The 71,436-nt window shown below is 44.7% G+C and overlaps 3 protein-coding genes across 3 annotated transcripts in view; 2 read left to right on the forward strand and 1 right to left on the reverse strand.

The window, feature by feature from the left end:
* Window positions 1-405: 405 nt before the first annotated feature.
* LOC137164746 (C-type lectin domain family 5 member A-like) lies at window positions 406-17,255 on the forward strand. Its single transcript, XM_067565681.1, has 6 exons — window positions 406-505; window positions 2,215-2,312; window positions 12,841-12,909; window positions 13,031-13,167; window positions 14,037-14,146; window positions 14,934-17,255. Exons 2-6 carry the CDS (start codon window positions 2,234-2,236, stop codon window positions 15,058-15,060), a joined length of 522 nt encoding a protein of 173 aa, XP_067421782.1. The 5' UTR covers window positions 406-505; window positions 2,215-2,233; the 3' UTR covers window positions 15,061-17,255.
* Window positions 17,256-39,932: 22,677 nt separating this feature from the next.
* On the forward strand, window positions 39,933-52,385 carry CLEC2L (C-type lectin domain family 2 member L). The gene is made up of 5 exons (XM_067565676.1): window positions 39,933-40,068; window positions 42,065-42,148; window positions 44,144-44,331; window positions 45,969-46,069; window positions 51,581-52,385. Exons 1-5 carry the CDS (start codon window positions 40,008-40,010, stop codon window positions 51,684-51,686), a joined length of 540 nt encoding a protein of 179 aa, XP_067421777.1. The 5' UTR covers window positions 39,933-40,007; the 3' UTR covers window positions 51,687-52,385.
* Window positions 52,386-68,651: 16,266 nt separating this feature from the next.
* Window positions 68,652-71,436, reverse strand: part of LOC137164757 (killer cell lectin-like receptor subfamily B member 1B allele B) — a 13,732-nt gene continuing 10,947 nt past the window's right edge. Inside the window, exons 6-7 of the mRNA XM_067565689.1 lie at window positions 71,290-71,408; window positions 68,652-69,232 (exon numbers count right to left, since the gene is read on the reverse strand). Coding sequence (XP_067421790.1) covers window positions 69,094-69,232; window positions 71,290-71,408 — 258 coding nt within the window. The 3' untranslated portion in view covers window positions 68,652-69,093. The remainder of the gene's footprint in view (window positions 69,233-71,289; window positions 71,409-71,436) is intronic.

A 71,436-nucleotide genomic window follows, 5' to 3' on the forward strand; every position in this document is an offset into this window, starting at 1 on the left:
ATTAAACTGCTTATGCAGCACTTTAGTCTGGGGATGGCAGGAGGATGACCAAAAACGTTGAACCCCACATTTCTCTCTCTGACCTTAGTGTGGGCTAACGTAAATATAAAGTACTGTGCTGTCTTCTCAGATAATACCCTCCTTGATTAACCACTAAAGGAATGAAGCCACTAGAGCATCATTGTGTTGTCTCAGAGCTTTAGCACCCTGTTGTGATGGGAAATTTGAGGCATGGCGTGTTGCATAACTGCAAGCTATTTAGAGCACCCATTTATCATTGTGAAATGATACAAAAGAGGAAGACTTTATGGACACTCTTATTCTCTGCTGACAGAGACAGGAGAGGCACATACTCAAAAGGAACCAAAGCAACATCTTCAAGGAAGCCAAGAAATATAAACAATTGTAACCAAGCCCCAAAGGACAAATTCTGTTCTGTTCCACAGCATCTATTCCAGACGAAGTGATATAACGGAAAAAGAGCTTGAACCATCCCCTCTGTGTGGTGAGCTCTTTCTGAGAAATACTTCTGTTCTATTTTATTTGTGTAGCTTGCTTCCTGTAATTCTCCTGCTTTTTATGTCTAAAATGGTTTCTTGTCATTGCAAAGATGTCATTGGGTTGGAATAAGTAACGCTCACAGTTTCCTATTTAGTGGTTAGGGACTCCATTTGGTGTTTCTAATTGAGGAGCATGCAGGGGATATATAGAAGTGGGAATAGGAGACAAGTTTCCAGATGACCCGGGAAAAGTGGCTGCTAGGAATGGTGAGTGCTGCCATCTTCATGGGGATGGAATGATGCAGAGAAAGGCAGAGGAGTGGCGCTTTCTCCAACAGGCTGATTTGTTTTTAATTGTTTTGTTTTTTAAATTAAATATTCCCCATCAGATACCATGTGCTTTTATCTTTCTACAGGTGTTGTCTGCTTTTACAAACTGCCCTGGGAGGATTCTCAAGGTAGTAGGTACCCCAGATACAATAACTGCTTAGCTGCATTACATGATTAATATGCAATAACTATCTTATTCAATTTAAAAGGATGCATTTTAGTTGCCCTATTTATAGCATTGGAATCATACGTTTGTTAATAACCAGTGGCATTTATGTGTAGAGATTCAGGCAGGTCTTGTGCTGATTAAATAATTAAATAAATAGAATCTGTGACTAGATTATCTGTCTTATTATTATTCAGGTCTTGTCTCCAGTGACATTCAGTTATCTGTCTTATTATTATCAGTTATTAATATTCGAGTAGACATTTTGGGACAAATTCAGGTCTTGTGCAACTCCAATGACGTTCAGTTATGTTACACTAGGAATGAATTTGGCACCTGTGTTACTAACCAGAGCATCCAGCTTTCTCAGGTGTGCTCAGCCTGAGTTGCAGATCCAGATCATTAACATTGTTTTGGATCCAAATTAACATTGTTTTGGCCACCTTGGCAATTTGCACATCCAATAGATTTCAGAGTCTGAGTTTGCAGTGCTGTTGTAGCCATGTTGGTCCCAGGATATCAGAGAGACAAGGTGGGTGAGGTAACATCTTTTATTCGACAAACTTCTGTTGGTGAGAGAGACAAGCTTCTCAGCTACACGCAGCAGATGCTCTCAGTAGTGGAGTTATTAATATAGGAAGCAAATTCTTCACTAGAATTCTCCATTAAAATGTCAACTGATACCATCTGTTAATTCCCCACAGTATCTCAGTTACTGCCGTTATTTCCCATTCTAAGTCAACCACCGTTGTTGGCAAGTGTTGGCTTTATAATGGTGACTGAAAATACTGTAAGAAGTAATAGATTTCATAGAATCTAAATTCACCCATATTGGAGAGACTTAATTTCAGTTGTGATCCATCTTATTATTGCATAATATTCTGCAATGCAACTATACCTGCAGGTACTTCCTACCTAAGAATCAGCTGAAAGCTAGAATCTTCTTTGAGGGGTAGTAGTTTGTTAAGTCACACAGCAGCTACACATAGCATTAGTCTGACTGGAAGAGGAAGTGAAGGGGCTAATCTAAAATAAAACAAACTAGGACTTTACTAGTAAATAATGATGAAAGCCATCCTGTTTCATGACAGGCTGCCATAGATCCCTTTGTGCTCAGATATCAGGGAGATGAGTACTGAATAACAACTTACTGCCGATCTCAGGAGGCAATGGAGAACACTTGCTAGGTGATTAATGGTATCATTTTAAACTTTTCAGGGCTGAACTGCAGAATAACATGAACTGGCAGCTGGTGATTCCTGGTTTGATCATCTTGGCTATTAAACTGGTAGGAATGTCCCTATTCATGGTACACTGTGAGTATCGATCAATATTTGTTATTTCTCCTGTGGAATTTACATTCTCTGCGATCTTGTCATTAAATCTCACTACCTCAGGCAAGGCCCACAGAGTGCTGTTGTTCAACAAGATTAGCCATGCCTCCATTACTATTACCTTTGTCATCTCTAGGCTGGTTAGCTGTGCATTTGACTATGCTTGAAAACAACTCAAATCCTTCAGCTAATGCAGAACTGAATTGCCTGTCTAAATGACAGCCTGATGTGAACACGTAATACCTGTGTTCTGTACCTAATACTGGTTTCCCTTTCCCTTCCAGCTGCAATTCAAGGTAGTGATGATTATCTGTAAATCCATAAATGGTCAGAGATTTAGCTATCTTGAAGATCTCTTCTTCCCATATACCTTTAAATGTTTCTCTTGACTATCCCCATGGTTGAACTCTAGGAGGGGAGTGAAATAGCATTTTAATGGAGGGCTTTGAGGCCTAGTACATTCACTCCACAATTGCCTACAATTGTTAACACAGTGAAAGACAAATCTGGCCAATCTGTCTTTTTAGCCTGCAAATGGGTTTTGCCAATACTGTGAAGATGAAAGGGAGTCAGCTGCTATATGGTGCTTGAGACCATATTTTGCAATCGGTAGTGATTATTTACCTACCTGGAGAGATTCCCAGACAAAACACTTCAGTAAAATGGAATTAATGCCAAGAAAAACATCCATAACGATCAGTAAAACATATAAGACAATATCATGGTTTGAAAACCTACATGTTTAAGAGCCAGAAAATTCAAGGTAAGATTAAAGTTTAAAAATTGTTTGAGAGTGTGGGAATTGACAGACAAGGTCTCCTGAGCAACTTTAACTCTGCCCCTCTTATCCATACCTAGCTCAGCCACCATTCGAGGGACAATTACATTCAACACTGGAGAGCAAACGGAAGGTTTTGTTATTGGTATTGCATAGGGAATGGCAGCACAATCGCGGCCCATTGTGCTAGATACTGTCAAACACGCAGCAAAAAGATGCTTGCCCCTAAGAGCTTGCAACCTAAGTATAAGACAAAAGATATCAGGTGGCTACCACAAATAGACTGGGGGGAGCATAAGGCAAGAGTGAGATGTCTCTGAGCATATGAGTTGCACTGAGGTCCATGCAGTGGCTGGTGTGTAAATTGGCATATAAAGTGAGGTGCGGTGCTGTATATGTTTTGTATTTCATAGTAACTAAATCCTGTGTTATAGTCAAAGGAAGAGGTTTGCTGGAAGGCGAAACTTCCTACCTCGGAGAAGAAAGAAATGTTAACTTTTTTGCTTACAGACCTCATACACAAAACACACCCAGACCTTTACAGAGGAGATGACAGTTTTCGAATGATATATCCATATACTGGTGGCAGAAGTGTGAGGGCTGCCCTCGGCCGACACACTGGGGATTGAATCAGGGACCTCCATTACTAAAAGCACAAGCTGCTACAGCCTGAGCTCAAAAGTCAAATTCTTTTAGCTAGTGGCTGTAACAAACACTGGGATCCTCTGTGGCTCAGCCCAAAGGGGTACCTGTAACACACACTCACACAATGGTGTGTGTGTGTGTGTGTGTGTGATATAATTGAGAGATATTGGGAAAATGGATGAGCCTCTTTGTTGGGGAATGTTCCCTTCCTTGAGCGGGGAAGACTATGCTGCCCACACACATTGTTCTTGGTCTCCGTTGACTCCTTAGGTATCCAGGGAATGATCAGAATATACAAATAGAGCAGTTGTATGGACTGGCTCTAGGTACAGGGGATCTGCTGTCATGTGTATTTCCCCCATTTGTATTTCTTCTACAAAAAAGTATTTCTATGATGCCATTTCCCTGTAGGCCAAATGGGCAAATCACAGCCCCATCAACTTCACTGAGAAACAGCTAATGCATAAATGGAAAGAAAGGGGGTGGTTGGCTCAGAAGTGACTAATCTGACAGGTACATCTTTACTCTCAGTTGCACAATACTGCCAAAGCCACAGTTTCTAGTTTACTATGAACTAGCAATTTCCTAAGGGATCTATAGTTATCAAAGGAAATGGCTTATGGAAGTTTATGGCAAGTGGGAGAGGAAGAAAGGACTGGAGTTTGCAAGCGTCTCCATCTAAACCAGTTGAGACACCCAGCGACTGGCGATCATCTGCTGTCTGCTGATGACCAGGTTCGCACTGCCAAAGGAATCCAATTGTATGTTGTGTTTAGAGAAGTATAATTGTCCTCAAATCTACATGCATCCCCAAGTATGGACTAGAGTTGCCCTTTCCCCAAAGCCATTAACTGCTGCTTCCATGGTCGAGATGTGAAGTTCATGAGTTGTGTGGCTTTGCTCCTGTCTCACATGCTGTAGTTTCCACATCTTGTAACAGAAGAGCCCACACTCATAACTCCACCTAAACTTTTTGCCTGAATCTCTGAATCCTTTTCCACTTGATACTTTTGTTGGTTTGAATGTCAGGAGCGCATTCTTCCCTCCCCTGAACCCTGTATTTTCCCACTGTGTTCCTTGCCATCCTGAGGCCAAGGGCATGCTCCAGTGTCTTGGGAATAGGAGACAATGATGAACTCTTGCTGAGATTCGTGGGGTTCCCAAATGCAATATTAATAATAATAAAGTAAAGAAAGAAATGCACAGCCATACAAGAAGTTATCACTACAGGTGCACTTTATATTGAGTATTACAGATCATCTCCCAGAGACCGACCACTGCGCTTGTGTTCAGTTCCACAGATCTTCCCCATTCCAGCTGCTCAAGGGAGGCTCAATTCCACAGCTGAGGGGAACAGAACAGGTAATGTCAGGGCAGTGAAGTTCTGGAATTCACTGTGAAATTCTCTGGGGTCAAAAGGGGAGTTATCTTGATTTCCATTCCTGATTCCTCATCACTGATGTCCACTTCTTCAAGGTGCCCTATTGGCTGGGATATTCACGGAGAGGGAGACTAAATTTTTGTCTACCGCCCAGCTGGGGCATGGAGCTGCAGAGAGGGGATTGTCCCTCTCTCATCATGGTGAATGAGAAATGTTTAGCAGCGCACAGCTGGGAAATGAGGTCTCTTCTATCTGTCCTTTGGTCCTGAACCTTGTGTGCTCTAGGTATGCTTGTGCTTCTTATGCCTGAATTTGTGTTTGTGCCTTTCCTTGCGGCCCTTGCCTGTGTTTCTGGCCTATGATTATGTCATTGGGCCAAAGAAGTGACAGTCTTCTGGCCAGTCAGGATTTTTTGCAGGTCAGGGTACAGTGAGGAGTCCCCTGCTGCCATTCCCAATAATCCTAGCAACCATAACAATGGAATAAAGCCTGTCCTTACCTTGGTTATCTCCAGACCTGCCTAACCTCTGATTTCTGGCATTTGTGTGTGTTTGGGAACTTGGTGACAACACTGGGCCCAGCACAGAGGAAAATATCGGCCTTTTCAATTTTGCATTGTAGACCAGGATGTTTATCTTTCTCTCTGGCCTGCCTCATTCCCAACACAATCCACCTCCCGTCCATCTAGACCACTGCTGATAAAATATTTTTCCTCACTCACCACGCAGACCATGTCCCTCCCCTTTCTGAATTCCTCTACCTTTCCTCCTATTCTCTTCCATAGCAAAATTCTTCTTCTTATCCTCCTCTTCTAAGTCCTACACATCTATGCCCTCATTGTCTACCATTCCTCCCCTTGCTCCCTGGAACCATCAAAGAATCCCACCTCACTGCTGACATCATCTTCTCTCAGCCCTCCAGCCAGGGTGATTAGGATGCTGAACATGTCCTGACCTGTTTGGTAAATGGTCGGTGTTTTGGTCTGGCTGGATATAAATTTTAATGTGGTTTTCCTCGGCAATCAAAAACTGACCATTTACCAGACAGGTGATGAGATTAGAGGGCGATCTGTATAAGGGAAGAAACAAGTTAGGGATGATCGCCAGGAACGGGCAGTTTTTTACAGGAAAGAAGGCATAGTATTTTGGCCACCCATGATTGTTGAACCTTTCCTGTCCCAGAAAGCCAGCATCTGCAATGCAATCAGTAGTCACTTTCATGGCTGCTTGCTCCAGGCCGGGACTTAAGATGACCCTGCTCAGCACAGACTGTGTTAGCCTGTCCACTTGGAAGCAAAAAAGCCACAGATTGTATATGTCTCATAGAATCATAGAAGATTACAGTTGGAAGGGACCTTAAGAGGTCATCTAGTCCAACCCCCTGCTCAAAGCAGGACAAACCCTAACTAAACCATCCCAGCCGGGGCTTTGTCAAGACGTACCCTAAAAACCTCTAAGGATGGAGATTCCACCACCTCCCTAGGTAACCCATTCCAGTGCTTCACCATGCTTCTAGTGAAAAACCTTTTTCTAATGTCCAACCTAGACCTCCCCCACTGCAACTTGAGACCATTGCTCCTTGTTCTGTCATCTGTCACCACTGAGAACAGCCTAACTCCATCCTCCTTGGAACCCCACTTCACGTAATTGAAGGCCGCTATCAAATCCCCCCTCACTCTTCTCTTCTGCAGATTTAACAAGCACCAGTTCCCTCAATCTCTCCTCATAAGTCATGTGCTCCAGTCCCCTAATCATTTTCATTGCCGTCCGCTGGACTCTGTCCCCCATATCCTTCCTGTAGTGGGGGGTACAAAACTGGACACATTACTCCAAATGCGGCCTCACCAGTGCCGAATAGAGGGGAATAATCACTTCCCTCGATCTGCTGGCAACGCTTTGACTAGTGCAGCCCATATGTCATTAGCCTTTTTGGCAACAAGGGCACGCTGTTCATGCATATTCAGCTTCTTGTCCACCGTAACCCCCGGGTCCTGGTCTGCAGAACTGCTGCTTAGCCAGTCAGTCCCCAGTCTGTAGCAGTGCATGGGACTCCTCTGTCCTAAGTGCAGGACTCTGCACTTGTCCTTGTTGAACCTCATCAGATTTATTTTGGCCCAATTCTTCAATTTGCCTAGGTTACTCTGTATCCTATCCCTACCCTCCAGCATATCTACCACTTCCCCCAGCTTCGTGTCACTTGCAAACTTGCTGAGGGTGCAATCCACCTCATCCTCCAGATCACTGTTTCCCAACCAGTGTGCTGCAGCACCCCGCATGTGCCATTCGGTCCTATGAGGTGTGTCGCGCTGTCTGAATAACTGGGGTGTCTTGTTACCTTATCTGCTGTATGCGTACAGAGGTGTACCCCAGGAGTCTAAGGGTTTGCTCCTTTTAAGCTGCTTTATGGGAAGCAGGTCAGGAGACCCCTGGATCTGATTTGTGATTCCTGGGAGGGTAATGTAGAGGTGACAGAACAACTAGTGGGGGAGCATGTGTCACAGTTCAGAAAAAGCTTGCAAAATCACATAAGGGGAGCATAGATTATGCACCAAGAACCCACTATTGAGCTAACTGAACCCTTATAACTGTTTGTAAGAAACTGAACAACATTGTTACCTCCATAGTGAACTTCACAAGGAAAAAGCCTGTTTTAACTGAACATGATTTTTCTGTTAAGATGTATGTCAATGTTAAATCTTGTAATTTGTAGCTAATGCTAAAAATGGTAAAATGCACTCTATGCCGGATACTTTGTAAAACACTTGAAACATGTTAAAAACTGAAAAGGGAAAGTTTCTGTGATACATTCAGCAGTGTCTGGGGACACCCATTTCTTCATCACTTTTGCGCGGGGAGTGTCACGCTGTCTGAATAAGGGAGGCCTTGAGGTGTATTCAGGAGCTCTGATTACTCCTTTCTACACCAGTCTTGTGTTGGGGGTGTCATGCTGGGTAGATGGGGAGAGGGTATTTGTCATATTGGGTAACATCAGTGTGTCAAAATCATAATAATTCATGTGAAATACGCCATGTCAGGTGCTGTTAGAAAGGTTATAATGTGCTAAGTCAGATGATAATACTTATGTTCATGTGTGATATGTGAAATGAAAGTTATGGGTGTATTTGATATTTCTGAGAATAGCAGTTTCTCTACTGAGGAAGGGTTTATATCCAATCTTCTGTCTAAAGAACAGACAGGGTGTACCTCTCTTCTTATGCTAATTGAGTGGGTGCCAGTGATCTCGGATTTGGTCTTGAACTTAACTGAAACCCAGAAAGAGTCTGTGAGGGCTCGGGGAAATGTTTCTCTAAAGTAACCTCTAGCTGAAGAGGGAAGACGTTTTTGTGAAGAGTGACTTGTTGCCTAAAACTGCTCCTGAGGGAATAAAACCTCCGGATGGCTTTTGCAAGCAGTTTTCTGAAACTGAAGGGTGTGAAAGTGAACTGATTAAGTTAGCTCAGGATAAGTCATTGCCTGTAGCAAGCAACAGCTTAGATGTTGGGAAAAATGGTTCAGTTTCTAACTGCCAAAGTTTTTCAATTGTGGATGGATTCACTGACTTTGTTTTAGAAAGGTCCAGTTTGGATATCTTGAAGAAGGCTCCAGATGGAGTAGAAATCATTAGGGAGCTTAAACAGCCCTGTAACCAAATGGCTGTGCTTGATCATTATAGTGGGGAGACTACGATGTTGGAACCTGAATGTCTCCAGGCTATTAGCTCTGTAAATGAACAGATATTGTCTCAGTTTCAAAGGAAGGATTGGGCATCTATAGTTACACAGCAGGACAGATGTGAAATTGATCTCTTGGAAGAAGGCGGGGGGCAGGCAAACTCTCACCTCTGAATGCTTTGGGTGTAGTCTCTTAGTGGACCCAGGTACATCTGGTGCTATGTGGAGTCAGAGATTGGCAGTGAAAAAACATCAGAACCCTGTTTGTGAAAGGCTAGGGAAAGTGGTTGATGTCTGTTTAAAATCAAGCCCAGACTTGAATCAGATAACAGCTAAGACTTTGGAAACTCGTGAACTAGCTAGTGTGTATGGGGGTAATAAAGAGCATAGAGTTTAAATAACTGGTCTCTTTACTGGATCTAGTGCTGGTTTGGGAGCCAGGAGCTGAAATACAGTAAAGGGGGCTGTGTGCATTTGTATATTGGCTTCTGTGGGGATTCAGAAGTGCAGTTTGTGGCTGGTTGGGAAGTCTGACTTCAGTGTCAACCACCAGTGTTGGGAGACTCTGCTCTCCGTTTGCAGCCTGCCCTGACCTTGGCATTTTCAGGTGGCTGCCCTGGGCATGGAACGGGTCACAAGGTGTGCCATGGAGTTTTTTGAAAAACTGCCTGTGAGAACAAAAACCCTTCCCTTATATTCTAACTAGTGCCAGAACCAGAGCACATTCTATACTTTTGCTCTCTGGGACAAGGCCCCTTCCAATCCCCAAATCAAGATTAAGATAGCAAATTTGAATCCTACAGAATGGGGGTGGGGGAAGTCATCTTCTGATTGGCCATCTGTCTCACTGCCTGCCTCCTCCCGGGGCAGAACAACCAATCAGAACTCAATCTCCCTCTCTTCCCTCCTCCTCTCCTGTGAGTAATGGGTTGGCTTCTCTGCCCCTCCCCTTCCCTGCTGCAGTCACCAGCTGGGGATGGGGAGAAGAGCTCCTGGAGCCACCCCTCCAACTGGAAGGGGAGCAGGGACATTGCTCCTCCCCCCCCCCCCCAGATTGGGAAGAGGGAAGTACCCAAGGAAAAGCCGAGGTGAGGCAGGGCAGCTGAACGGGAGGTGCGGGCTGGGTGAGAGATGGGAGAGCCGAGAGTCAGAACTGGCGAGACAGAATTTGTTTGAGCTGTGGGCTGGGTGTCACTTTCTCCACTGACCAGGCTTTTGTCCAGAATTCTTATATTTAGCTCTAATGTTAGCTTCTACTGTGGAAAATGTGAATTCTGGCAAAAAAATAGATCATGATCAAACATTAGCCACCAGGGTTGTTTTGATTTTACCCCTACTAGCTTCATTCTGGATTGGCTCATGAATAGTCATGAGTTCGTTGGAGATAATGTGGTGGTGTGCCTCAAAATAATTAAAAGTATCAAGCTGTGCTGTGGCAGAGAAACATTTGGGAATCACAGTTCCAGATTATTAATCATAGTATCATGGGGCTGGAAGGGACCTTGAGAGGTCATCTAGTCCAGTCCCCTGCACTCGTGGCAGGACTAATAATGTCTAGATCATCCCTGACAGGTGTTTGTCTAACCTGCTCTTAAAAATTTCCAATGATGGAGATTCCACAACCTCCCTAGGCAATTTATTCCAGTCATTAACCCACCCTGACAGTTAGAAAGTTTTTCCTCATGTCCAACCTAAACCGCCCTTGCTACAGTTTAAGCCCATTTCTTATTGCCCTATCCTCAGAGGTTAAGAAGAACAATTTTTCTCCCTCCTCCTTGTAACAACCTTTTATGTACTTGAAAGCTGTTATGTCCCCTCTCAGTCTTCTCTTCTACAGGCTAAACAAACCCAGTTCTTTCAGTCTTGCCTCATAGGTTCTGTTTTCTAGACCTTTAATCATTTTTGTTGCTCTTCGCTGGACTTTCTCCAATTTGTCCACATCTTTCCTGAAATGTGGCGCCCAGAACTGGACACAATACTCCAGTTGAGGCCTAATCAGGGCAGAGTAGAGCGGAAGAATTACTACTTGTGTCTTACTTACAACACTCCTGCTAATACATCCCAGAATCATGTTCACTTTTCTTGCAACAGCATTACACTGTTGACTCATATTTAGCTTGTGGTTCACTATGACCGCCAGTTCCCTTTCCGCAGTTCTCCTTCCTAGGCAGTCATTTCCCATTTTGTACGCATGCAACTGATTGTTCCTTCCTAAGTGGAGTACTTTGCATATGTCCTTATTAAATTTCAACTTATTTACCTCAGACCAATTCTCCATTTTGTCCAGATCATTATGAATTTTAATCCTATCCTCCAAAGCACTTGCAACCCCTCCCAGCTTGGTTTTGTCCACAAACTTTGTAAGTGTGCTCACTATGCCATTATCTAAATCACTGAGGAAAATATTGAACAAAACCAGACCCAGAACTGATCCCTGCGGAACCCCACTTGTTGTGCCCTTCCAGCATGACTGTGAACCATTGATAACAACTCTCTGGGAACGGTTTTCCAGCCAGTTTTGCACCCACCTTAAAGTAGCTGTAGCTGGTTGTATTTCCCTATTTTGTTTAAGAGAAGGAAGAGTATCGAAAGTCTTACTAAAGTCAAGATATACCGCATCTACTGCCTCCCCCCATCCATAAGGCTTGTTACTCTGTCAATGAAAGCTATCAGGTTGGTTTGACATGATTTGTTCTTGACAAATTCATGCTGACTGTTACTTATTACCTTATTACCTTCTAGATGATTGCAAATTGATTGCTTAATCATTTGCTCCATTATCTTTCCGGGTAATGAAGTTAAGATGACTGGTCTGTAATTCCTCATTTCCCTTTTTGTAGATGGGCACTATATTTGCCTTTTTCTAGTCTTCTGGAATCTCTCCTGTCTTTCAAGACTTTTCAGAGATAATCGCTAATGGCTCAGATATCTCCTCAGTCAGTTCCTTGAGTAATCTAGGATGCATTTCATCAGGCCCTGGTGTCTTGAAGACATTTAATTTATCTAAGTAATTTTTAACTTGTTCTTTCCCTATTTTAGCTTCTGATCCTGCCTCATTTTCACTGGCATTCACTATGTTAGACATGAATGAAGATGTTGAACAAAATCAGCCCCGTCAACAACCTCTGGGACACTCCACTTGTTAACTGCTGCCAACTAGACATCAAGCTGTTGATCACTACCTGTTGAGCCCGAAGATCTAGCCAGCTTTCTATCCACCTTAAAGTCCATTTATCCAACCCATACTTCTTTAACTTGCTGGCGAGAATACTGTGGGAGACTGTATCAAGAGCTTTGCTAAAGTCAAGGTATATCATGTCCACCACTTTCCCCACATCCATAGAGCCAGTCATTTCATCATAGAAGGCAATCAGGTTGGTCAGACATGACTTGCTCTTGGTGAATCCATGCTGACTATTTCTGATTACCTTCCTTTCCTCCAAGTGCTTCAAAATAGATTATTTGAGGACCTGTTCCATATTTTTCCGGGGACTGAGGTGAAGATGACTTCTCTGTAGTTCCCCAGATCCTCCTCCTTCCCTTTTTTAAAGACGGGCACTATATGCCTTTCCCAATTGTCCGAGACCTGCCCGGATCACTATGAGTTTTCAAAGATAGTGTCCAGTAGCCTCAATAAATAAACCTATTATATTAATTACAGCTAAGCCCTGTCTCCTCTCTGCAGTGGGGGACACTACAGACCTACGCTCTTGTCTTTCAAATCTTTCGTCAAAACTCACTTTTCCCTGAAGCGCACTACTCCACATCAGTAAAATGCTTTCATTCAGCCCATAAATAACAAATAAATAAAAGCCCTCCAAGACTGAACCTGCCTTTGGATCTCTTAGTGTGTGTTGTGCTGCCCATCTGTTTACATCACATGATTCCCAGGACAAGGACTGTCTCTCCAGACATGTCTCATAGATCATCTGGACTTAATAAATCAGGAAGTGCAGATGCTGTCCAAGCAGTTATTGCTATGTATGTTTTTATAAGCAGTAAAGATACCAAGACCAACAGCTAGGTTTGTGTTCAGTTTCACAGATCTTCTCCACTTCTGACTCCCCCGAGAACTCCAGGTCTTCAACCAATGGGGGCAGAACAGGTAAGAACAGTGCAGTAAGAGTCTCAGGTTTCCTATAAATTGTGACTGGAGAGAGAGGAGTCTTTTCCTGCCAACTACATTTTGGTGTTTCCCTCTTTCTTTGTGTGTGCTCCTCCTGCAGGCTGCTCCATCCGGTGGACTTTTCACAGAGGGAAATGTTACTTCTTTTCTGGTCAAGAAAAGACTTGGAAAGCTAGTCAAAGAGACTGTTCTGAAGCAAACTCTAACTTAGTGATCATCAACAACAAAGAGAAACTGGTGAGAGCTGTTATGGAAGGAGCATATAATTCTGTGGGAAATGAACAATGGACTCTGCTTCAAATAACTTCCCAGCCTGTCTTTCCCATCTCTGGGTTCCCTATGCAAGTTTCCTATCTGCATTCTTCCAAGTTCTCCCCTTCCCTCCTTGTCTACACCCTACCTTGGTACCAATGCAGAGGCACAAAATTCTCTGTGCAGGCTCAGATGCATTACCTGCCTCTCTGCTGGCTAATTAAAGACACCCACTATATGATGCAACATAATGCACAATGTAATAGCATGACTACGCAATTTTAATAAGCTGGCAGAGAGGCACGGACCTGCACTAAGACAGCCAGGCCCCCTCTCTCTAAGGTAAGAAGAGGATGGCAACATCACTGGATGTCAAAGTACTTGGCAGGGACCTGGAGTGGGTAGAGACTGGGGAGAGGCATAAAGTCACAGGGGGGTCTAGGGAAATGTGGCCAGATATCCAGCCATGGAAAGATGATTTCAGCAAGGAAGCCCTTGCTGTGATATGCACCTCCCATTTCATAGGCTACTGTTAGGAGACATTAGCAAATCTGTTAGAGACAAAGACCTGTGAGAGCATTGTCCTGAGAGAGCTCTAATGAGGGATGTGATCTCAAAGGCCCTGTGCCGGGTTTCCAGCAGCAGCAATCTTTTGGTCAGATTTCATTTGTCTAAATTAGGAGACAAGGTTTTGGTTAGGTGAGGGTTAGTTCGCTAACCCCGATCTCGTTTCCTAATCTGCACAAACCCAAGCAAATCACCCCTACTGGCACCCCAAATAAATGATATTACCATCGAAATGTCTCTGGCCAAGGGTAAGAATTCTCCGAATTCATTTTACATTTCCGTTGCAGGAGTTCCTCTATAATAACACAAAATCGGAAGATTACTTCATTGGATTGACCCGCACAGGCACTGAAAATAGATGGAAATGGATTGACAACACAGAGTTTGACCCAGCCATGTATGTTTGTTCCTTATTATACCTCCAAGTATCAATTATTTTCTCTGATGAATCTACCACAGGTGTATTGTGGAGAAAGGGGACAGATTACAGGCTAGGATTTTTCTGTGCCAACACTAGTGAAGAGTAACACAGGCAGAATTGATGCTAAAGTTAAAAAGGGAGATTCGCACATGCCTGTGGCTGGGAGAACAGCATTTGCTTATTGTCTGACTTAGGAAGACTGAGAGAACACGCCCTCAATCTCTGATTTCCCTTTTGGAGAGCTGTTTGCTACCAGGATCTGTGGGAGTGTCACTGGGAGGTTTCCTCTGCCTAGGATTTCACTAATACTGTCCAGCAGAAACAGTGTTGCTTAATGGAAGCTGTTCTAGAGTAGGCAGAAATCCTTACAACTTACCTAGGTGATAATGGGCTATGTACAAGTGGCCGGTGACTCAGATGCATGCAAATGGAGGTATGTATAATTTGGGTAGCATGTCTAGGGAGTGAGAATCTCCCAGGCTGGAAGGAATGGGAAACAGCCCATAGACTGGGAAAAGAACTCACTGTATTTGTGTGTGCATCTGATGGAGATTTGGATAATAAACTGAGGAGTGTGTGTGCGCGTGAGAAATGTGGGGATTGAAGGAGGTGTCAGTATGAAGCGGTCTCCATCACTTATCTGGCAGCTTCTGACTAAAGGGTGAAATCTCTCTCGTCTGTCCTCGGACTTGTTGCATAAAGTTTGGATAATTCAGAATAATAGGAATGAATACTCTGATTTTCATTTCTTTCTCATTTCCAGATTTACTATAGGCTTATATAGTGACACATCAGATTGTGCTGTAATCGGATTAACTGTCGTGGGCACTATATCTTGTTCTGTACCAAACCGCTGGATCTGTGAGAAGAAAGCAGAGCAGCTCTCTTAGGAATGGGAGAGTCTTGGACAGAGGAAGACCCTGAGGCTGGAAATCAGACACTGGCTGGTACACACAGACTAACTGGAACTTGGGTGACACAGTTTAGCGGTTAGAACAAGTCAGTGGAAGTCAGGAAATGTAGGTTCTCTTCTATACTGTATTGGCTGAAAAGTCTTGGGAAAGTTACTTGGCCATTTTGTGCCTCAGTTTTTCCATCTGTAGAAAAAGAATAATAGTACCCGCTTTTGTAAAGCATGTCCTTGAGTTCCTCAGATGACAAACTATGGTAGCGCCCTGTACTGATGTTAACGCCCAGACACTGCTTTATTCACACAAACTACAGTAAATTATTTCCATACAGACTTGCATAAAGGCTAATTCTCTCTCTTACTCACATATGCAGACAGAGTCAAACTTACCACTGACATAAGTACATGCAATTCCATTGACTTCATAATAAAATGCAGAGACTCCTTGAATTAAAATAAGCATGACAAATAAAAAAAGTGGAGGCTGAAGAAGATAAAAGTGGTGTTGTAAATGACAATAGTTAAAAACACTGTTATGAAGCCGGGTGTGGGGGCAGACCAAAGACCTGAGCATCTAGAAGACCCTGTTCAAGCCCAGAACATTAGAATCCTTGGAACTCCTGAACACAACACAGTTTTTCTGGAGGCCATTGTTAAAAGCAAAATAGCAGCCAACCTACATTTAGCGCTTTGATAGAGCTTTATGGGCCTGATTTTCTGCTCACTTACACAGGAATAACTTCATTAATGTCTATGGAGTTACACCAATCGAAATTAAATTGAAAAGAGATTCAGACACCAGGAGTGAAATCTTGGCCCCACTGGAGTCGATAGCAAATCTCCTACTGCATCAAATGTGAGGATTTCACCCCTAAGTGTGTGAGCAATGCACAAACATTAGCTATTTAAGGAGAACGGTTTCCTGTAGATTGAACATTATTGTTATTGACCACTATAATCAAACACATGGAAGATACACCACAAAGGGAAATACAATGCTTGCCACACTTCCTCTGATCTGTAATATGGAAGATTTTTAATAGCAATGGGTGCAGTGGGGAGCTAAGATCTTACAGTTGGCACGAACTATTAATGTCTCTGGACTTAAGCCTGGTCATGCAACAGGGAAGTCAATGGATATTGTAATGAAGATATGCAGCATCATTGTAGCCGTGTCAGTCCTAGGCTATTAGAGAGACAATGTGGGTTAGATAATATCTTTTATTGGACCAACCTCAGTTGGTGAGAGAGAGAAGCTTTCCAGCTTAAACAAAGCTCTTCCTCAGATCACCTGAAAAAGTGCTGTTTAACCCTGAATGCTTCTCTCTCTCACGAACAGAAGTTGGTCCAGTACAAGATATTACTCATTGTAAAGAAGAGTTTCTTTTACAGAGCATTTCTGTCTCAGTCTATTGCAGGCAAAACCTTGAAACATTTATCCTGAAATAAACCACCTTGTTTTGGGAGGTAAATTCAGCAGAGTAACTGCTGGAGATGATCAATGAGAAAACTGTGAGATGAAGGCTCCCAATCCATACTTTTGGAGAACTAAACCATACTTATATTCAAGACTACTCTAAAAAACTACCCTCTCTTTTAAAGCATGACATCAAAGTATGCCTCAGTTGTACTGAGTACAGCTCTGCTCCATTTCTATTACAACACTGCCTTCATTAAGCAACCAAATATCAGTCCTTTCTTTGGTTACTTATGACAGGTTTCTATTTATATTTCATATACCCAGATTCCTGGCTTCATCACCACCATATTTACCTGAAGGATTTCTGATTGAAATTTGCTATTTGCCTTTTATTGTAATGTAAGTATAAGGTTACCAATAAGAGTGCTGTTGTCTTGGTATGCTTTTAGATTATTTTATTCATATTCTATCTTCATTGTATCACATCTAATCCATTCTATTTATATCACTCACATAACTATGGTATTTAATCATCTATTGTCATCTATAAATAATAGATGGATTTTCTGCAATATTCTGAAATCCTCATTCTTCTTTCTCCTTTTTTTCCTGTGATCCCACATGTGTGGCTGAGGTTTAAGATTTATATATTACTGCAGATTCTAAATAACGAGACACTATGGATTTCTGAATATGCATGCATACATGAAGCTTTAATACTGAAGAAAACACAATCAATGACTGTGTATGAAAAAGATGGCTTTTATGAATTTACAATATTAAAAATAAAGTTTATTTTTAAAATGGTCTGCTCATGAGAATGATGTCTTCCTGTCACCCTGTCTGAATGCCAGATCTGGCAGTGCTGCCTGAGACTCTCCACTGAAAATAGCTTTTAGGTGCAGCATTTCAAGAGGCAACACCAAAGAAAGCAATGCCTCTTTCTCCTCTGGGAATTAACTAACCCAATGGAGAAGAAAATGTATCTAGCAGCTGCTCCCAATGAGTACATACTCACCACATTACCAAAGCCAAAACTCAATCTAGGAGTCTTGTGAGATCTTCAAGCAGCAGGTCTCAGGTGAGCCAAGACAGTGTCTTTCCCCAGAGACAACCTTCCAGTGAATTAAAGGTGAAATGCTCTGTATCCTACTCCTGATGTATTGAGCCAGTCATCCCACATGGATCTATGCTGGATTGAAAGCAATGATCTAAAAATGAGAGGCTTCCTATCCCATTCCTCCACCCTCTTGTGCTAGGACTGTAGGCCAGACCCGCTCACCCCTAATAAGGTATGTGTGACCAGGGTAAGGGACCTTCCCCTCTGAGGAGTTAAAGGGTGAAGCAATTCCCTGCCTTACCACTAGAAGAAAGCGCTGGACCTACCAAGGTTGAGGAAGAGCTTTGCCACACTATACATACAAAATAATGAGGTCTAAATTAGCTGTTACCACTCAGGAAAGAGATCATGGAATCATTGTAAACATCTTCTTTGAAACCTTCCACTCAGTGTGAAATGGCAGTCAAAAAAGCTAACAGCATGTTAGGAAAGGGCTAGATAGTAAGATAGAAAACATCATAATGCCACTGTATAAACCCATGGTATGCCCACATCTTGAATACTGCATGAAGTTCTGGTTGCCTCACCTCAGAAAAGATATATTAGAATTGGAAAAAGTACAGAGGAGGGCAACTAAAATCATTAGGGATATGGGACAGCTTCCATATGAGGAGAGATTAAAAAGACTGGGACTGTTCAACTTGGAAAAGAGACCATTGGGGGGGCATATGATAGAGGTCGATAAAATCATGACTGGTGTGAAGAAAGTGAATAAGGAAGTGTTATTTACTCCTTCTCAGAATAGAACAATGGGTCACTCCATGAAATTAATAGGGACAGGTTTAAAACAATCAAAAGGAAGCATTTCTTCACACAACCTGTGGAACTCATGGCCAGGGGATGTTGTGGAGGCCAAAAGTACAAATGGGTTCAAAAAAGAATTAGATAAATTCATGGCAGATAGGACCATCAATGGCAAGATGATTCCTGTAAAACTCTACAAACCGAATGGCCAGGCGCACAGGGTATATAAGGCAGAGGCCTTGGGAATCCATTTTGTTGTCAGTCACCAGTCTTCAGCCAGGACTCAGCTTCAGGTACCAACTTACTTCTGGATCAGTTCATCTACAACTGAACTGAAGCTGTGAAACAAAGGACTGAGACCCGCCCAGAGACTGGATGCACACCAGAGGAGCTATACAAGCCTGCAAACTCCACAATTCTCCCAGAAACCTGATGTATATGGACTTTCAATCATTTGTAGGTATCTGATTTGCTCTGACCCTTTAACATTTCTCTTATGGTTTATTTCTTTCTTTTTACAATAAACCTTTAGTTTTAGTTACTAAAGGATTGGCTGGCAGCATGGTATTTTGGGTAAGATCCAAACTTACATTGCTCTGGTGCTGTGGCTGACCCTTTGGGGTCAGAGGGAACCTTTTTAGTAAAGAGCATAGAGTTTAAATAACTGGTCTCTTTACTGGACCTAGTGATTGATTTGGGAGCTTGGAAATGAAATGCAGTGAAGGGGGCTGTGTGTATTTGTATACCGGCTTCTGTGGGGATTCAGAAGTGCAGTGTGTGTCTGGTTGGGAAGCCTGACTTCAGTGTCACCCACCAGTGTTGGGAGACTCTGCTCTCCTTTTACAGGCTGCCCTGACCTTGGCATTTTCAGGTGGCTACCCTGGGCACGGGATGGGTCACTACAGGCACTAAGTGATCACCCTCTATCATTTCTGCACAATCCATGCCTTATTCAATACACAAGATAACAGTGTAGGTTACGGGAGTACATAAAGGAAGCAAGGAGCCTACCGCTCTGCACCTTATTTTGGGCCCAATTATTTGCCATGACAGAAGAAGACTAATCTTCTGAAACGCGATGATTTACTCTGAATTAACATTAGCATGAGAGCAGATTGGTGCCCTCAGCTTGTGCAGTTAATGAGGCAGGAATTCTCACTGAGCAGGGAGGATATAAGCATTTTTTTTCTTCTCTGCACCATGAGGCAGGGGACCTGTGGGAAAGATGATCTGATCATGTACCTAAAGACCATCATAATGGAAACGCACAAGAGAGATCAAATTAAAGTTGCACAAACAACCTTAACGTTGGTATTTCCTAGCCTTAAAGTGCTTCACTGTGAGACTTTAATATATTTTTTGTTCAAGATTAAAAAAACAAACAAACAAACAAACAAACAAAAAAACCAATGAGAGTTCTGTAGCACTTTAAAAACTAACAAATTTCATTTCAGCAGGCATAAGCTTTCGTGGGTTGCACCCCACTTCCTCAGATGCAGTTGGTAGAAATAATATAGCAAATACAATTCAAATACAAGCCAGCTGTCAGCACAGCTGGACTGGCTGGTCCCCTCTCACTGCGGGCTGCAAATATTGAAGCAATTTTGGCAGCAAATTAGGACTTGTTTCCACACCAAGGGCATTTATGCTATGGCAGCAATACATGGAAGTGTGAGCACCAGTGCACTTGTGGTTAGACTGTCAGTAGAACAGCTGCTATCTCTTACAGTGGCATTACAAGAACAAGGACGCTGTTGCTGTGCAGAATGGTCCCAGGGAGGTTAACTGATTGATCCAAGAGGTCTCTTTCCATTTTAACTTTCATAACCATCCTTGCCCCGGGTACTGAGGACAAGACCGAGGAATAGTCTCAGTGTACTTTGCTGATGTGTTTAGACTCACAGAAACATACAACTTGTTTCTAGTTGTACAGCATTTACTCAACATCCCCGTTTCCTCTTATGGAACAAGATTTTCAAACTGTATCAGATCTCTGTGCAGCCATGCGCAAGGCAGCGCGCGCTACAACCAAGAGATCGACTATTAACTCTGAGCTGCCCTGTTGCTCTTCTCAGCCTTACACTTGGATCTGGATTTCCGTGCTGGTGACCTAGTCGCTGACTCCGCAGGTGTTCGTCTCCTCTGACCAGACTTGGTGACAGACCTGGGTTCTGACCTGCAGTTTGAATCTGCCCCTATCCCACTATAACTGAACTATTCTCTGGTGGCATACTCCTCTCTCTCATCTGTGACTTCCCATATCCACTGATGTATCTCAGCCAAGGTCTCTCCTCCATGGCCAACAGCCTTGCTAAGACCTCCCTGCCCCTCTGACTCTTGTCCCCTAGTTGCTCTCTCTGTGTAACCTTTTCCACCTCTAATTTCAGCATCTCACAAGCCCCAGAATGCAGCAGTTTCTTGCTCCTGCATGAATGATCCTCTCCTGTGCTGCTTTCAATGGTAGGGACAGTCGCTTGTGAGTAAGTGGACGTGCCAGAGGTGTCTCTGTCGATCCTCTGGCATAGCAGTGGGTGCTTGTCCAGGGTAAAAACTCTCTTTTCTTTGCGTCTTCTCTGAACCCAACCTGCATTTTGGGTGCAGGATTCCACAGGGAGGCTGTCTGAGAACCCTGAGTGATCTTCCTTGCTGGATGGACCAGAGAGGAAAACTGGGGAAGGCACATGATCTTCATCCTTTAACGGTACTTCTGAAAAAGAAAGTAAGAGTTGGAATAAGCTCCAGCCCCATCTGGAGTTGCTTGGTTTTAATTCTTGGATGCCCTGATTGTCAACGTTTCCCCACACCTTCAGGAGACAGTCACGGGACCTATCCCTCCTTTCCCAGACCAATGTCTGGCCGTTTGCCTGTCTCCTTGCCCACTTTCTGTACAGAAAGCGCCTGGAGCTCATTATCGAGCATCCATATGGGGGACCAGTCCCGTGTCTACGAAGATACTTGCAGGAGATGGGGTGCGCGGGCTCCCTCTGAACACACTATGTAAAGTAAAGCACCCCTCTGCACTACAGTGACTAGTGCCATAGGAATGTCTCCTAAATAAATAAGCACCCCTCTGTAATTGTTCTGCTCGGGACAGGTAGTAGCAATTATTCATATAGGGCTCTCTATACAAATTGTGAAATCTCACAAAATAAAATGGCTGTACATTTCTCTCTAACACACAGTATTCTTTGCAACCTGTAACATATGGGTTGAGAACCTTTCTATTAGACTGTGGAATCCATACCACGCAATGTACTGTAATCCAAAATGAGGGGCATGAAAGAATCATTCATGCAGAAAATTTAGAATGCTGTGGGATTCGTTCCTTTAGTGTAAATGACGGTTTCTGTACCCTCAGGGCAATGATTCTTTATATCCCATGTAAACAATTTTTCAACCATGGAAATGAGGAGACACTAGGGTTTGAATCACGCCAGAATGCTCCTGAATGCCATTCTGTCACTTTTTTTGTGGTGGAACTGAGTTTGGCAGTGTGCTGGGGGGCGCGTGCCCCTCAATAGCTCACTCCACCCCAAGCCAGGGGAAGGCACTCTGATCTGCAGCTGGGATGCAACAGGAACTTGGCCAGAGATCCGTACTGCTGATAGCTCGCCAGTGCCAGCAGGGAGCCTGCAGCGCTGTCGCAGGGCAGTGTAGCAGTGCAAACATGCGTAGGGGGAGGGGGCACAGCACATAGGGTGCTGCCGTGGGGCACACAGGGCTCCCTGGACCAGGGGAAGCTGCCCCAGTTTGCATTGCTGTCACTTACGCGATAGTACCAGGAGGGCCTTCTGGCACTTCTCTTTTTGTAGGGACTTAATTACTGAGGGACACCACACATGGGAATATAGGTAGCGATGGGATTGAGGTGAGGGGCATGTGAGAGGGCTGGTGAGTGGAGTTATCATCCTAAGGATGTGCTGGAAGTTCCACTGCTTGGGACAGTCAAGTGAGCCGCTGGCGTAGAGTAAATCTTTTTATCTTTGGTGCAACACTGATGATTTTATATGGTTACAATAGGGATGAATTAGGCCCTGCTATTGTTCACCTTAGCTCGGGGAGAGGAGGCTGGATACAGAGTAGCTATAATGATTTTAATGTATGTGGTGCTGGTTGTGAGCATGAATGGGAAGTAAATGTTATGAATTTGCCAACGTGCCAGTTAGATTTTAGAGCAGAAAGCCAACAAACTAAATTTGCCAATAGAATAAGTGTTATAGCCACTATTAGACTGGAATCTAATTAAGATAATCTCTTCCTATGGAGTCCAAGGAGCGTTAGCTTACGAATGTTAACGTTAGGTTCTTTGCAGGTCAAATTTTATTTTGGACAGTATTTCTCAGATCAGGACTGTTGGTTATTCTTAGCCAATGAACAGTTTATTAATTCACCGAGAACCACTTTAATATACAATCCACAGTTCACCAGTCATGTGTAGATACAACCAATCTTCACACTAAATACAGTCTTTCAAGCAATTGTCAGATTAGGTTGAGGCTCAGCAGTTATATCATATAACAAAACAAATTACCAAGATTTCTTATCATATTTACATATAATAATCAATTATCAAATTCTTTAATGCTTCTAGTTGTTTATTACACTTCCACTACCTCTGGAAGGAATAAGGATGCACTTGTCTTTAAGGCACTCTTAAGAATGTGGTTTCTACTATTTGAATAGTTTGGTCTGAAAGGGAAGCGTTTAAACTATAAAAAGCAATTGCTTAAAGTTATTGTTTAAATTTATCTTAGGCGAATTTGCTTGGATAAGAACATGCATATCACATTAGTTAAAATCCAGAATATGGTTTCGTAAGGTCTCACTAAAAGTATGAACTCTGAAAGATACCTTTCAGTTTTTATATTAAAGAACAGAAGGAGAAATACAGTCTTTGACATGAAATCTCATCACTTCTTCTTAGTCCTGTAACTCTGAAATAGGGGAGAATCCTTTCCACGCGGTTGGTCCAGGCAATGATAGCATTTCTGGACTCTGCATCTTCTTCATGAATTCAGTCACATCATCTTCCTGTAACCTGGGAGGAGAGGAGAGTCTTTCCCACATGGGGGTTTAGCAAAGTTCTGGGGTCCATGTGATGGCCCCAGATTTATACATCTTGTTTTGGGGTCCATTGGAGAGTGCCTGTTGTCTTGTTTCTGTTGGATGCTAACTCAGCTGCAAGATCTGTTTCTGCTATTTCCCTTGGTGTCCAGTAGATGGAGGAAGTGCTCCTTTAATCCTTTTTGCATCGTCAGCTTCTGATGTTTGAATCATTTCATGGTCTGTATTTCAGTATTTGCCCAGACTATTACATGGAATCCCCCCCCTTTTTAAAGCAGTTTCTTTTAGTAATTCAAAGTTTTATCTGGTTACAAGTGTATACCTTTCCATATTCTTTTTCCTTGTGTCATATGACTCAGACTGCTTTTATAGCGCAACAATCATTTAGAAACAAAACCCCTTGTTGTCTTTTAAATCTAGTGGACATAGTCCATTCATTTTCATTGTATAAGCATTCCTCCTTCTTTAAGGCTTTCAATAGAACAAGAGACATTATTCACAGATAGAGAAACAGTTTATCTGATTCACAAGGCACACAAATGTGCAACTTTTAAATTGGGGTGAAAGGCGTATTAGAGTCAGATCATCTAGTCTGACTTTCTGTATATCACAGGCCACCAGCACCCGCATACTAAACCCAACAACTGAAAGACCAAAATATTACAGTCCACAAGAGTCTAAACTATGATGTGCCATGGGCAGAGAATAGGAGGGACTGAGTTGCACCATGGCCCATGTTCCTCACAATTGCAGAGAAATGATTAAATGAGATACAGTATACTTCCATTTAGCCGAAACCCTATTATCCTAATCTCCACATTATTCCAATCCCTTCTGTGTTTCCCAGCATGAGGTTTTTGCTGCAGGGGGCATGTATTTCATGCTGGGGGACAAGAAAGGGATTGGGATAATGTGGAGAGTTGGATAACAGAGCAGAGTCCTCCAGCCAGGACTGTGAGAAGGCGGAGGAGGAGCCCCCAGCCAGGGGGGGAGGCCACCCTGCTGCTGAATGGCTCTTGCGCTCTCAATTATCCAAACTCCCAATTATCCAAATTAAATCCATGTCCCCCATGATATTTGGATAATAAGTAGTATACTGCATACTCAGATAACCCCAGCAAGTCACCTGCACCCACTCGGTGAAGAGCAAGGTGAAAAAATGCCAGGGTCACTGTGAATCTGACCTGGGAGAAAATTCCTTTCTGACCCCACATACAGTGATCAGCTAAACTCCGAGCATGTGAGCAAGAACAAGCCAGCAAGAATTCTTGGTGCCACCTCAGAGCATTGGTCCACCCTGTCCAACATCCCATCACCAGCCATGGCCATCTCTGATGCTTTAGAGGAAGGAGACCAACCCCTCCATCCATACCATGCATTATAAGGGGGAAGAGGAATCCCTTCCTGACCCCTGCAGGTGGCTGGCTGAAGCTCTGAAGCATGAGCTTTAGGAACATAAGACATAAACCAGAAGTGAGCCCCAGGGCTCTTAAGCCCTGCTCCCTTCTATCACAAGCAACTCCATCATACAATCACACTCATAAATATGTCCACCTCTCTCTTGAAATTCAGAGCTCCTGTTAGGAATCACTCATCTGATTACTAAAAGCCTTCTAATTCCAGTCTGAATTTGTTCATGGCCAGTTTATATCCATTTGCCCTTGTGCCATGTTGTCCTTTAGTTTAAATAGCCCTTCACCCACTCTGGTATTTACCACCGCCCCTCCCCGCCCCTCCCTCCCCCCGGGATATATTTATCGACAGCAGTGATATCTCTTCTAACCAGAGCAACAAACTGTAAAATAGCCCAGAAATTGTGTGAAGCAGCAGAGAAAAGAGCAAGAAATGTCCCCTTACCACCCATCCTCAGCTTCGGTCGTTCTGCCCTCTCCCTGGGGAGCAGGGTCCTGGAAGTACTTTGTCCCTGTCCCGTTGTCCCTGGGATTTGAAGCAGCAAACTACAACAGACAGACAGTTGAGTCCCTCTTTGTACCAAGCAGAATTCATTCTGTGGAGGATCCTGGCAAAGAGTGGGGGAAAGAGGAGGAGTCTTTGTGGGAGGAGACTGAGGTTCCACTAACAAGTTCTGGGCTCAGGGGCAGTAGACAGTGAAACCCTCAGTTCTTTTACACACACCATGCACCATTTACCACCTTAGCCACCAGCTCTATTCCTTAATCTTTCTATCTCTCACTCTTCTTTCCGACTCAATCTCCTCGCCCTTTGTCCCATCTCTCCATGGTATCCTTTTAACTAACATCTGTGCTGAAGACTGGCATTGCTTACAGTTGATCATGATAGTTCCAGTAGCTTCTTGTTGTTCCTTAAGTCTGGTTGTTGAATGCAGAAATGTTTACATCTGGGCTTTGGCAGGTTAACTGTCACCTTCCCTTGATCTCCAGCTGTGCTCCTATTCCTGTCTTCATGTGCCTTGGGATTAGTGTGGAGACCACAGCTAGTCATTGAGTCCTAAACCCCATTCTAATACATTTTTAAATGTTCTGTAGCTTATAATGACACTTCTTTTCAGGGCTCTGCTCAGGTATCTGGTTCTGGAGATGCTTTACTGGGGTTCTTGCTGTTGTTGTAGCTTTATGGCTGTGTATTTAAGTTATTTTAAAATAAAATATTATTTACCGCTACAGTTATCAGAACTGCAGATTTTCATAAATACATATGAAATCAACTCTACATTTAGTTTCTGTAGGGGTCACTTGAAAGACATTTCATTTTAAGACTGAGTTTGAATATTGGAGAAGTGAAACCCATAGAAACGGAAATGGTAAGGCCCAAATTTAGTTCTGGTTTTCTTGTGACTTTTGAATGTGCAACCTTATCTATTTCCAAATTCAAGCCAACAGAAACAGGCAGAAGGTTTTTTTTGTTTTTGTTTTTGTTTTTGTTTTTTTTGCAACAACTAACTTTCTAACCCTGACTCTTTAAAAAACGAAAACTTAATTAATGCAGAAACTGAAGAGGCTGCCAACAAATGCTACTCGGACTGCCTCAGTTGAACACTGAAGTTATCAGAAGTTGAGGAGATTTGTTTTATTTGGTAGAAGAGTACTAAAGGACTCAACTAAACCTCACCTACTCCCTGTAACAGAATGTACTCCTATGTCCACACCCTACACACTGTTGTAATAATCTTTAAACAAAGTATGTCTTGTAAAGTATCGTATGAAAACTCATAATTAGCTGGTCATTACTGTCCTAATAAAATGTGCATGGCAACATTGTATGCAAAGTTATAAGAGTCCACTCTAGGATGCTATTAACACATGTACCAAACCACAGACCTACCCAAGCAGCAGTTTTCAAACAGGTCTGTCCTAAACAAAGGAATGTTTGATCTACTTAATTTGCAGTAATCCGAATCATCGAGCTGGAAGAGGAAATAAAGGAAGTTCAAATAGTTAAGAAAAAAGTAGCAGGGAACATCCTTTCCTATAACATTTTGTCTATTAATACCCAGCTGGAAATGTTTTTCAAAAGAGGGATTGAAACTATAAAAAGGGGGTCAAATACCCCAAGACTCCCCAGCCCATCACATTCATGGCACCTGAAACAACAAAAGAAGCATCCATTGGATTCTAGGAGAAGGGGTCCTGAGCTAAGAAATTTGATCAGTAAGGCTGCTGAAAGCATGTGATGAGAAAACTTTACTTTGAATTTAACATAGTTTGTTAATTTAGGCACCAGTTGAATTTATCTTTGTTTTTCTTGTACCCATTTCTGACTTTTATCATCATTACTTGTGCTCATCTAAAATCTCTCTTTGTAGTTAATAAACTTGTTTTATATTTTTATCTAATCCAGTGTGTTTAAATTGAAGTGTCTGGGAGACTCTATTTGGGGTGACAAGTTCTGTACATGTTATTTCTAGTAAAGTAATAATGGACTTTATATAAACTTATATTGACTAGAAGAGGTCTGGGCAGTACATGACATACATTTCAGGGAGAAAATCTAGGACTGGGAGCGTGCTTGGGTCACCCTGCAGTATCACCGAGGCTGGTAAGAGACAAGGTGTTGCTGGCTGGCTGTGGCACACATAGAGACATAGCTTGGAATGGCTTGTAGGCTGGAGTCTGTTTGTGAGCAATCCAGGCTGGAGGCTACTGCAGCAAAGACTTATAAAGGGACCTCAGGTTAGAGGTAACGGGTGACATAGCTACTCATTAGTCTGGATTGTACCCTGCTATGTCACAGTCCTCACTCACCTGTCTGTGATCCTTACTTGAAAGGAAAAATATATTCAGACTACAGAGTTGGATGTGCAATCAGAGGTGTGCAGGAGCAAATGCAAATAGCAAATCTGTGTGATGGTGTCATCTAGCCATAGGGACCTTCAGCCCCCATTGTCTGTTGCTTTCATATGGTACATCATGGTTATAATTAGGCTGTAATCTCTTTAGGCCAGGGACCAGGTCTATTTTATGAGTCTGTTCAGCACCCTCGAGGTAACATAAAAATGATACAAGTTAATTACATTTAAATCTCAAACCAATCTCATATTTTATTTACTTTAATAGTTTGAATTGTTCTAAGCTCTTGTCCGCATAAATTCAGGGCTGGCCTATGTAGCTCCAGGAAACCTGCTCTGGGAGATCTTACATGGCAGAGATGTGGTGGTTTGTTGTTGTTGATTTTTAGCGGTAAATAGTTCATCAGGGGAAGGTTCTTCCGGCTGTCCTCCCCTGGAGCCATGCCCTGCTGACTGGCTGTATCACCAAAGGAAATGTTACTACCTCTCTGAGAAAGAAACAGACTGGGACTCCAGCCAGGGCTTTTGTTCCTCACACAACAACTCCCTGCTTGTAACTGAAAACCAGCAGGAACTGGTAAGGCGCTGAGAAGTGGTAGTTTCACCCCCTCCCACCTCCTGGGACCTATGTGATTCCCCCTCTCTCATTCTGCTATTTCTGCATGGCTATAAATCCAGTGCAAAGAGTGTGACAAGGCACAGTGCACAGAAATACGCGTACATGCTCTTTTCTGGAGCTGCCGTCTTCAGCTCTGGTAGTTCATATTTAGAAACTGTTCATGGAAAGTCTCCTTTAACCTTTGTATTTGTCACATTCACGCATGCTAGTGTCTGAGGCGACTGTCTGTGAAAACAATGCCCCCTCTTGCCTATCTGTAACCAGAGAGAAACTCTCTTCACACGTACCAAGACCCATCAAGCACAACTGGGCTGGATACTTGTGTTAGCCCCAGTCTTGGCAGTGAGGTGACAGTTCTCTTCCCTTGACACTGGCCACTTCTGTTGAATTTCACATTTCAATGCTGGGGTATTAGAAATGGTGCTACCCCTACGGGAAGGGAGGCTTTCCTGTCCCTGCTCTGTCCCTTAAATGGGGCTGCAGCAGTGCACAGGGCCAGAAAACCCCATAGCCAGTCAGAAGAGAATTTCCCCAGCTGAAGGCAGCGCTATACAGGCCCCATCCCTAACCCCAGAATTGGTGCACATTGGGGGCAGAAGTGGAGTCCCCGTAGCGAAAGCTGCTCTGAGCAGCTCTGGGTTGAAAACTGCGCACAACCAACCGAGGAAGGACTGTTCTGAATTCAAGTAGGCTTTTGAGCTGTGCTTAGTTGTGCTAGGGGAACAAGTGCAGAATCCCAGTGATGCAAAAGTTAGCTTCCCTGTGCCCTAACTCTGTCCCGACTTCACCTGGGTGTGGATTGGCTCCTAGAAGGACAGTACACACTCCCAACCTGTCTTCATTACAGCAGACTTTGCTTGTGCTCCTTATCTTCACTTTCAAGACCATTTATAAAATCACTCTGCCTTCAATTCTGCTCTCATTTTCTCCTACTTCCCCACTTGTGTCCTATGTTCCTCCCTGTCTTCTTGCCTCATTGCTCCCCTCATCTTCTCCTTTTCTTGTTTAGGCACCTTCTGTTTTCTTGCTTACAACCTTTAGGACAATCTCCCATTTCATGACCATCCAGTGTCCTCTCTTCATTCATCTCCCTCTATAAAACCTGCTTCTTCCAGGAATCCTTCCTCTGGTCTCTACACCAATGATTTCTGCAGCCTGGTTTGCCTAAACTGTTGTCCACTGTTTTGCTGATGTCAGGCTGTTCAGGGAAGGGACTATAACTTGGTCTTTATTTCGTACTGTTCTGTGTTCATGAATCTGTGTAAATACTTAATAATTGTCAGTGCTCACCTGGGTTCTTATAATGAACCTTGCCTACCACTAAAGTGTCAGAGTGCATCATGGCTTTATATGCATGCTTAATATTAGTCCATGGCAGTCTTTTGAGCAGAGATTTCTGTAATGTCCTGTCCCTTTAAATGTTTAAGTGCCTCCCCTTCTCCTAGGTTTGAGCGCCTTCCCCATCTCCTGCTTTGTTAGTTTCGGTTTTGCAGCCCAAACAATAAAACTACCACAGCTGACTGCTGTGTGTATCAGCTCCCTCTGCCTCTTTCTCCCGCCTTCTGTGCTAGCCCCAGAAATGTAACAACTTCTAGTCAGACTGAGGTTTTTTTGTTTGGTTATTGGTGCTTCTTTTTTGTGGACATCACAGGATCCAGACTTGTGATTTGATATACATTTGATATCAGTTGATATCAGAACTAAAAGGTTGGTACATTAACCCATAGTCCTAACCTTTAATACTTCTTTCTCTAGAAGGGAAAGATCATCCTTTCATCTTCTAGTCTGGAACAAAGATTTTACATTTTGAAAACTGGACAATACACTAGAATTGGCTGATTAAGAAAGATCCCTGCTCGTGTTTTTTTCCTAAAGAAATTTAAAATGAAAATAGCAAAGCAAGGACCCAACACACACCATGCGCTCATCCCCCCACCCCATCCAGCTCCCCATGTCCAACATACGCCAGCTGTCTCTCCGACCCATGCACATACTGTGTTCTGCCCCTCCAGGCCCCACTCCCATGCACACAGTCCACACCATACACTCTGCCCTGCACTTCCGCCCCTGCCTACACACAGACTATGCTCCTGCCAGTTACATACCATATACTTTCACATTTCCCAGAGCTTCTCTCATCCATTGCCTCCCTCAAAACAAGCCCCCACCTCTGTTCAGAAGTCAGGGACCAAGCAAATGGAACTGCCTTCCTGTAATGTAATCCAACGCTGTCTGGGGAGTGTGGGACCAGTCTGATTCGCTAGCTCTCAATGCCTTCCTGTTCAATACAAGTTCCCTCACACACCCCCTCTTGGGCAGAAGCTTCCGCTCTTTGTTTGCTTCTTGCAGCTGAAGCTGCAGCCATAGTTGGGGATGAAGCTTCAGCTTCAGGGAGGGCATTTTATTTTGGAGGAAAAGGGACCGTGCCAGGGCAGGAAGAATTTGGGGTGAGGGATTTTTCTTCTCGTGTTTGTATCTCTGTATAGCTTATAGACTCATAGACTATAAGGTCAGAAGAGATCATTATGATCATCTAGTCTGACCTCCTGCACAACGCAGGCCACAGAACCTCACTCACCCACTCCTGTAATAAACCTCTAACCTAATATTGAGTTACTGAAGTCCTCAAATAATAATTTAAAGACTTCAAGGCACAGAGAATCCACCAGCAAATGACTTGTGCCCCATGCTGCAGAGGAAAGGAAGATGCAGACTGTGGGGCGTGGAGATCCAACACATACTGACCAAATGTGTAGACAGCATAGGAATTTAGATCAGTGAGGTGCAAGAGTTTTGAGCAGCTGTAGATCAGTGCGTGTTTATTCATGCACGAACACACCCGCATGCTTGTTCATTTCTTCTGGCTCACTCTTATTTTGAACATTGGTGTGTTAATGGGAACTTTCTCCCCTCTAATCTATGTGATCTGGACATCAGTTCTATCCTGCACTTTGTTCATCCTGCTCACTCTGTTCCAAAATTTCCTGTTCTAAAGATTGTGGAAGGAGAGTGATACCAGAGCTCACACCCTTGTGGCTCCTAGAATAGGGGCAGGAAGAATGAGTTCTGTCCCCTTAGGTTCTGTTGGTCTGATTAGTTAAGGAGCCTAATTCACTACTGCATTACACTGGTGTAACTCCATTGGAATCAGTGAGGTTATACTGGCATACAACTGGAGTAACGCAATGGTGAATCAGGCCCCATGTCTCCAGCACCGGGTGAAGTATTTAGAGGTGCTTCCTCCTCCTGTGTGTGGGGAGAGAAAATGGGGAGAAGAACACTAAAGAGAGAAGTGAAAATGAGGAATGGTGTAAAAGAATTTTAGGAGGCTACTTGTTCCCCATAGACCCTCAGTGTTCTTTATCTTACTAAAACAAGGGGAGCGTTATTCAGTGATTACATTGTTTTATTTTTACTTTATGTACCTGCCCACATGCTTAGGGTCTCACTGATCACCATAATTTGGATCAGGAAGGAATTTTCCCCTTGGTCAGATTGGCAGAAACCCTGAGGGTTTTTCACCTTCCTCTGCAGCATGGGGCATGGGTCACTTGAGGGTTCAAACTAGTGTAGATGGTGGATTTTCTGTAACTTGAAGTCTTTAAACCATGTTTTGAGAACTTCAGTAACTCAGTCATAGGTTAGCGGTCTCCTTGGGGGGGGGGGGGGGGGAGTGCAGTTCTGTGGCCTGCAATGTAGACTAGAGTAGATGATCACGATGGCCCCTTCTGACCTTAACGTCTATGAGTCTCTGTGACATACAAAGAGCCCATCCCTAGCTGTAGCCTGCAGCTCTCTGTTCAGCTGAGAGCCACTAGCCTTGGAATGACCTTTTGACATCTGCTGCCACCTCACATGTTCTTACCCACAATAAAGTTGCTTCACACAATGTCGATGGGTGAAATAAAAAAGGGAGATTGGATTAGAGAGTGACTGATATTCTTCTCAGCCATTTTATGTAACTTTATTTTAGGAAAGGGAACTTTACTAATACAAGATGTTGTCTCCTCTAGATTAAAATTTGAAGTCACAGAAGATTTTGACCACCAGTAATTTAAATAGACACAGTCATTTCCTGTGGTGCATAGAGATTTTAAAAAATTGGCTGAATGGTAATGAGTTACTCCACTCTTAAGATCTGCAACACTCTCTGATGCAGAGTTCAAAGAGTTCAGCCCTCTCTTGTGACTGGACTAGAGTGCAGCCGGAAGAAAGGCCCTCAGACTCCGCTTACCTGAGCCATTTGTTGATGCCATTTTTCTTTCTGTTTCTTTTCTTTTATCCAGTTCAAGTCATCTTTGTTTACTGAGAGTATAACTGCCGGATCTGGAATCACTTTCCCTTCAGCCTCCCCTCCACGCAAACACAAGATGCTCTGCTACCACGAAACACTCTGATCCCTTTATTCTTCTATACCCCACACCACTCTGTTAATGCACTTCACAAATGACCTTCTGCCCTCCCTCCCCCATTTTGGTCCTAAACTCTGCACAAAGAGCTATCAGCTAGTATCTTTCAGTCCAGTAGCTCTCAATTCCATTGTTGGCAAGGTGGGCAGGAGGGCAGTTAAAATTGGCTGCATGTGAAAAAGAAACCTCTCTCACTCAGCAGGCAAGAGATGACAATTGTTTTGCTGTTCAGCTCAGCATCCTTTTGCAGTTGGTTTAAGTCTAAACTCAGTGCTAAACAGGAAACTGTGGTTTGAAGAGCTTCAAGTAATGTCAGAATGATTTCAAAACCGAACAATTCGAGAGTGATACAAATCATCTTTTTTCCACAACGCAAACTGAGAAATTGGTTCCGATCGTCTGTGACTGAGGTCTGGCTTATTGGGAGAAGTAGCAGCTGATGGCGTTGGTTGATGAGGCAGCTGTGCAGCCTCATTCCAGCCTGATCACTAAGGGGCTTTCTGGTGCAGATCCACAGGCTACAGACATCTCCTTAGAAAATGTACTGACCACGGTCACCAGGATGGAGGCCAGGTTCCACTGGCTATGACTGACTCACAGCACTGGAAACCTCACTGGGCTCTTGGGTATAAAAGCTTCAAACTGTGAGTAGTTCTTAACGGGGTTAAAACTTGCAGTGAAAGAGAGAGGCTCATCAGCCTTAAGGAAAATTTTGTGGTCTCCAGGAAGGTGGAAATGTTGGAGAGCCACATGGCATCTTATCTCTACCTAGAGCCGGATCCTCAGCTGGTGTAAAGGAAGTCAGAAGAGCTGTGTACACTTCTGCCAGCTGAGGATCCTGCCCCCTGATCTCCTATCTCTCTGTCTCACTGATTTTTATTCTGTTATTTTAATCTTGTTTATCTTCATCTTTTCCAAGTCACTGTATTGTTATAGCCCTGTCCTTCCTCATCCCCATACTCGCCTTACTTCTTTTTACCCTCACCCTTGCCAAGGATCACAGTAGATTTTCCATCACTGACCATTTTTGAACCAAGATAGATGTTGTTCTAAAAGCTCTGCTCTAGGAATTCTTTTGGGGAAGTTCTCTGCCCTGTGTTGTACAGGAGGTTGAACTAGATGATCACAATGGTCCTTTCCGACCTTTGAATCTAGAAATCTATGAATCACGTATGTCATATCTAACAGTTAGATTGTCTTTGGTTTGAGGAAGGGGGCATCTCTTCTGCTGAGCACCCGTAGATATATACTTACTTTTGAGTGCTAAAGATAAATAAGTAACAGTAATAATGAATATGGCACTTATTAAAAGCATTTAAACCCCAGGTCACAGTACAGCCGGAACACTTTCCCTATTGCATTCCACCCAATACTACAGTGTAACTGCTTTCCCAATGCTAGTGCTTTATACACTTTCTCTGCAACTCTAGGGTTTATCTGTTTTGCCACTAAGGATCTGATTCTCTGAGATGCGGAATATCCTCAATTCCCAATGACTTCTTTGGGAAGTGGGGATGCTCAGTACCACACGGGATCAGGTCCTTAACTTGCTATTTTCAATGTTGCTTTCAAATGCTTTTAAAAGGACAGTGACCTTTTAATGGTTCTAAACTCTATTAACCAGTACAGAGTGTCTCCTAGCTAATTCACACTGCATGATTTTATGTCACATCCTCCCCCTTTTCATCCCTCTGTGTCATCTATTGTTGTCTAAGGTCCTGGTCCTGCTCAAGTTTACTTTCACATGTATGAGCAAGTCCCAGGGATGCAGTGGGAGCACTCCCATGCTTAAAGTTCAATGTGTGCATAAACCTTTGCAGCCCTGAGGCCTAAGATTTTAATTTTGGGGGGCAGGGACCTTGTTTTCCTTATGTCACTAAAACATCCTGGAGATTTATAGTGCTACACAATAATAATAATAGGCCCTGGCACACACTGTATTTTACAAATACTAAGAAAAGAGACAATGTCTAGATATTTGTTCTACTGAACCAGGACCAAGTACAAGTGATATCTGAGGGGCAGACAGTACCATTAGAGTGAAAATAACCTTGAATATCTTCTTTGGATTTAGAAAAAGAGTTCCTATGGCATAGGGAAGATTTTGATTAGGAGGTTGCTTCACAGGTATCATTGATCTGTTACAAATGCAAAGCAAGGAGCAGGTTGTGATAGTGGGGACACTTAGGCCTGGTCTACACTGGTGGCTTAATTCGAATTAAAGTCCCTTAATTCGAATTAATTACTCCCGTGTCTACACTTGCGCATTGTTAATTCGAATTAAGGAGTCTTTAAAATTGAATTAATAAAACCACCTCTGCAAGTGGATTAGCGCCTGAAGCACACCAGTTAATTCACATTAGTGTGAGTGTAGATGCAATGAGACTTAATTTGAATTAATTGGCCTCCAGACTGTATCCCATGATGCCCCATTTTAGTACCCTCCCTCAAAGCAGCCCCGGGAAGATTTAAATCTTCATTTCCTGCAGTGAATGGGTTTAAAATCCAAGCTGCGATCACCCTCCCCCCCACACTCAACAAGCCCTTTGCAGTTTGTCTCTTTAAAGGTTTGAAAGATTTCACCACCCCCTTCCCCGCATGGTGAATGTGTTTTAACTGCCCAGCAAGCCCTTTGCAGTTTGTCCCTTTAATATTGGTCCCTTTGAAAGTTTAGCCCTTTAAAGTTTGTCCCTTTGAAAGATTTCACCACCCATTCCACTCCCCGCATGGTGAATGCGTTTTAAATGCCAACAGGGAGAGGAAATTCTTTGCTACATTGTTTCAGTGGCCAATCATGGAAATTGATACTTTCTTAAGAGTTTATTCACAGTGCTACATGTGGATACATTATATCATGCTTTCCATCAGTGAAATGGAAATATTTGTATCACTGTATTAATATACTAACTGACTCTGTTATTATTTATCTTACATTCTACAGACACCTGTAGAATCAAAATCAAAGGCAAGCAATATACAGCAGTGGTAGGGGGAGCATAAAAAGCAAACAGCATACAGGTGGGGGGGTTCATTTGGGGAAGGGAAAAATCAAAGGCAAGCAATATAAAAGGGATGGTGAGCATAAAAGGCAAGCATACAGTTCTAAAGTAATCCAGGATAAGCTGCGATGTATTTGTCACGGTCAAAATGAGAGCATAGTTCAGCTGGCTCCATGTGCCTGCAGCAATGGCGATCTGGGGAGTAAAAAAACAGCACGAAAATCCTTTTCCTGTTTGTTTGGGTGTGGGAAGAAGGTGGGGGAAGCACCGATGCATCCTGGGATGACGACACTCGTCACAACAGCCTCTATGGTTAGTTGCACTGTAGGATAGCTTCCCACATTGCACTGCTTTCTAATTCAAATTAAGGCTGGCAAGTATGGACGCAAGAAACCAGCACAAACACTGTAGTGTGGACAGTCTGCAGTGCTTTCTATAAATCGCTTTCTGTCATTCGAATTAAGCTAATTCGAATTAGTGCTGCAGTGTAGACATAGCCTTAGTAACCTTCAAAAATTGAAGAAGTAATGTGATAAAATATAATATTGTTATTAGTATTATTATAACCTGCTCCAACTCTCATGACAGTCAATGCAAAGACTCCCAAGGAGTTCAACAGGAGTTGGATTGTACTCCAGGAAAGTAATACTCATATAGATAGTGGACTAGCATATAACAACCAGAGGTTCCAAAAATATCCATCAGGATTAGAAAGTTTACATATTCCCTGGGATGCAGCTCTCTAAGAGCTTCCTCCAAAACCTACTGGAGTCTTTCCATTGAATTCTGTTGGAGCTGGAACTGGATCAGGACATAAGTGCCCACTTACGCTTCAAACATGTTCACAGATCCATATTATAAGGCCAGAAGGGACTGCTGTGGTCTAGTCTGTTACACTTTTGCCCTACACTACTGATATGCAACTATTTCTTCTCAGATTACACATCTGAGGATACTCAGGAAAGAAAAGGTCAGTTTGTAAAAATAAATTAATTAAAAAGTTGTGATCAGAACCTAATGGATTGGACATGTCCGAGTTCAAAATATTAGTGCAGATGGGACCAAATCTGTAAGGTGCTCAGCACTAGAACTCATCAAAATGTTTGCAACAAAAAGTTTTTTCATTGAAAAATGCCCTTCTTTTTAATAGAATGTGTTCACAAAAACATTCTGATTTTTTTTTCAAAACTTTTCATTCTTTTCTTTTTGGCTTTTTGCATGTTTTCTGTTTTCTTTCTTTCTTTTTGTTGTTGTTTGCTAGCTATTTTCCTCTTTGGTTTTTTTTTTTTTTTTTTGCCTTTTTCCTTTTAAAAATGGTTGAAGTCCTGGTTTTTTTCCTATCATTTCTTTATTTTTTATTTTCATTTGAGCAAATGGGGAAAGTTTCATGAAAAAATAAAAAACATGAAAGATGGGTGCATTTAGTACCCGGGGAGGAGGGGGGAAATGAATTTTTTTTGTAAAATTAATTCCTTCTCTTTTTGACCAGCTCTACTGAGCACCTTCAACTTCAGTGATTTTCGGTGGGAGATGAGGACACAAAGCAACTTGCAGAAGGTACTCAGCACCACGTTAGACTAGGCCATACATAAGGACAACTCTGCACTGGTGTCCCATTCATTGTGTGAATACAAAGGCATGCTTCAATGACAGGAAAACAGGTTATTTCCTTTAGGTACCAGTGATTGGTGATGAAAGACAGCCTTTCAGGCCTTGTTTTACAAGCCTTAATCATCTGAACAAGAAGCACACATATGAGTATGCAAGATGGGACCCATAGACTGTGAGGCACAAGATACTTTCAGTTCCTAAGAAGCCCTTTTTCTTTCATATACGCAGATCTCTTCTGCTTCTGAAGCTGTGTTATCACGTGTTCAAGAGTGTTTATCAGTTAAATTCAAGTTTTTGACTCCTCCCCCTTCCTTTAGCTGGGATGCCAGCCTGTTTTTTCTGCTCCTCTCAGGCTGCTTCCTTGTCTTTAAAAAATCTCCACTTGTGTTCTTTTGCAGGTGCCAAGGACACTGGTGCTTCATCCCTCCAGGAACCTGGAGATGTCTGTTAGTGTGAGTGACACCTCAGTGGAATGTCTAATATTTCCCTCCGCTCTGTGGCTCCCCACCTCTGGCTCAGCTCAGCAACTGCTGCTGCAGCCGCAAAGTCAACAGCAAGTCAGTTTATATTTACACGTTTATAGTATTAATAGTTTATGCTGCTCTTTATACACCTAGACAAAACTGTATGTCTTTTAAATCACTAACCTCCCTCAAAACTACTCAACGCACTTCCTCACCCAGAGCAACAAATCGTAGAATTATAGAATATTAGAGTTGGAAGAGACCTCAGGAGGTCATCTAGTCCAACGTCCTGCTCAAAGCAGGACTAACCTCAGCTAAATCATCTGTATTTGGAGTTTGTAGTCCAAACCACTAATAGCAATATGCTGTTGCATGTGGGGTACAGAGGAAAATAGTCTTTTCTCATGATACTTTATGTAATAGTTTGTTTAGTTACTGTTATTGCTCTGTGTTTCTCTGATGGAAATGCTTCTCTCCCATAAAACCCTATTGGATCATATCCTCATTCAACTCCTCTCCTGTTGTGCACAGTATCTGGATGCTGATTTGGGAAGAGCTGCAGCATTCTGGATCTTTGAGCACACCACACATACAGGGTCTGTAATGAGTTAATTGTTATTATGGATGACGTACAAAGTGGAATGGTCCCATTTCCATTGTGTGCTGTACCTTCTGGTATCTATGCCCTTATCTTCCAAACTCCACTGTATGATTCTGATGTGGCACCTGGATCCCCACAGGTGGCCAGTCAGAACTCTTAGCCATCAAAATTTTTGGGGTGGTGAACATCAACCAGATTTTCAGAAGAACTCAGCTCCCAGTGAGGCCCCTAAAGGATTTGGAGTGGGCTGATTTTCAAAAGGGCTCAGCATCCAAAAGCTCTCATTGTGTTCATGGAAACTGATATTGGAAAATGCTCTTTTGAAAATCTCCTGCCATGTATATTTATAGTGCTGCATAATTGTTACATTATTATAATCATTTGGTGCTATGGGCACTAATGAAAACAGAAGGGTCCCTCCTTGGGGTTGTACAGTGTAAAACAACCCAAAAATTCACTTCAAAGCAACAGGAAGGAATTCTCCTCATAATGCAACAGAAGCAGGGATAAGAACTGGAGCTTTCTCCGTTGGCTAGTACCCCACGTACTCCTCAGAGCTGGTCCCAACTTCAGTTGCTCTTTGGGTTCTGAGCAGGATCAGGCCCCTTCCTTCCAGAACTATTATGCAGCAGATTACTACAGTGTGCCTTTTGCTTTAGAAAAATGAAAGCAGCCTGGGTCCCTGCCCCACAGAGCTTACAGTCCAAATCAGACAAACAGAAAAAACCAGGGAGGGGAAGGGGAGGTGTCAAACCAGTACAGGTGATGGGTTTGATTTACAAGGTTTGGAGTTTGGGGGAGTTGTTTGCTTGGAGGAAGGCTCATTGGTCGTTGGTCATGTTCTGTTTGAGACTAAGGTCAAGTTATACAGCAGGAGCAGACTGCCGGCCCCTGTCCTGGAGGGGAGTGCAAGAGACCTGTGATAGGCGGCATATTTCTAACTTCTCTAGAGATCTTTGTTTCTCGGCCCTCCATTATATTTAGCGACTCTCCACAATTTCGTGTCATCACGATTTAACGCTCTGATACTTTATTACCAAACTCTTCCAGAGTATGAATGAGGAGGCCAGCTAAGAACGTACAAGATTGGTGCATCTCATCGGACACCCCTTCACCAGACCTGCACTGCCATAGGAGACGGAGCATCAGCCCGTGGTGGTGTTTATACCCCACTGCAGGTGGGTTCTCAGGTGAGACGACACCGCTCCACATTTACACACAACGGCTCGTCTTCGTCCCACATTCCCAGCTCCACGGGAGGCAGGTCGCCGTTCCCCCAGGCCCTGGGCGGGGCAGACAGGTGCTCTGCGCGGAGGGGAAGGGCCCGGCTCTGCCAGAACTGATGGACTCCGGCTCTCACAGCTGCGCTCTGCCCTTTGGGCGCAGACTTGTGCGGGTAGCCGGAGTCCAAGCGCCCGGCCGCCTGCTCCCGCCGCCGCCGCCGGCCGGGAGGGAGGGACCCAGCGGCGTTTTCCAGGGTTTCGCTCGTGTAAACGGGCCAAACTGTCCATGACAACGTCCCTTATTGTTGGTCTCCGCCCCCGGCCTCGCCCTTCGGACGCCATGAAAAAGCGCCGGGAACTGGGAAAAGCGGAACCGGGGGATCTGAATGCGGGGAGACGCAGTCATCGGAGGGGGCTCGCCCCCCGCGTCCAGGGGCTGCCTGCCAGGTAGCTGCGCCCTGCCGCGGGCCGGGCAGTAGCAGCTCGGGGCCGGGGGGCTCGCTCGTCCAATGGGGCGGGCTCGTCCCCTGCCGGGAGGGCGCAGCCCCGGGGTCCAGCACCAGGCGGGGCGGGCCCGGCCCGAGGCGTCTCGCCTGGGGAAGGGCTGCACGCAGAGCCCCGCTGCCGGGGCCAGGGAAGGGGCCGGCGAGCGGGATGCAGCGGCAGCTCCCAGGGGAGTCTCGCGGGCCGGGCCGGGCGCAGTGCAGAGCGGGGTCCCCAGTGCGGGGCTGGACCGACCCCTGCGCCGGGCGGACACTGGATCTGTGCGTTTGCCTGCCGGAGCCAGACGCCGCTGGCAGCAGCGGGCCGCATCCCCCTGCCCGGGCGGGAGCCGCCCAGGGTCTGGGCAGCCCTAGCCCCCAGCCGGGGCTGACGCAGGGCTGGGCAGGACGCAGAAGGCCTCTCCCGCCGGGCAGCAGAAAACACCGCCTCTCCGGCACGCCTGGGGCCGTGCGGCCCGTTGCATGGGCGCGCCAAGGAGAGAGGGCGGCCCGGCCCGGGTTGTGATAACCAGGCCCTGCCCTGCCCTGCCCTGCCCTGCCCTGCCCACCGGGCTGGCTGCGATGGCTGCAGGGGCCGGGCTGCTCCCCGTCCCCGCGCTGCTCGAGGTTACCCCGCAGCCGAGCCACGGGGCTATGTCAGGGGCAGGCTGGGAAGCGCGGCCCGGCCCGGCCCGGCTCCGGCTGCAGGACTGGAGCGTCCCCGCTTGCGTGAGGACGGCGAGCGCCAGTCCCACGTGCAATGGCCCGTCTCCCCTGGGCGCTGCTCGGGGGCACTGACGCCCACTGGTGCTTTACCTCCGAGCCCGGCCTTCCCCGCCCGGAGCGCCCCGTGCCGCTCCCCACCTCCCCTGGGCCGGCTGGAGGCTGCTCTGCTCCGCCTCCCTCCGGCAATGGGCAGTCTGCGCTGGCCCGTTGTGTCTGTTCCCTCCCCGCAGCAGCTCAGCTCAGCTCCTTCACTTCACAAGCTTCGCCAAGGCAGAGATGCGGGGGAGGCGGACAGATGCCCAGCTACGTTCAGCTGGGCGGGCTCCATTGACTAGCATGGAGCGACGCTGACTTACACCAGCTGAGGATCTGGCCTGTCTCTTTTCCAGCTCCAAGCAGAAGGCATGCAGTGCACTTTCCTTGTTGTAGAACGGCTCGATGATGGTTCCTCTTTGTGCTCTGGGCCCAGAGGAACAGCAGGGAACTTGCCAGCCGGGGCAGCAAACTAGCAAAGAGCCCAGAAACTGTGTGACGCAGCAGAGAAAACTGCATGAAATGCCCCCATAACACTCATCCGCAGCCTTGTTTGTTCTGCCCTGTCCTGACCCCTTGCTCCTCTCTCCAGTTGCCCCATGGGAACTGAAGCAGCAAGCTCCATACGACAGACAGATAGTTGAGTCCTTCCTGGCACTCACTGAGCTCACTCTCCGGAGGATCCTGGCAGGGAGTGGGGGAAGGAGTCTTGTTCCCCCAGCAGAAGTTGTGGCTCGGGGCAGTAGACAGGGACAATCCTTAGTTCCTTCCTGTACACTACACATCCGGAATCCTTCACTGCCTTACCCATTGGCTCCATTCCTCCATCTCTCCCAGCTCAATCCCCTTGTCCCGCTTCTCTCTCTCTCTCTCTTTATTTCGCTGTTATGATGAGTGCTGAATACTGGCATTGCGGACAGTTGTTTGTAGTCAATGGCTGGTCTTTTCTTCTCCCAGCTTCAGTAGGTTTATGTTGTTTTTTTCATTGTCGTTGAATGCAGAAATTTCTACATCTGGGCTTTGATACGTTAACTGTCAGCTTTCCCACATCTCCAGCTTTCCTCCTATCTTTTTTTTTTTTTCCATGTGCCCTAGGACTAGGTTAAAGACCACAACCCACCACTGAGTCTTAAACCCCATTCTTAGTAGATGGATTTTTAAAAAAAATTTCTAAAGCTTATAATGACACTTATTGTTTTCAGGGCTCTGCTCAAATATCTGGTTCTGGAGGTGCAGTACTGGGGTTCTTGCGGTTGTTGCAATGTTGATCTTGTGTATTCACCTTGGTAAGTATTTGAGTTATTTTTTTTAAAAAGTATTATTTACCTCTACTGTTCACAGAACTGCAGATTTCCATATAGAAACCAAAGTTCACTTGTTCATAGCTCCCATTATCTGAGAGCTGAATAGGTGTCCCTTGAGAGACACTTCATTCTGAGACTCAGTTTCAAGACAGGAGAGGTGAAACCAATAGCTGTGGAAATGGTAAGTGTGACCCGTCCTGTGCCCAGGGCAGCCACCTGATAATGCCAAGGGCAGGGCAGGCTGTAAAAGGAGAGCAGATTCTCCCAACACTGGTGGGTGACACTGAAGTCAGGCTTCCCAACCAGCCACAAACTGCATTTCTGAATCCCCACAGAAGCCAGTATATAAATGCACACAGCCCCCTTTACTGTATTTCAGCTCCTGGCTCCCAAATCAGCACTAGGTCTAGTAAAGAGACCAGTTATTTAAACTCTATGCTTTTTACTAAAAAAGTTCCCTCTGACCCCAAAGGGTCAGCCACAGCACCAGTTAAGTATAAGTTTGTATCTTACCTAAAATCCCACGCTGGCAGCCAATCCTTTAGTAACTAAAACTAAAGGTTTATTGTAAAAAGAAAGAAATAAACCATAAGAGAAATGTTAAAGGTCAAAGCAATCAGATACATACAAATGATTCAAAGTCCATATACATCAGGTTTCTAGAAGAAATGTGGAATTGCAGCCTTGTACAGTTCCTCTGGTTCACATCCAGTACCTGGATGGGTCTAAGTCCTTCACTTCAGTTGCAAAATGAATTGATCCGAGGTAGGTGTGTGTCTGCAGCTGGACAGGAACAAAGACAAGGCCAAGCCACAGAATCCATTTTGTATACCTCTCGCCCTGGCCATGTTGTCTTGTGGAATATTACAAGAACTAAAATGGAGTCCAGAGTCACATGGGCCAATCCTGGTAACTCTTCAGGTCTGCCTTTAGTTTCTTCCTGGGCTCCTTGCATCCCTGAGTGTCTTAATGGGCCATTAAGCAGGCCATTGTCCTGCCGCCTCTGTCTGGAGTGTTGCCCAGGCAGCACAATTTAAATACAGATATCTCAAATATATCCATAACTTCCATTTCACACATTACACATGAACATAAGTATTATCATCTTAGTTGGCTTACTATAACCTTCCTAACAGTACCTGACGGCATATCTCACATGAATTATTATGATTTTGACACACTGGTGTTAACCAATATGACAAATGCTCTCCCACACATCTACCCAGCATGAGAGTAAGGGCCAAATTTAGTTCTAGTTTACGTAAACGTGAAACCTTGTCTATTTTCAAATTCAGGACCGCAATCCTTCAGATCACAGGCAGAAGAATTTCTTTGCAACCACTAAATTTCTAGCTGTGACTCTCCTTTAAAAAAAAAAAAAAAAAGATTGCTTAATTAATGCAAAAACAGACTGCCCCAAAATACTGCTCTTGCATAACAGCCAAGGCTCGCTCAGTCAAACACTGAAACTATCAGAAATTGGGGAGATATTATTTTATTTGGTAGAAGAATGCCAAAGGACTCAACTAAATCCCCTATTCACCATCTTTGATCCTGACTGTAATGGAAAATACATGCAGACTACAGAGGTGGAGGTGCAATCCTGTGCAAGAGCAAGTGCACACAGCAAATCTGTGTGATGGTGTCATCTACCTATTTTGATTCTCCTCCCTCCCTGTCTGTTGCTTTCACAGCCTGCATTGTGGTTATAATTCGTCTGCAATCTCTTTAGGCCAGGGACCAGGTCTATTTTATGAGTCTGTTCAGCACCTAGCACCCTCGAGGTAACATAAAAATGATATAAGTTAATTACATTTAAATCTCAATCCAATCTCATATTTTATTTACTTTAATAGTTTGAATTGTTCTAAGCTCTTGTCCGCATAAATTCAGGGCTGGCCTAGGTAGCTCCAGGAAACCTGCTCTGGGAGATCTTACATGGCAGAGATGTGATGGTTTGTTGTTGTTGTTTTTTAGCGGTGAATAGTTCATCAGGGGAAGGTTCTTCCGGCTGTCCTCCCCTGGAGCCATGCCCTGCTGACTGGCTGTATCACCAAAGGAAATGTTACTACCTCTCTGAGAAAGAAACAGACTGGGACTCCAGCCAGAGCTTTTGTTCCTCACACAACAGCTCCCTGCTTGTAACTGAAAACCGGCAGGAACTGGTAAGGCGCTGAGAAGTGGTAGTTTCATCCCCTCCCACCTCCTGGGGCCTATGTGATTCCCCCTCTCTTTCTGCTCTCTCATCTGCATGGCTATAAATCCAGTGCAAAGAGTGTGACAAGACAGTGTACAGAAATACACGTACATGCTCTTTTCTGGAGCTGCTGTCTTCAGCTCTGGTAGTTCATATTTAGAAGTTGTACTTGTATTTGTCACAGGCATGAATGCTGGTGTCTGAGGCGACTGTCTGTGAAAACAATGCCCTCTCTTGCCTATCTGTAACAAGAGAGAAACTCTCTTCACACGTACCAAGACCCATCAAGCACAACTGGACTGGATGCGTGTGTTAACCCCAGTCTTGGCAGTGAGGTGACAGTTCTCTTCCCTTGACACTGGCCACTTCTCTTGAATTTCACACTTCAGTGCTGGGGTATTAGAAATGGTGCTACCCCTACGGGAAGGGAGGCTTTCCTATCCCTGCTCTGTCCCTTAAATGGGGCTGCAACAGTGCACAGGGCCAGAAAACCCCATAGCCAGTCAGAAGAGAATTTCCCCAGCTGAAGGCAGGGCTATACAGGCCCCATCCCTAACCCCAGAATTGGGGCACACTGGGGGCAGAAGTGGAGTCCCCATAGCGTAAGCTGCTCTGAGCAGCTCTGGGTTGGAATATGCGCACAACCAACCGAGGAAGGTCTGTCCTGAATTCAAGTAGGCTTTTGAGCTGTGCTTGGTTGTGGTAGGGGAACCAGTGCAGAATCCCAGTGATGCAAAAGTTAGCTTCCCTGTGCCCTAACTCTGTCCCGACTTCACCTGGATGTGTGGTGGCTCCTGGAGGGGCAGTACACACTCCTACCCTATGCCTTCATTACAGCAGACTTTGCTTGTGCTCCTTATCTTCGCTTTCAAGACCCTCTATAAAATCACTCCTGAATCTAATTGCTCTCATTTTCTCCTACTTGTCTTCTTGCCTCACTGCTCCCCTCATCTTCTCCTTTTCTTGTTTAGGCACCTTCTGTTTTCTTGCTTACAACCTTTAGGACAATCTCCCATTTCATGACCATCCAGTGTCCTCTCTCTTCATTCATCTCCCTCTATAAAACTTACTTCTTCCAGGAATCCTTCCTCTGGTCTCTACACCAATGATTTCTGCAGCCTGCTTTGCCTAAACTGTTGTCCACTGTTTTGTTGATATCAGGCTGTTCAGGGAAGGGACTATAACTTGGTCTTTATTTCGTACTGTTCTGTGTTCATGACTCTGAGTAATTATTTAATAAATGTCTGTGTTCACCTGGGTTCTTATAGTGGACTTTTCCCATTACTACAATGTCAGAGTGCCTCCATGACTTTATATAAATGTTATATATAAAACTGTCCATGGCAGTCTTTTGAACAAGACTTCCAATCAGGCTGAGTTTTGTGTTCCTTTCTTTATGTGGGTGTCACAGGATCCACACTTATGATTTTGATGTCAGCTCTCAAGAGGTGAAAGTCAGGTACATTAACCCATAGTCCTCTGGGAGAAGGGAAAGATCATCCTTTCACTTTCTAGTCTGAAACAAAGGCTTTCAAGTTTGAAAATTGGACAAAACACTAGAAATGGCTGATCAGGAGATTGCTCTTTCTGGGGCTTTTCCTACAGGAATTTATAATGAAAATAACAAAGCAAGATCCATGGATTGGACTTCGCAAGACAGGAGAAGAATTCCGTTGGGTAAACGGGACTCCATTAGACACAAATCTGTAAGTTGATATTGACTTTTGTTGCCATGGCTATAAGATAACAGAAGGGTTAAGGAAGGATTCCTGGAATAAGCAGAATTTATGGAGTGATTTGAAGAAGAGTTAAGATGCTGGACAGACAAGTAGCAATATCTGTGTTGCACCTTGAGATTCTGAGACTGCAGAGAGACTGGGGAAGGCAGATTGGGGAAGGCAGCTAGATTTGGGAATCTATCCGGTGGCATTGGCAAAATCATAGAAGGTGCTAAGGAGGAGAGAGAAGCCGAGAGCACAAAGGGCAGAATCCTAAGGAGCAAACTGAGAGAGAGGAGGAAGAGGACTTACTGAAGTTGATGATGGAGTGACCAGTAAAGTAGGAGTTAATCCAAGAGAGCCCAAAGTCTGACAGGAGAGAGAGCCATGATATGAAGGCAGCAGCCGCATCAGAAAGGCTTACAGAGAAGCGCCCCTTTGAATTAGCAAATCAAAGGTTCTCTGTGAGCTTGATCAGGCATTTTCACTGGAATGAAGAGGGTTGAAGACGGAGTGGAGGGGACCAAGGGGAGGAGGCCAGGCAGCACGAGCAGACAGCATGTCTTAAGGTACATCACTGGTGGCAGCATGTAGGGTAGGTGCAGCTGCATGCCGTAGTGAAAAGCAGGCTGTGTCCACACTGTGGTGTGCAGTTACACATGGCAGCGAAATGCTCTGCTTGGGGGGAGGCAGTAGAGAGAGGCTCAGGCAAGGGGGAGTTGCCCTGTTTCCCTCCTGGCCTTTCCCTGATGCCAGGGTCTTTCACTTTGGTAGGGAATGGCTCTGGCAACTGCTCTCTACTGGAGCCTTTCCCCAGTGTCTCCCCCACCAGAGGAATTCCCCACGAGTGGAGACTTTCCATGTGGCGAGAAAAGTCACTGGTAGTGGGACACTTCTAGAAATAGCATTGTGGACAGGAAAGGCACTGTTTGGGTGTGGAGAGAGCCACATAGGGTAACAGTGCAGGTGTCTTTACTTGCCTAAACAGCACTTCACCATCTACACTGCTAGCTATACTTGTGCTGGGGGCCGTGCAGTCATAGAATCATAGAAGATGTGGGTTGGAAGGGACCTCAGGAAGTCATCTCATCCAACCCCCTGCTCAAAGCGGGGCCAATCCCAATTAAATCATCCCAGCCAGGGCTTTGTCAATCCAGGCCTTAACCTCTAAGGATGGAGATTCCACCACCTGCCTAGGTAACCCATTCCAGTGCTTCGCCACCCACCTAGTGAAAAACGTTTTCCTAATGTCCAACCTAGACCTCCCCTATTACAACTTAAGACCATTGCTCCTTGTTCTGACATCTGCCACCATTGAGAACAGCCTAGCTCCATCCTCCCTGGAACCTCCTTCAGGTAGTTAAAGGCTGCTATCAAATCCCCCCTCATTCTTCTCTTCTGCAGACTGAATAACCTCAGTTCCGTCAGCCTCTCCTCATAAGTCTTGTGCTCCAGCCCCCTAATCATTTTTGTTGCCCTCCACTGGACTCTCTCCAATTTGCCCACATTCTTCCTGTAGTGGGGGCCCAAAACCAGACACAATATTCCAAATGTAGACTCACCAGTGCCAAAGAGAGGGGAATAATCACTTCCCGCGACCTGCTGCCAATACTCCTACTAATGCAGCCCAATATGCTGTTAGACTTCTTGGCAACCAGGGCACACTGCTGACTCGTATCCAGCTTCTTGTCCCCTGTAACTCCCTGGTTCTTTTCTGCAGAATTACTGACTATCCAGTTGGTCCCCAGTCTGTAGCTGTGCATGGGATTCTTTCATCCAATGTCTTGGACTCTGCACTTGTCCTTGTGGAACCTTGTCAGATTTCTTTTGGCCCAATCCTCCAGTTTGTGTAGGTCACTCTGTATCCTATCCCTACCCTCCAGCATATTTACCACTTCCCTCAGTTTAGTGTCATCCGTGAACTTGCTGAGGGTGCAATCCAGCCCATCATCTAGATCATTACTGAAGATGTTGAACAAAACCGGCCCCAGGACCAACCTCTTGGGCACTCTGCTTGTTACCAGCTGCCAACTAGACATCGACTTGTTGATCACTACTCGTAGAGCCCAGTGATCTAGCCAGCTTTCAGTCCACCTTATAGTTCATTCATCTGACTCATAATTCTTTAATTTGCTGATAAGAATACTGTGGGAGACGGTATCAAAAGCTTTGCTAAAGTCAAGGTATATCACGTCCACTGCTTTCCCCACATCCACAGAGCCAGCCTTCTCATCATAGAAAGCAATCAGTTTGGTCAGGCATGACTTGCCCTTGGTGAATCCGTGCTGACAGTTCCTGATCACCTTCCTCTCCTCCAAGTACTTCAAAATGGATTTCTTGAGGACCTGCTCCATGATTTTTCCAGGGACTGAGGTGAGGTTGATTGGTCTGTAGTTTCCCAGATCCTCCTTCTTCCCTTTTTTTAAGATAAGCACTATATTTGCCTTTTTCCAATCATCCGGGACCTCCCCCAATTGCCACGAGTTTTCAAAGATAATGGCCAATGGCTCTGCGATCACATCAGCCAACTCCCTCAGCACCTTTGGATGCATTGCATCCGGCCCCAGGGACTTGTGCATGTCCAGCTTTTCTAAATAGTCCTGAACCTGTTCTTTCACTATTGAGGGCTGCTCACCTCTTTCCCATACTGTGCTGCCGTCTGTGAGCTGACCTTGTCTGTGAAGACAGAGGCAAAAAGAGCATTGAGTACCTCAGCTTTCTCCACATCATCGGTCAATAGGTTGCCTCCCCCATTCAGTAAGGGGCCCACGCTTTCCTGACCACCTTCTTGTTGCTAACATATCTGTAGAAGCCCTTCTTGTTACCCTTCATGTCCCTTGCTAGCTGCAACTCCAGTTGTGCTTTGTGTACTCTACATGCTGTTGTAAGGAGTTGCAGCATAGACATACCCTTAGTGTGGTTACCTGTAGTATTCTCTCTAGTGCCTTTCGGAGGCCTGGCTATTAACTCAGCTTGATCTGCAGGGCCTTCACCCCGCTGCAGATTCCAATCTCAGATATTTATTTCACTATAGTTGGTTTTTTTTTTTTTGGTTTTTTTTTTTTTGCTATCTTGACCACTTTAGTTTCAATATTGCGATTTAGTGTTGCCCTTTTGGTCCATGCAGTCGTTCGTCAATATTCAGGACCTCACAGGGTTGTTTCCATTTGGGTGAGAAATGGATGGTATGAGTCAGGCGTATCCTTGGTGTCATTCCGTTTAGTCACAAGAATGCACACACAGTCCTGTTTCCTCAAACAACAGAAACCCAGCAGCAGCAGGCAGTCTTCTTCCTCAGAAATCCCCAGGTCTGCCCCTCCAGCAAGCTCTCTGCCCAAGCTGTTCTGTCTGCTTCCTCTGAGGTTCACCCTTGCACTCCTCCTGCTGGCTTTCTACTTCTAACATAGAGCCTGCATCCAATATCCCAGTCCTTGGGTTTGCATACAGGGAAACTTCCATTAATCTGCCTGGATTACCTATGGCCTGCTATATGGTGCAATGCCTTGGGCAGTCGCCACCATTGCCTGTGGTGGTTTTTATTACATAGAGGGCCTAGCTTGTGCCTTCTGCTGTTATACCTACACAGGCTTCAGAACCTGAGTTGCAACTTCAAAGCACTGTCTACACAGCTATTTGTAGAGCACTAGTGCAACACTGTGAAGGCTCACTCCCATGGGTTCCAAAATGCAGTGTAGACATACCTAAAAGAGTGCTTGGTACATCCATTGGCTTTAATGAGGGCTGGGATTCCCTTTGAATCCAAGAACTCCTGATGGCAGCCATTAGCACCTTTCAGCGTGCCATTCTTTAACTAGCCATCTTTATAACGTGCCCAGTTACAGAAGCTTTGTAGTACATGGCCACATTTTAACACATGAACATGATTTGAAAAATAAATAAAACCTGAGGCCTTTCTCCACCTAACAGGGTAATAATGCATAATCTTCCCCAACCCTACTCCCAGTTACAGTCTGAGACCAGCAGGTCTTCTGCTGAGCCTTCAAAGGTTAATACATTCAGTGTCTGTCCAGCCAGCAGGGGATCTGAATCCCGGAACTGAGGCCCCATCACTGAGAGGGCCTTGCTACCTGATGTTTAAATCTGGAGACTGTTAGTGTGACTGCCTGGCCTGATTTCCATTTCTTTGTCCCTGCGGATGAGGAGAAGGGCAAGCTACTAGGTAGCCAGGATTCAAATCATAAAGGGCTTTAGTCATAAAGTCAACAGCCAAAATATTACCCAGAAGCAAATAGTGAGCCAGTGCAGTTAACAAAGGATTGGTGTACTATTGTTTGTGCCGCTAACACCATTAAGCATTCAGTGCAGCATGTGGCTGCCCTAGCTTTCATGAAGCCTTCAAGGGTATCCTCAAATAGAGCTCAGTGCACTTATCCAGTCTGGAGGTCTCCGGTGCCTGAAGAACTGTGACAAGGTCCACATCTGAGAGAAACGGGGCAACAGCCTAGCCAGCTGCAGAGGGAAACAGCACTTTTGGGTTCTTGCAGTGTGTCAGATTCCCATTAGCAGGCAGGGATCTGTAATTGCCCACAGGCTGTAATCCTCTTTGATGAATAGTGACAAATTCTGAATAATGGTGTAGAAACCTTTCCAACCATACCCTGAAGATCCTTTCCCAGGGCATCCTTCTAGTTTTGTCTCCATTTGACTTGACTGAGTATTAGCCATTTTGCTCTCATCCTACTCCCAAATTCAGCCAGACATTGGAAAAACCAAGGAATGTGCACCAGCTGGGCTGCATAAGGAAAGATTTTGTGTATCATCTATATATTGATGACATCATAGCCCAAACACCCCCCTTCCTTTTGTGAACCCATACGTGTGCTGAACATGAAAAGAAAGAAAATAGAATTATATGAAGTTCCCCCTAAATGGGCAGATGAGCAAGCACTCAGAAACATCTCCTTGGGGCTCTCTGAGAGGAATGGAGAAATCCCCATACGTAAACAGCCCAATGTGCTGATTGCAAACCCTGCAGTTTTCATGTTACAGAGCAAAAATGAAAGAAGACTTTGTAAAGTTTATGGAAAACTTGTTTGGGAACTCAGACCTGGAGAGTTTTTATATTCCCATATTTCTATTATGCTTCTTCTCTTACTTGCCTTGGTGTAAATCAGGAGTAACTCAACTGAAGTCAGTTGAAACTGCATAAGTGAAAGGAGACTCAGCCCCACAGCTTTTTAAGAAGTGTAACATTAACCTTGAATTTCCAGATATTTTGTTTTACAAAATTCTTGTAAAATATTTGCTGAAGTTAATCCATGTTAACTAAGCTTTCTGTCTGGGAATTAAATATATAAACTCTTTTATATTACGTAAATTTGCACCTTTCCCTTTGCTCTAAATTTCATGTAGTGAATCAGGCTGAAAACACAGAGGTCTCCCAAGAGGTGCTGTTACCACCACAGGGTTGCCTCATTCAGTGGAATTATTCAATGGTAAGTTTCAAGGTAACAGTTTCCTTCATTCTCTCTCTTGCAGGTTGGCAGTAAAGGGTTCTGGAGAATGTGCCTATATTGAATCAGAGATGGTCTCCAGTTCTGGTTGCTCACTACCCAGGTGGTGGGTCTGTAAAAAGAGCTCTTAGCTCTGTGTGCTCATGCACACAGGACAGAGCTTGATTGGACTGTTTTTGCCACTATTCGATTCTCCTTCAGCGTGAGCTACAACGAGCTTGATTTTATTTATGATCGTGATCTCAGATCGCACTGCTACAGTCAGTAGAATTTATATGATATGGAAAAGACTTGGAACATCACCTAATCCAATTCTATCCCTAGCCTATTAAACATCATTCCCTACAATACACAGAGCAACCCATACCATGCACCGCCCCTAAAGTAGCCCCATAAGTACTGCCTGTGGTTCTGCTCCACTTCCACCGGAAAACCACCTTCTCTTAGGTACCCAAGTTTTGTGGCTGGCTCTGCTAACTGGTGCCAGGGGCTCTGTGTGTTCCCCACGTGAGTTTTAGATGTCGCTTCATTCACGCAATTAATATAAGACCCAGCTTTCAACTGTCACAGTTCAGGGCAACTGCCCCTGTATTTCCCCTCACTGGTCCAGCAAGGGCACCAGTCTCAGGCTTCTGGCTCCCCAGCCCTTGCCTCTCAGATGGACACCTGCATCTCTCTCCCTCCTGACCCAGGTATTTCCAGGCTGCACAGTTCCCTGCCTTTGCTGTGGGGTTCCCAGCACAGACTGGTTGTCCAAGGACACCTGCTTGCTTTCTCTTCAAAGATGGTTAATGGGTGTAATTGCTACAGTTCTAAGTTATCACACAGCACTTCCTATGCAAGTCTTCTTTATTCTTACGGTAAAAATCACTACAGAGAAAGCATTAAAAACAGTAACAGCCCCTAGAGGCATGCTACTATGCTTACCGGAGTTCACCCTAACCTGGATTCTGGCAGGAACAGTTCTTCCACCCCTCACCCACTGGATTCCTTGTGGTTTCAAGTACATCACAACTTTAGTTTAGAACAAGCTCACTAGGGCCAGTCTTTCCAACCTGCCATAAGGATTGGGGCCTTCTGTGGACCAGAGATCGTGTCTGTTTGCTGGATGAGGAGGAAGGCCCTGAGCCAAGTGAAACAGGCTATTTATCCAAAAATCTTTTCTTTTTCTGTTTGTCCCTGGATAATCCAATTTGAACTAGTATATGTACATGTCTCCAGGTGGTGGTGTCTCGCTGGAGATGTTACAACCTGAGTGAATTTGCCTAATTACCCACTGCTGTTCTCCTATTTACCCTTCCTATGGAAAGACATACAATTCCACAATAACACATACACAGTTGTGTATGGACCCTGAAGGTATTCACCTATTTCAGTAAGGTTTAACTTAGTTCAGTAAAGTTTATTCAGGATATTGCAGGAAATTGTCAGTCTGTTACAAAAACGTCTTGAAAGCTATAAATGCAATGTAGCCTCAATACATTTACATACATTTCAAAGCATTAACAACTGTAGATTAGCAAAATCTCTTCTTGAAAACACTAACCCACAACCACCCCCCAGGGTTCAGAAAGATCTATCAGCCATGAAATGAGAACTCAGCCGGAGTTAAGCAAGCCAGTGTGCTGTGAGTGCTGCTTCTCTGTCTCATCTCATTGAGTCCGTGTGCTCCAACTCTGCCGCTGTATTACCATAGATTAGTGTCTTCCTACATCAACAAAACAGGTTTTTCTGTCAGTGCAGGTAATCTACCTCCCTGAGTGGCAGTAGCTAGGTTGATGGAATAATTCTTTCCAAGTACCAAGGGTTAGGTTGCCTTACCTATGGTGCCCAGAGGTGTGAATTTTTCACACACCCCTGAGCACTGTAGCTACATTGATCTAAATTTTACGTGTAGATCCAGGCTCAGAATATGAATTTATTAATTCTCTGTTGAGATAGCTCTAAAAATAGTGAGGGATAAATGAGAGCCAAGTAGCTGTGGGACAGTGACCATTGTGAATGAGTTTATATGGCCCAGCCGATTGATTCTAGGTGCTGGTGACATGCTTGGGGTAAGAAACCGTTCCAAATCAGCTTTGTAAAGTTGGGAAGGATCGGGAGAGAGCTTTCCAGCCAGCTTAACTACTCCAGCCCTGCAAGAAGCTCTCCAACTACATAGCGCTGCCTACACCGGTGCTTAGGTTGGTGTAATTTATGTCACATAGGGGGTGGCTTATTTATACCCCAGAGCACCAGAAGTTATACCACAGTAAGTGCTAGTGTAGACAGCTTCTGTTTTTGTGAGGGAGGGCTAACCAGACTTTGGTGCTTAACTCACAGGGGGTAGGCTTAGGCCACACCCCTCTCCCTGGGATCTCCTACTAGTTAGCTTAGCTCCTTGCTCACCTTGCTGGCTTCTGAGGATTCCTTTCTTGAGCACCTAACTCGTCCCATGCACTATATAGAAACCTTGGACACCTAACTCGGGGCTGTGGATTCCCTTAGATGGCCCTTAGGGCGCCTACATGTGAGGTGTTGCAACAGTACACTTGAGTCCGCTTTGTAGATCTAGCCCAAATTTCCTATCCCATGTATACAGGAGCATGTGTTCAGATGCTCCTTTTCCTTCAAAATGATATTTTTTCCCTTTTAACAATGCAGACATTACAGGATACTCCTTTGCTAAATTTCCCAGATTTGTTATTTGAGTGACAGGCAATAAAAAAATCCCACAAACATGATTTTTTGTTTTTTAAACACAATGGGGAAACACTAGTATCCTGGAGGAGATCCTCAGCACCCTGGTTAGGTTGTGCCACCGAAGGGAAGGGAAGGGAAAGTTGGGCTGATTTCTGTGCATCTGATAGCATCACCTCCTCTTTGGATAATGTTAGCAAGCCACTTAAGAGAAGACCTACCCTGAGAGCTCAAAAATACTTCTGAAGAGCCAGTGTATTGTCCTTATGGAATGGAGCAGATTACAATAGCCATCAGCACGGGTGCCTAGTGTCATAGGCGGGGGAAGGCTTAGCCTTCCCAAATAGCAGGTGTGTCCCCACCCACGCTCCGCCCCAGGGTCCGCCCCCTCCCCCTGCATCCTCCCCCCCCCCACCCCCCAGTCCAGGCAGGGCAGGCGCAGATGGTCACTGCAGCAGCAGCTCTTCTTGCCTTTGCTCAGCCTCCCCCGAAGCGGGTGGGGATGGGCTGGGTGGGCCAGCCACTGGGCCTGAACTCGGGGTGGGTGGGGCCACCTGTCACTAGGGCCAAGTGTGACCAAGGACTCGGGGTGGCTGGGGCCACTCGGCCAGGACTCGGGGTGGCTGGGGCCATGCCTGGCCGGGGCCTGGGCTGCTTAGTGTTTGGGTTGCCTTTTGCCTGGAGCGGGGGCTGGCGGCTCAGGCCGGCTAGAGTGGGGCTCTGCAGTAGGGCAGAAGGCTCACCTGGGGGCGGCTCCGGCTGGCAGTGAGGGAGGAGGTGGGAGGGGCGGGGCCATGGGCTAGCCTGTCCTAACAGCGGGTTCACCCATGACCATACAAAAACATTCTTATGGAAGGAAACCTCTATGCCCCCCTTTCCCCCCCGTCCCCCTCCACACACACTTCCTTATCACCTCCTACCCAGTTTTGTTCTGTCCCCTGTAGCGACTAGTAGGGCTGGGGAATCCTGCACCTAATGCAAAAGAGAGAAGAAGAAGAAGAAACTCCTGAAGAATTAGTTTGTCGGATGCCTTGAATTACCACAGCCCCCAGCCTGCTTGCTGAGAACACAGGCTAGGGAGCATGTTGGAGGAAGCTCCAAACAGGAGCCAAGGCTGTGTCCCACTTGCTTTGTGTCCCAGGAAGGGTTTTTTGCCTTGTGTGCTCTGGCTGCCTCATCTGCTGGGTCAGAAAGGTTTCACTTGGACTACCTGACCCAAGAGCCGGTTCCTCAGCAGCAGGGAGCCTGACAGCCAGGCGCTCAAAGGATGGTGGGAAAATGAAGAGTGCTTTTCAGCTGCTGGAAGCGGTTAAATCAAAGGGAAATGGCCTGGCATAGGAAACCAGAGGCACACCTGGCTGAATCTGCCATAGGCACAGCAAGGAGCTGCTAGTGAGACCATTTCAGGCATGTGCCCTCCTGCAGTGCAGGTCTTATCGCTGCCATCCCTTCCCTCACAGGGAGTTCAGTTTCTCTCCCTTGCTCACAGGGGAAGTCAGGAATCCTGTATAGAGGGGAGCAGAAGGGACTCTTCCTCTCAAGAAGAGATTATTTCTTGGGCAAGGGAGCTCTTGGATTTGTTGTGAAAAGCACCTTTAGCTCAGAGACCATCTTTTGAGCCCCTGGCAGCAGCTGCAGTCCCCCCTTACAGCAGAGGTCTCAAACATACCTCTGGCCCGCAGAACAGTTTAATTGGCACGTGGACTTCCTGTGAATCTTTGGGTTTGTCTCCCCAACCCCAGAGTCTGCTTTCTGAGGATGTGATTTGTGGAGCCCACCACTGTGTTGTGCTTTGTCTCCCCCACATAGTCCCTGCTAGTGTGCATTGAGGTAGACCTAGTTTAAACCTTTAGTGCATGACAGCAGTGTCAAGACAGTGGTGTGCGCGACAAATCCCAACCCTCAGTTCTGACTCTGGCACAGCGATCCAGCAAAGCCTCATGTACAGTGTAGAATCACTTGATGACATTTCAGACATGCAGGAAAGGCATAAGTCTGGTGGAAGCTGGTATGTGTCCAGGTGAAAGGAAATAGCATCACAGAACGCTAAAGAGCTCCAAGAGATTCCACGTATTGTGAGACAGCAGTCACTAAAATCTAAAGTAAATGTAACTCCCAACAGGGTTTAGATTTAATCTATTTCTAATTCAATAACTTTGCTGAATGTGGCCTATGCCAAACGCCCGGGCATCAGATGAGGCTCGCTATGTGCAATGAATTAGACACCTCTGGCATGCTATCCATTCTCAAAAGGGCAAAAATAAAGAGATTTCCATTAGCAAAAGAGGTTTTCAAGACTAATCATCTTATTCAGGTGCCCAGTCCCCACCACTCCTACAGAATAAAATTAAAAAAGGGGAAGGGGTTCAATAAATTACCTCAGAAATTTAGGAGAAAACTGACCTGTTCTTCTGATTCATCACCAGAGGGTGCCAGAGCTACAGATTCTGCTCACAATGTTTTCAACATGGAAAGAAAGCATAATAAAAGGAATAGATCAGAGAGGCTATAAAAACCAAAGACCCAATTATAATGGGGGATTTCAACTAGAGATAATATTTCTAGACTCCATTAATGATTTCTTCTGGGAGTACTAGTCCTGGAACTCTCAAAGGGAGAGGCAATTCTTGATTTAGTCCTGTGGAGCACAGGATCGGGCCCAAGAGAGGAATATAGCTTAAACCCCTTGGTAATAATGACTATAACAGAATTAAATTTAACATCCTTGTGTGTGGGAGGGGGGGAAATACCAAAGAAACCCACCACGGTAGCATTTATCTTCAGAAAGGGAAACTACACAAAAATGAGGAAGCTAGTTAAATGGAAAGAAAAGGTACAGTCACAACAGTGAAATGCCAGCAAACTGCATGGAAGCTTTTTGAAAACACCGTATTAGAGGCTCATATTAAATGTATACCCCAAATTAAAAAACATAGTAAGGTGACCAAAAAGTACCATCATGGCTAAACAACAAAGTAAAAAAGTGGTTAGAGTCAAAAAGGCATCCTTTAAAAATTAGAAGTCAAATCCTACTGAGGAAAATAGAAAGGAGCATAAATTCTGGCAAGTCAAATGTGAATATATAATTAACCAGGCCAAAAAAGGATTTGAAGAGCTACTAGAAAAAGACAAAAATAAAAAACCCAAACCCCAAAACCAAAAAACACCCACACCCAACCAAAAACCTAGCAACGTTGTCTTTTAAGTACATCAGAAGCAAGAAGCCTGCCAAACCATCAATCACTGAGGTTCACTGGACAATCAAGGTGCTCTAAAACGAACACTCAAGGAAGATAAGACAATTGTGAAGAAGTTAAATGAATTCTTTGCATTGGTCTTCACCAATGAGGGAAATGAGGGCGGTTCCCACATTTGAGCCATTCTTTTTAGATGGCAAATCTGAGGAACTCTCACAGATTGAGGTATCAATCAGAGGAGGTTTTGGAACAAAGTGATAAATTAAACAGTAATAAATCATCAGAACCAGATGGTATTTACCCAAGAGTTCCGAAATAATTCAGCTATGAAATTGCAGAGCTACTAACTCTGGTATGTAACCTATCACTCAAATCAGCCTCTGTACCAGATGACTGGAGGATAGCTCATATAACATCCATTTTTCAAAAAGGCTCCAGAGGCGATCCTGGTAATTACAGGCTGGTAAGCCTAACTTCAGTACCAGACAAATTGATTAAAACTATAGTAAAGAACGGAATTAACAGCCACATAGATGAACACAATAGGTTGGGGAACAGTCACCATGGCTTTTGTAAAGCCTCACCAATCTATTAGGGTTAGGGGGTTCTTTGAAGGAGTCAACAAGCATGTGGATAAGGGTGAATATAATGTGCTTGGACTTTCAGAAAGCCTTTGACAAGGTCCCTCAGCAAAGACTCTCAAGAAAAATAAGCAGCCATGGGCTAAGAAAAAAGGTCCTCTCAGGGATCACAACTGGCTAAAAGATAGGAAACAAAGGGTAGGAATAAATGGTCAGTGTTCACAGTGGAGAGAGTTAAACAGTGGGGTTCCCCAAGGATCTGTACTGGGACTAGTGCTACGCAACATATTCATAAATGATCTGGAAAATGGAGTCCACAGTGAGGTGGCTAAATTTGGAGATAATACAAAATTACTCAAGATACTTAAATCTAAAGCAGACTGTGAAGAATTATAAAAGAATCTTACAAAACTGGGTGATTGGGCAACAAAATGGCAGATGAAATTCAGTGTTGTTAAACGCAAAGTAATGCACATTGGAAAACATAATTTCAATTATACATACAAAATGATGGGGTCTAAATTAGCTGTTACCACTCAAGAAAAAGATCTTGGAGTCATCATAAATAGTTCTTCTGAAAACATCTACTTAATGTGTAGTAGCAGTCAAAAAAGTTAATAGAATGTTAGGAACCATTAAAGGAACCATTAGATAATAAGACAGAAAATATCATAATGCCACTACATAAATACATGGTATAATGACACATTGAATACTTCATGTAGTTCTGGTCATGCCACCTCAGAAAACATATTAGAATTAGATAAGGTACAGAGAACGATGCTGAGAGTTATGGAACAGCTTCCATATGAGGAAACATTAAAATGACTGGAACTGTTCTGTTTGGAAAAGAGACAACTAAGGATGGATATGAGAGAGGTTTATAAAACCATGAATGGTATGTAGAAAGCAAATAAGAAAGTGTTATTTACCTCTTCACACACCACAAGATCTAGAGGTCACCCAATGAAATTAATAGGCAGCAAGTTTAAAACAAACATAGAATAAAATCATAGAATATTAGAATTGGAAGGGACCTCAGGAGGTCATCTAGTCCAACCCCCTGCTCAGAGCAGGACTAACCTCAGCTAAATCATCCCAGCCAGGGCTTTGTCAAGCCACACCTTAAAAACCTCTAAAGATGGAGAGTCTACCACCTTCCTAGGTAACCCATTCCAGTGCTTCACCATCCTCCTAGTGAAAAACTTTTTCCTAATATCCAACGTAGACCTCCCCCACAGCAACTTGAGACTGTTGCTCTGGATGGTTCGGTCAAAACATCTCATGTTCACAGAATATTTCTATCCATTGTAGTGTTATTTGAGGAGGTCAGTGAGCCCTCGTTATCTCTGGGGTATTAGGATGTCCTGATACCTTTCTGGAATGTGCTTGTGCCTAGTACTTCTTTGGAATGTGTGTTTGTTATACCAGCTCTGTTCTTGCCACTTACTGTGAGCCTGTCAGCTTCCACAGCATGACTTCTGTTAACTTTGCTTTTATAACAGACTTGACCATTATTTTAGCTCAGGCCTCATATCTGACCTGTCATGCTAGGCCTCATGCCTCATACCTGGCCTGTTATGTTAGGCCTTATGTTCCAAGCTCTTACTTTTTATTACAATCATTTTCAATACAAACGTGCTACCTTTTGGCCTGTCATCCGCACCTCGTGTGTCATGAAAGTCCTCATTATTCTGGTGGCTTTTCTCAGGCAGAAGGAGATACAGTTATACTTTTCCTGGACGACATTCTAGTCAACGCCCTGTCCAAGGAGGGATCTACTCGAGGAACTCAGTCAGCAATCCAAAGTTTGCAACAGCATGGATTTATATAGTACATTTTGGAAAGCATTATCGTCAACCATTTCAGAGCATAGTTTATCTTGGAGTGTTGATAGATACAAGAGCTCACAAAATCTTTCTGTCAGTCAAAAGATGGGACAAGATCAGATCAATTATCCTTCTCAGGAGGTGCCCGAGGACCTAATGAGCATTCTAGGGAGAACTAAAGCAATAAATAAAGCATAGGGATAGTGCCTTGAACAAGAATTCATATGAGGACTCTTCAGAGTTTCCTGCTGTCTTTTCCCCACTCTTTTCTGATTTTTCCGTTTCAGAAAGTGAATGTTCCATGAGATGTGTTGAAAATCCTGGATTGGTGGATGAGTCCAGAGAGACTTCAGGAAGGTTGGCCATTGCAGAACCAGAGAGATCTGTCATAGCAACAGATGCCAATCTGGGAGCATTCTCTGAGACATTGGTAGCTCCAGGGACATGGGCCTTCTTGGAATGAAAGAAATAAAGTATGTTCTTCAGCAACTGGCCTCAGAGTACCAGAACGGTCATATTCTGGTAATGATGGAAAATATGTCAGTAATGACATACATACACCATTGGGGGATATGAAGTTAAGAGATCTACCAAAAAAACTGTATCATTGATCATCAAAATTCTATCAGGGCGTTGCATATTACGGGCACCAGCAAAGCGAAAGTTGACTAGCTGAGCAGATGGAAAACTGATTAGGCATCTTCAAAGTGGAGTCTTCAGAATGAATCCTTCTGATTTATCATAAAAAATTTGGCATTCTGCTTCTGGATCTTTTTGCATCCAAGGCAAACGAGAAGGTTCACCAATATTTTGCAAGAAAAAGGGAGCCAGGAGCCCGAGGCCTAAAAGGGCTTACTTTATGCTTTCCCCCCACGTGCCCAGCATTACCAGAGTAATACAGAAGATCATAAAGGAGGAAAAAGAAGTGATCTTAGTAGTCCACCATTGGTCCAGGACACTTTGGTTTCCCAACCTCATGAACTTGTCAGTGGAGCCACCTATGTTCTTAAATCCAAGGCCAGATTTGTTATTCCAGGGTCCAGTTCCTCACCAGGGATTCAAGCATGCTAAATCTAGATGCTTGGCATTTGAAAGGAAGCTTATAGAATGAAAGCATTAATCTGCTCATCTCACTGAATCTCTGTTAGTATATGGGGGGAAATCAACAAACAGGGCTTACTCAAGATTTGGTCTAAATTCAAAGCTTGATGTAGACAGAAACATTTCAGCATCAAGTATCCAAAGTGTCTCATGTTCTGGAGGTTTAACAAGATGGTTTTGATATTGGGTTGCAGACCAATACCTTGAAAGCGTATGTTTCTGCTCTGTTTGCAATTTTTACTGTATCCAAAAAATATTCCATTTCCCACTGTAAGAACATATGTCGCTGTAGCAAGGCACTGTGGCCTTCCTCGGAGCCTGGGTCCAAGGACAAGTTGCAACCCCCCTGCTGGGCAGATCAAGGCCCTACAGGCCAAATACCCTGGGAGAAAAGGGGCGGATCCAGGGCCATATTATCCAATAGGCACAGTGTCTAGGGCCTATGAAACTTTCAGGGCCTACGAAAAAATTTTTATATATAATTTTTTTATTTTTATTTAAAAAGATATATTTATTAATAGCTTAAAATCAAATTAGTTATTTCGGTTGGGGGGGCCTACAAAGGCAAGTGTGCCTAGGGCCTACGAAGATCTTAAAATGACCCTGGGTGGAGCCAGGAGAGGAAAGGGAAGCTTAAAAGATCGGCCTAGCAGCTCAGTCATGGGGAAGCTGCCACCAGAGACCGAGGTGTCTTCCCCAAGGTTGCGGTCTGGGCCTGACCCAGGCCCTGCGGCTGTGTGGAGCAACCGCCCCACCAACTGGAGCCTCCAAGCCCTGCCTGGGCTGCCGGGCCCGAGTGACTGGGAAGAGCTACCCGAGGCCACTGACTGAGAGCAACCCCCTGAGGCCGGTCCTGACCTGGAGGAGCTGCCCGACGCCAGGGACCCACTGCCTGAGCCCGGTATACCAGAGGACCTGCTGGGACCCTGTGACCTGGAGGAAGACCCCTTGCTGCAGGTACCCAGGCACAGGGTGGGAGGAAGTAGCCCAGGGACAGCCAAACATAGTTTGGCTGAGGCTTTGGCCGAACCAGTCAGCGTGTTGTGGCTGGATCCCCTCTGACTCAGTGGCAAACCACTTTGCCACTGATAGGGCCTGGGCTGGGACGCAGTGGAGTTGGGTGGGCCTGCGTCCCTCTCCCCCCTTCCCTAGCCACCCTGGGAGTGTGTGGCTCCTCTGAACCCACCTGCCAGAGGATACCAAGCTTACCAGCCCCGCCTGCCTGAAGGCTGGGGGCTATAAACTACTTTGCCTGCCCTACCCTGCTCGAGGGCCGGAGGCAACAGACTGCTTTGGCTTGCCCCACCCTGCTCGAGGGCTGGGGGCTACAGACTGTTTTGGCTGCCCCGCCCGCTTGATGGCTGAGGGTTACAGACCCACCGAACACTAGCTTTTTCCTGCCGTAGACCAAGGCGCTGTGGCCTTCCTCGAGCCTGGGCCTGAGGAAAAGCAGCAACACCCCTCCTGGGCTGGGCCACATGCTTATAGTCGCTTCATTAGAGCAGCTCACCTCTTGTGTCCTCCTAGGGTGCATAGAGCTCTGTCTTGGGATTTGAACATTGTGCTCAATGCCTTAATGCAGGCACCTTTTGACCCTATGAAATCAGTTTTAATATATTACTTGACTATCAAAATTACCTTTTTGATTGCTGTCACTTTGGCAGTTGGGAGCTTAGTCAGTTGATCTGTTCTGTTGCATCTTTTACAAAGATAAGGAGGTTTTGAGAGAATGGATCCCACCTTTATTCCAAGAGTAAATTTGATTTTTCATTGAGCACAAAAGATCTCATTGCCTTCTTTTTGTCCACATCATTCTCACCCAAAAGAGAAGCTATGGCATTTTTTGGATGTAAGGTGAGCCTTAAAGTTTTATTTGAAAAGAACTGAGAGCATAAGAAAAACCACATCTTTAGTGGTCTTATTTTATCCAAGAAAAAAAGGTGCTAAGGCATCTAAATCAATCTCATGGTGGATAAGCTGATGCATTGCTGAGAGCAGAAGGTTGCTTGTTGTGAGGGATGCGAGTCATTATTCCACCACTACTGAGATCCCAGGCATTAGAACAGCTACATTCAGGTCGCTGTGGAATAGTGCACATGAAAGAAATTGCACGAAGCTACTTTTGGTGGCCTCGCCTGGACAGTGCCATTGAAGAGAAGGCAAGAGCTTGTACTTCATGTCAGAGTGTGAGGAATGTGCCTCAGTTGGTGCCCTACACCCATGGGACTGGCCTGAAAACCCTGGCAGCGTATTCATGTGATTTTGCTGGCTCATCTGAAGGAAGCATGTTCCTGGTTGTTGTGGATGCCCACTCTAAATGGCCAAAAGTGTCTATAATGCCATCCACTACTGCTGAAAGTACTATCCAGAAACTGCATGAAAACTTTAGTCGTTTCGGTCTGCCAGAACAACTTGTGAGTGACAGTGGACCACAGTTCGTCTCTCAGGAGTTTGAAAATCTTATGAAAGCAAATGGGGTACATCACCTCACTTCAGCATTGTATTATCCATCCACCAATGGATTAACTGAAAGGTTTGTGCAGACCATGAAACAAGCTTTAAGATCATCAAGGGGACAATCATCCATTCAAAAGTGTCTGGACACCTTCTTACTATCCTACAGAAACACACCTCACACTACAACCAAAGTGTCCCCAGCCTTTCTAATGATGGGACGACAGCTCCACACTTGCTTTTTTCTGCTGAAACCCGCCAAAGCACAACAACTTGTGCAACATCAACAGCAAGACCAAGTCATCAGACATGCACACAGAACAAAAGACCGAACCTTTAGTCCTGGACAGCCTGTCCTAGCTCATAACTATGCTTCAGGAGCTAAATGGGTCCCAGCTACACTCATCAGTCAAACAGAGCCTGTTTCCTACACTGTTATTTCACATGGTGGCAGCATGTAAATCAGTTGTTGCCAGGTCATACATGTCCCAAGGACACATCTCCAGTTGAACTGCCTGACCTCACCATTACAGGTGAGCTATCATTGATTCAAGAGTCACCCGTTCCTGACTCCCATTCTCCATCCACCTCTGCAGTAGATACAGCCCCCTCCCCTGTTCGAGCAGATACAACATCCTCACCTGTTCGAGCTACGAGTCCTGAACCCATTGTTAGACCTGTATCAATAACATCTTCTGGTGCAAGAACACCAGAAGTCTGCCGTAATCCACCTAGAGAGAGGAGGCCTCCTCAATGGTGTGGGCGCGGATACAAAAGAGGTCAGTGGTGGGCCAAATTCCTGGGGAGCTGGGAGTTGGGCCCAGGCTTTGGACATGAATTGTCCTCCGCGGGACCCCTGGCTTGGACTAAAAAGGCCATGTACTACACAAGCAATAATCATGCACTGATCACACAGCAGCTTCCTAGCCTTGTAGTTAGGAAGTGGGGGAAGTAAACACTGAAACAGGGTAAAATGACCCGACCAATAGGTACCATGGTAACAGGGTTATAATATGGGCAGGCCAGGTCTATTCCTCCCCTCACCCTCTGGACAAAGAAGGTGACAAGAAGTGCTTTCTCAGACAACATGCCTGTTAGAGAAAGCTCAGCATATCTCCCCTTTGTTTTTCCCTTGCAGTTGTTCGTTAAGGAAATTTATGGTCATTCCTGCTGTCACGATGGCCAAATTCATGGCGAAAATGCATATGCCATGCAGGTTAAGTGGTAAATAATAAACAGGAGTGGGTATAATTATATGCCTCCTATAGCCATTAATATTCATTTTATAACCATTTCTATCACCAAATAGGGGTTTCATGGGGCATTGTAAAAGTGTGTGTATTTACATATTATTTTAGCTAAACAGCTGTAGAGTAGTTAATTCAGGGCTTGCATCATTGGTCGCAAGGCAAAGAGAAACGAGTGGTCTAGAGGCTGTAACCCAATAAACACTCCTTATCACTCCACCTGGCTCAATCTTCCTTCAATCGACCCTGCAACAAAAGGCTGGATCTTCAGCTAGGGCAAACCCATGTTATGGGGCAGAATAATTCCCAGGGTTTATCCAGGAACTGAAGCAATCTACCCTCCTTCCTTAGTTTAGTGATTGTTCTTTAATGGGCGCTTTCATTAAGGGGGGAGGAATATGTTGTGCATTTTGTTCCTTGCCTAATTTCCTAGGTTGCCATAGCAACAGAGCTTAGCTTGTTGCCATAGCAATAGAGTTAGGCTATTAGGGGATAGCTCAGCCAGTCCTGGCTGGTTTCAGGTTAGTTCAATAAAGATGTTCCCTGGGTTGCATCTCTCTGTGATCCTGTGCTGATATCTCTCTCTGAATACCAGCAATTCAAAGGAATTCAGCGTAACACTTAGCTTGATTTCACTGTATCTGAATAAGCACAACTAGGTGCTGAGCATGATGGGAAATGGTCAGTCTGGCTGGTGTTGGGTTACAATCACCAAGCAGCCTCCTTCCTCACTGAGCAGCCAACATCTTGGTCCACGATGAAAATCTAATAAATAGATTTCCCAGCCCATTACCCCTCCTCTGTGCAGCATTGACTTACTGTGGCAACACAAGCCAAAGAAATACATGTTTGTGTGAGTCCCTTGTTAAAATAGAAGCAGCGTCTTCCTCACTGAGATGCTCTCATGGTTTGTCTGGGACCTCTGACCCTACTGAGCCCTGACCAGAATTTCCTGAAGTGGTTTTAAATACACACTTACTCTCTGTAAAATGGGACAACCCAGACCAGCTGAACCACAGAAAGGCTATGCCCACACGCTGAGTTGGGGGGTGGGTCCCTGCTTGTACACACATACTGGCACGAGCGCTCATCAAGCTAGCACGAGTACAAATAGCAGCACAGCCATGCAGCACAGGTAGCATCATCAAAGCCTCAAATCACTGGGGTGTACTCGGCATGGCCCAGCGGTGCCGCTGCCTGTGTGACCGTGGCTGCACTGCTATTTACACTCTCCCTAGCTCAGTGAGAGCTGGTGCGAGTGTGTGTACACGAGTAAGGGAATCACACCCCTAGCCCATAGTGCAGACATAGCCTGAAAGAGAGCGTTAGTCTGAAGGTGAACTGGCTTCATCTGAAACGCGGTTCAGGATCCAGTGCGCATTAGGCCCGACTTTCTTGTTAGCAATGAAAGCAGAAGATTGAGCTCCCCTGAGTTATGTACCATACACAAAAGACCTGTCATTAGAAAGGCACCCAGTGACCTCAAACTTTGAATCAGGAATCAATCATCTTGGCTTGAGGACCTCTATGTGCATCACCAGGCATTAGTCCGGAAGAAGCAAGAAGTAAGTTTAAATTAGTTGTCAGGAACCCTTTTAGAGCCATTTAAAAGGTGCAGCAGGAAGAACCTGAAGCTATGGGCTCACCAGATTCTGTATGTAGAGTTTTGTGACAAAAGGTGTTAATCTTTACATTGCTGCTCACACTCTGCTGTCTTCTCTTTGCCTTCACACATAGCGAAGGACACATTCTCACACCCACAGAGGAAGGTGTCACCTGCAGCACTAGCCTTATCTCCTGTGTGCCTTCTGCACACCAGTTGGAGCTGCTCAATATGCATAAGGCCAGAGAAGGGCTAGGTGACATGTAGCTCACATGTAACTGTGTTTGTTAGACACTCACTAGCAAAGTCCCAAACACACGATCTGCTAGATATTAACCCATTAGATAACAACCATCTCTGAAGTAGCAAAGACACTTACCACTTGGGCGTAAGCTGAGACAATGCATCATCTTCTCTGGAAAGGTTCAGCGCCTTTTAATTGTTTCAGTGTCATAACAAATATTGGCTAAAGACTGTATCTCTCAGAGGACACATTAGCACTGTCCCTCTGTCCCACAGCTGCATAACATTTTAACTCTGGCCTAAGAAATTGTTTTTACATGAAGAGTTGCACTTTTTACTTTTAATAATATCATTCTTTTTTTTGTTGGACAGTGTAGAAACATATACAATTGGGATGAAATGCTGGCCCCATTGAAACTCCCATTGACTTCAGTGGAGCTAAGATTTTACCCTTGGTGCTTTGTGGGTCAAAAATCACTCCTTTTTGCAGGTCTTCATTGGATTGTCTCATCTTTTGTCAAACCCCTTTGCAAGGAATCTGGAATGCTCGAGGATCCATGGCTGGTGCCACTGATTGTTCCTCATGTGTCACTTTCAACAGTCAGTTATACATTGATCGTGTTTGCTACGAGCTTGTATCACCTCTACTAATTGCTTTTTGCGTTCATATTTAACCACACTTGTCATTGACAAAGGCCGTGAACCTCAGTCCTGAAAATAATCAAGTCTAGGATGTTGCGCACATATGACATTTTAAAATAAATATACAGAGAGGCTATTCAAGCTCACTGCAGGCTCAGTTAGAAATAGAATCTAGGGATGAAATCCTGACCTCCTTGAAGTTAGTGGGAATTTTGCCATTGACATCACTGGGGCCAGGATTTCACACTGGGTCTCTAACATGGCAGATCAGGTTGAATCTTTGACTGATTGTTCTAGCTATGGTTATCCAATCTCTAAGCTTTTAACTATGCTTCTCTCCCAGAGACAGACTGTAACCTGCTTGCAATAAGGTCAGACACAAAGCCAGTATCTAATTTAACGAAGAATCTTACACTGCAATCATTTAATTAAACAAGGCCTTCTTAAGAAATATAGACAACAACTATAGGATCTTGGGAATTTACTGGAACAATAACTGGGCATCCCATGAAAATAACCTCTTCTGTCTAAAAATAAGGTGCATGTTGGGAAAGCTTTTACATAATTCAAGAAGATCATTAGGCTACTAGATTGTCTCTCAGGAGTTTCAAATCCAATTCCCACCTCTGCCATAGTTTTCCTGTGTGACCTTTGGAGAATCACTTAATCACCCAGCTCCACACTCGTACTTAGGTTCCTAACCTCCACTGAAACCAAGGGAAGTTAAAAGCCTGATTGACTGGGTGGATCCACTGTACTCCGTGTGGCTAAGGCCTCAGCTGGAGCATTGTGTCCAATGCTGGGCACCACATTTCAGGAAAGATGTGGACAAATTCGAGAGAGTTCAGAGAAGAGCAACAAAATTGATTAAAGGTTTAGAAAACATGACCTATGAGGGAAGACTGAAAAAATGGTTTTTTTAAGTCTGGAGAAGAGAAGACTGAGGGGAGACACGATAACTGTTTTCAAGTATGTAAAAGGCTGTTAGGTGGAGGGTGAAAAATTGGTCTCCATAACCTCTAAGGCTAGGACAAGAAGCAGTGAGCTTAAATTGCAGGTAGGGTGGTTTAGATTGGACATTAGGAAAAATGAATTTACTGTCAGAGTGGCTGAACACTGGAATAGTTTACCTAAGGAGGTTGTGAAAGCTCCATTACTGGAGGTTTTTGAGAACTGGTTAGACAAACACGGGTCGGGAATGGTCTAGTCATTACTTAGTCCTGCCTCAATGCTGGGGATTGATCTCGATGACTTACTGAGGTCAATTCCAGTCCAGACCATTTCCATGATTCTATGAGCCAGACCCAACTGCCTTAGTTTCCCATCTGTTAAAATATGTGTTTCCTGTCCAGTTAATTAATATTGACACTAACCAATAGTGCACACATAAGTCGTCTTTGGGCATGGCAGGTTCCTGCTGATGCACAAGCTGCTAGGGGAAGGTAATAACGTTCCATTGTATACGTTTCTACATGAAAATATTAATACAAAAGTTTACAGTGAACTACAAAAGCAGCATTTATCAGTCATTTCTTAATACAGACTCAGCATGAAGATCATTTCTGATGTCACAGGCATTTCCACATTTATGTACACGTCATTTGGCACTAAAGCTTAAAACATATGGATTGGCCTAAAACGAAAAGCATCTGGAATCTGAAGAGGTGAATAAAATGGAATTAGGCTGCTCTAGCTGGAAGGGGAACGACACTTCCCTGGATCGAATGTGCTATTAGCTTATTTATGGTGCATCAATTATTACACTCTGTTTAGCCAAACATCCTCTAGCCTCAGATACCAGGGAGTACGGATGTTACAACACAAACCTAGCCCTAATGCAGCCCGTGGTCAATCTACACAGGATTGCTGAATGCTGTGCTCGCTGTGCAATGCTCTTATGGTTATTTACAACAAAAAATCATCAAAGTACAAGAAAATGCATCATCCTACAAGGAACGGTGTCTAATGTTCTGCAGTGTTCCCGGGAGCCAGCAGGGTTGCATTTTTCTTGCAGATCCATTTGTGTGAGTTTTGGCATTTCTCAGGGTGAAACCTCTCCTTCTTGAAAGCAGCACAGATCTCACTTCCATTTGCCACATTCCTAAAGAGAAAACAAAAGCTGCTCACTGAAAGGTTAGCTCAGAACTTGATACTGAATAAAAAGACAGGAACAGAGTTTGAAGGAGGGAACCAGGTTTTTTTACTCTTGTGTGTGTGTGTGTTTTTTCTTATGTGGTTAGACTGACATATGCAGGCTCATTGCATTTCATTTGACCAGACATATTTGATGTACACAGGGAATCTGGGAGTGCAGACACTGGGAGATGGAATTCAGAGGTCTTCATGTCCATGAACATCATCAGCAAGATGAGGAAAACAGTTGCACAAAGCAAAAATGCTGAGTCTTAATAGTGAGGAGGTAGGGTGGAGTTTTCAGCTACATGAATCTAAATGTCTGGTCTGCATGTTAGACAAGAGGGCAGTGGGTATAATAGGCCATGGGAGCTAAGCCTTCCCTGATACAGCTACCGCCAACCCATCACCAGATGCCTGGACTGTGGCGGTCCTGCTTCTTCCCATCCCTCTTGGGTGGCAGGTGATGGAGATCAGTGGGCTGGGCCAGGGCGGGACTCTGAGCTCATCTGGCCAGCCGAGGCTCAGGATACGGCCTTGGCCGGTTGGGGTTTGGGGCTCCTCCAGACCACGCCAGGCCCCAGCAGGCCCACCGGGGTTCAGGGCTGCTCTGGGCACTGGCTGGGTCTTGGGACTGAGCCAGCAGGCTGACTGGTGAGAGAGGGGGCAGGGGGCAGACGGGGTGGAGCGGTGATGGGGTCTCAGCCAGAAAGGGCCTGGTGGGGGGCTAGCCTTCCATAACAGGGAAAGTGCACATGCCACCCTGTGAGAGGGTCAGCCCAAGTGGTCCCCACTCTTCAATAACACTCAGTTCGCACATGTTGGGAGTTTGCAGGTGGATTTGAGCCATAACCTGGAGTCCATGTGCAATCTACTAACAAGCAGGCAGCATCAGGGTCACTCTAAAATAATTACAGGCCTTACTTGATGGATGTCAATTGGGGCTGGTGGGACTGTCCACCAATTCACAGGTCAACTATGCACGCAGAATATCCCTAGGCACTCAGCACGTTCTTAGGTTAGTGCCACTAGCAAATATGATTGAATAATTTTTCAAGTTATGTATTATTTTTGTGTGTGTTTTTAAACCATTTAAATAACTATTTGTCCTCCTGCAGTCCCCACTGCACTTTGATATGTGTGTCAGTGTACCTTACTTTCCCCATTTCTGCTAGCCTCACCTTGCCCAAAGCCACCTGATTTCCACAGAAGAGAAGAAAGGTATCACCACTTTCACTTTGATGCCAAGTAAGGTCCTGTCTAGACAGGAGGCTGCTTTTTACAGTAGTAACTACACCAGGGTAGCTGCACTAATACAAACCTTGGGGGGGAAGGGTGAAATCCTGATTCCACTGAAGTCAGTCGGAGTTTTGCATCTCTGTTGATGTCACAGAGGTGAATATTTCATCCCCCATGTGGGAGCCCCAAATAAACTCCACTGATACAATTCACTTTCTTTTTACACTGGTGCCATATTAAAACTGCGTCTAGATTGAAGTATTTGGTCCTGTATTTTTGTTCCTAAAATTTCTAGTCAATAATCAATTAACTTGATGGTACATGCTGATATAGACACTCCATAAACACTTGTTCCCAGGGTTCACTGTAGAGTGAACCAAGACCAGAAGGAACAAATGTGTGTACAGTCTACATTAGCATGTATAGTTGTGTAACTTGACTTGAGTTAATTGGCCATCAATTAACTAAGTTACAATATGGTCATAATCCTAGTACTGACAAACAGTAGAGGCTTTTCATGGGGCTGTTATACGGGGAAGCAACAGTGCTACAAAATACGCCCCAAACAACCATGTCGATAGGGCCTAAGTAGCCATGGAAAATTTAGTTTCTGTGGAACGGGTCATCCTGGAGATTTAGGAATCTAAGCTGGATCCTAATATGTGCCTTGGATCGCAGCACTAGCTCTGTGCTTTGGGAACTACTTAGCCTGGGCTAAGGGTTCAGAGCTGTATCTGCATTTATATTAATGTAACATCACATTTATACAAAGAAAAATCCACCCACGAACTCAGCCAGTGTTCTTCTAATTGGGAGTCATTAAGCCACATCCATCTTTTCTCTTTCTCTTGAAACTTTAATCCAATCCAGAAATATTTATTTTCTGTTCTGTTTTCTATAAATTGCTGTGGATCAAACAGAAATACATTACAC

The sequence above is a fragment of the Emydura macquarii genome, unplaced genomic scaffold (genome assembly GCF_026122565.2).
Source record: "Emydura macquarii macquarii isolate MOO-44397 ecotype Brisbane River unplaced genomic scaffold, CSIRO-AGI_Emac_v2 contig_2694, whole genome shotgun sequence".
In the NCBI taxonomy this organism is placed as follows: Eukaryota; Metazoa; Chordata; order Testudines; family Chelidae; genus Emydura; species Emydura macquarii.

Coding starts and splice junctions, on each gene's coding strand:
- CLEC2L (XM_067565676.1), top strand. CDS start 40,008: ATGCGGGGAGACGCAGTCATCGGAGGGGGCTCGCCCCCCGCGTCCAGG. Junction 42,149..44,143: donor GATCTTGTGTATTCACCTTG/GTAAGTATTTGA, acceptor GTTGTTTTTTAG/CGGTGAATAGTTCATCAGGG. Junction 44,332..45,968: donor CTGAAAACCGGCAGGAACTG/GTAAGGCGCTGA, acceptor CTTTTCCTACAG/GAATTTATAATGAAAATAAC.
- LOC137164746 (XM_067565681.1), top strand. CDS start 2,234: ATGAACTGGCAGCTGGTGATTCCTGGTTTGATCATCTTGGCTATTAAA. Junction 2,313..12,840: donor GTCCCTATTCATGGTACACT/GTGAGTATCGAT, acceptor GTTTGTGTTCAG/TTTCACAGATCTTCTCCACT. Junction 13,168..14,036: donor TCAACAACAAAGAGAAACTG/GTGAGAGCTGTT, acceptor TTTCCGTTGCAG/GAGTTCCTCTATAATAACAC.